Source organism: Lathyrus oleraceus, chromosome 1 (assembly GCF_024323335.1).
Source record: "Lathyrus oleraceus cultivar Zhongwan6 chromosome 1, CAAS_Psat_ZW6_1.0, whole genome shotgun sequence".
NCBI lineage: Eukaryota > Viridiplantae > Streptophyta > Magnoliopsida > Fabales > Fabaceae > Lathyrus > Lathyrus oleraceus.
In genome coordinates this window covers 312,376,023-312,448,111 of record NC_066579.1, presented here as the reverse complement: position 1 = coordinate 312,448,111, position 72,089 = coordinate 312,376,023, and the positions used below count along the sequence as shown (strand labels likewise).

At 35.9% G+C, this 72,089-nt stretch overlaps 2 protein-coding genes across 3 annotated transcripts; one reads left to right on the top strand and one right to left on the bottom strand.

Moving 5' to 3' along the window:
* Positions 1-43,872: 43,872 nt before the first annotated feature.
* On the bottom strand, positions 43,873-47,802 carry LOC127132770 (dehydrogenase/reductase SDR family member FEY). Its single transcript, XM_051061694.1, has 8 exons — positions 47,337-47,802; positions 46,262-46,382; positions 45,936-46,053; positions 45,604-45,740; positions 45,390-45,491; positions 45,149-45,241; positions 44,683-44,755; positions 43,873-44,433 (listed from the first exon to the last, which is right to left on the bottom strand). The coding sequence occupies exons 1-8, from the start codon at positions 47,567-47,569 to the stop codon at positions 44,171-44,173; spliced, it is 1,140 nt and encodes a 379-aa protein (XP_050917651.1). The 5' UTR covers positions 47,570-47,802; the 3' UTR covers positions 43,873-44,170.
* A 9,934-nt stretch (positions 47,803-57,736) lies between these two features.
* On the top strand, positions 57,737-62,378 carry LOC127132743 (eukaryotic peptide chain release factor subunit 1-3). Of its 2 annotated transcripts, none has more exons than XM_051061692.1 (6): positions 57,737-57,950; positions 59,127-60,614; positions 60,765-60,889; positions 60,966-61,045; positions 61,483-61,558; positions 62,110-62,378. In XM_051061692.1, the coding sequence occupies exon 2, from the start codon at positions 59,152-59,154 to the stop codon at positions 60,460-60,462; it is 1,311 nt and encodes a 436-aa protein (XP_050917649.1). In that variant the 5' UTR covers positions 57,737-57,950; positions 59,127-59,151; the 3' UTR covers positions 60,463-60,614; positions 60,765-60,889; positions 60,966-61,045; positions 61,483-61,558; positions 62,110-62,378. The 2 variants fall into 2 exon arrangements, with proteins under 2 accessions (XP_050917649.1, XP_050917650.1); XM_051061693.1 differs by having other exon boundaries at positions 57,803-57,950; positions 59,135-60,614.
* Positions 62,379-72,089: the final 9,711 nt, after the last annotated feature.

Here is a 72,089-nt window from a genome sequence, read left to right as displayed (position 1 = left end):
CTGTCACCTCAACTATCTCATATAGATTTAACATTAATCATGTTTCTTCTGATGTTTTGCAGGATAGAGAGGCATCAGGCAAGGGGATCCCATACCCCCTTGCTTTTTGTCATTATTATGGAATATATGAATATATCCTTGACTAAGATGCAAAAGGATCATAACTTCAATCACCCTTCCAAGTGTGAGAAGTTGGCCCTCACAAACCTCACATTTGTAGATACTGTTTTGCTCTTCAGTAGAGGAGACCAGAAGTCAGTGGAGATGATGCTTGATGCTTTCAAGAAGTTTTCTGAGTCTACTGGCCTTATTGTTAAGCCCGTCAATTTTAAAATCTATTGTGGTGGTATTTATGATATTACTAAGGGATCCCTGATCAACATGACAAGATTTGAAGAAGGGCATCTGCCAGTCAGATATCTTGGTGTTCCTCTATCCCGCAAGAAGCTCAGTATTAACCATTACTTTCCCCTAGTATAGAGGATTGTGGGGAGAGTGTAGTGTAACACCCCAAATAAAGAAAAAAGAATTATTTAATTAAGTTGATAATATAATTATTAATTTAATTAAATAAATTGGATTATTGGATTATTATTATTATTATTATTATTATTTTGGAATAATAATAATTGGAATATATATATAAGTGGGAATAAAGAAAAGGGTTTCATTCTTAACAAAGAAATTTCACGTGAAACTCAGAGAAGCTGCAGAGAAGAGGAAAAGGGCAAAGAGCTGTAGAGCAACGGTTGAGGAACGGAAAAGCTAAAGCTTAGAGATTTGCCGGATTATCTCAGGTAAGGGGGGTTTATCGTCGTTTAATGGGTATTATAGATTAACATGTCATGGGTAGTGATGAGCCGTTGATTTAACCCTAATTGGGACTGTATATGCTGAAATTGACGTTGGATAAACCGTGTTAAAAACTGCAAATTGAATTGATAGTTGTGTGAGTCGTAAATGTTAGCCTATAGCACGGATCACAATTAAAAACTCGATTCGGCACTACTAAATTAGAGACAAATTAGGTTTTCGTAGAAAGGGTTTAGATGCGGAAGCGGCCGGAAAACCTGATCTGCGTGAAGCTGACAGAACTTTGGAATAACTCAGAAAAACTGAGTCTGCGCGCGAGCGGTCGACCATAGGGTCGGCGTGCGCTGACCCGTGGGGCATGCGCCGACTGCATGCGTCGACGCAAGGCATTTTGGCGCCGACCCGTGAGTTCAGCGTCGACCCTATGCGTCGACGCAAGGGGTCTTTGCGCTGACTCCCTCCAGTTGAGCAGAGCCTTTGCGCCGACCGCGAACTTTGAGCTGACCCCTACGGTCGACTCAAAGCCTTCAATTTTGTTCGTAGACGTGCATGATGGTTTTTTGTCAGCAGCGAAACTTGATAACACTGTTGCAGTGTGGAAAATAGTTGATTTTTATGTTGTAAATGCAATTGGTAGTTGCCTTATTGCAGTTAAATTGATGAATAAAAATTGTTGGGTTGTGTTGTGAAATGTTGATGCAATTATGTTGAAAAGTTAAATTCTAAGTTGTGTTGAAAAATACTGAGTTGTAGGCTGATGAGCCAAAGTTGATTTTAAGTTACTTTGTTGAAAAATACGGAGTTGTAGGCTGATGAGCCAAAGTTGATTTAAGTTGTTTTGTTGAAAAGCTGTTGTGTTGCTGTTGCTATTATGTTGTTAGAGTTTCAAGTCGTACATGTCATATACATCCATATGCATTAAGTCGGAGCTTCGTCTCACACCACGTTGGCCTGGATTGGCAAAAATATGGGGCTTTTGCTCACACCACGTTGGCCTGGATTGGCAAAATTTTAAGTTGAAAGTTGAAGGCTTATGCCTTGATGCCCACTAAACTGGCAATGATTTTAAGTTGGGAGTTTTACTCCAAATGGTACCACATGCATGAAGAGTCGAGTCTCATTGAGTTGCATTTTATGTTGTTATTGAGTTGCCTTTACGTTGTGTTTGAATATGATAATTGAGTTGACTGTGCCGTTGCCTAATGCATGATATAATTAGGGTGATTAACGTGTAGAATTACTTAACGTAACATGATAAATTATAATATTTGTTATATCGATTGAGGAACTCACCCTTACAGCTATATTTTTCAGGTAACGAGCAGTGAGTCGAATAGAAGCTAGTGCTTGGAGTCTAGTGTGGTTAGAGGGTCATGCTCTGATAGATGTAACATCGGGACGGGATGTTTGAATTGTTGAATAAATGTTAATTTTGACGAATTACAGATGTTGAAATATTTTATCCGCTGCGTATTGTTAAAGAAGTTTTATGTTGAATAAAATTGAGCATGACTGATTTCATATTGACTTTCGTGAAGAAGTTGTTATGTGACACCCTTGAGATGCATGATTACTCTGATATGTATGATTTAATTGTTGTTGTTTTATAATTAAATATTTGGGGTATTTTAGAAGGGTGTTACATTAGTGGTATCAGAGCAGGTCGGTCTGTCCGGCCAGTTGTCGTGTCGTTACTGTCTAACAATTGTGTAATTGTTATTAATCTAACGTTAAGTTGTGTTGTATTGATAAGTTGAAATGGCTGGAAGGAATGACGCTGCAATGGCTGCCGCAATGCAAGCAATGGCACAAGCTGTGCAGAACTTGCCAAATGCTGGTGGGGATGCTGGATCACGTAGCTTGGCGACTTTTCAAAGAGAGAATCCGCCGGTGTTTAAAGGGAAGCATGATCCAGATGCAGCCTTGGGATGGTTGAAAGAGATTGAGAGAATCTTCCGTGTTATGGATTGCACTCCAGCTCAGAAGGTTCGGTATGGTACTCACATGCTAGCAGTCGAAGCTGATGACTGGTGGCTAGAGACTCACGAGAGGTTGACCGTAGCAGGTGAAGACATTACTTGGGATGTATTCCGTAGGGAATTTCTGAGGAAGTATTATCCGGAAGATGTTCGTGGTAAGAAGGAAATCGAGTTCCTTGAGCTGAAGCAAGGAAACATGTCTGTCACTGATTATGCTGCGAAATTTGTGGAGCTGTCCAAATTTTATCCTCATTACACTGGTGCGGGTGCTGAATTTTCAAAGTGCATCAAGTTTGAAAATGGATTGCGCTCTGAAATTAAGAAGGCTGTTGGGTATCAGAAGATACGCATTTTTACTGAGTTGGTTGATAGCTGCAGGATATTTGAAGAGGACAATAATGCTCATTACAAGATTGTCAGTGACCGCAGAGGCAAGCAACATCAAAATCGTGGCAAGCCGTATGATGTTCCAGCTGGAAAGGGGAAGCAAAGAGCTGCTCCGGCTCAGAGAGCTAGTGGGGGAGGTGCTCCTACTGGTATAGTTTGCTTCAAATGTGGTCAGGCTGGTCATAAGAGTAATGTATGCACTGCTGAAGTAAAGAGGTGTTTTCGTTGTGGTAAGACTGGGCATGCAATAGCTGATTGCAAGCACAAAGAAGTGATTTGTTTTAATTGTGGCGAAGAAGGGCATATTGGAAGTCAGTGTCAGAAGCCGAAGAAAGGGAATCAGTCTGGAGGCAAGGTCTTTGCTTTATCGGGTTCTGAGACTTCTGCTGATGATCGTTTGATCCGAGGTACGTGTTATATTAATGGCTTTCCTCTAGTAGCTATTATTGACACAGGTGCGACTCATTCCTTTATATCTTTGGAGTGTGCTGTGAAACTTAAGTTAGAGATATCTGAGATGTTTGGTAGTATGGTAATTGATACTCCTGCGAAGGGTTCAGTGACTACTACGTCGGTTTGCTTAAATTGTCCTTTGAGTATTTTTGGTAGAGACTTTGGGATGGACCTAGTGTGTCTTCCACTAGTGCAGATTGATGTTATTCTGGGTATGAACTGGTTGGTGTTCAACCGAGTTTCTATCAATTGTTTTGATAAAACGGTGATCTTTCCTGAGATTGTAGAAGGAAAGAGTTTGTTCCTATCAGCAAGGCAAGTGGATGAGGCAGTAGCTGAGGGAGCAAAGTTGTTCATGCTGTTAGCGACTTTGGAGGCCAAGGATAAGATGGTGATTTGTGATCTAGCCGTGGTGCGTGATTTTCCTGACGTGTTTCCTGAAGAGGTGAATGAATTACCACCAGAACGCGAAGTGGAGTTCTCGATTGATTTGGTACCTGGTACTAGACCGATATCGATGGCTCCGTACCGTATGTCTGCTGTTGAGTTAACTGAATTGAAGAGTCAGTTGGAAGATCTGTTGGATAAGAAATTTATTCGTCCGAGTGTGTCACCGTGGGGTGCACCAGTGCTATTGGTTAAGAAGAAAGAAGGTACTATGAGGTTGTGCGTGGACTACAGGCAACTGAATAAAGTGACGATCAAGAATCGGTATCCTTTGCCGAGGATAGATGATTTGATGGATCAGTTGGTTGGTGCAAGTGTGTTCAGCAAAATAGATTTGAGATCTGGGTATCATCAGATACGTGTGAAGACTGAGGATATTCAGAAGACTGCTTTCAGGACAAGGTATGGACATTATGAGTATTCTGTAATGCCTTTTGGTGTGACTAATGCACCTGGAGTATTTATGGAGTATATGAATAGGATTTTCCATCCGTACCTAGACAAGTTTGTTGTGGTGTTTATTGATGATATTTTGGTGTATTCGAAATCCGAAGAAGAGCATGCTGAACATTTGAGAGTGGTTTTAGAAGTTCTCCGAGAAAAGAAGCTATTTGCTAAACTCTCTAAATGTGAATTTTGGTTAGAAGAGGTTAGTTTTCTTGGTCATGTAATTTCAAGAGGTGGTGTTGCTGTTGATCCTTCTAAGATAGAAGCGGTATCTAAGTGGGAAGCTCCGAAGTCTGTTGCCGAGATTCGAAGTTTCCTTGGTTTGGCTGGTTATTATAGGAAGTTCATTGAGGGATTTTCTAAGTTGGCGTTACCGTTGACGATGTTGACTAGAAAGGGGCAAGCATTTGTTTGGGACTCAAAATGTGAAGAAGGTTTCCAAGAGTTAAAGAGAAGGTTGACTACTGCTCCTATTCTGATATTACCGAGTTCGTCGGAACCATTTGAAGTTTACTGTGATGCTGCATTGTTGGGTTTGCGTGGCGTGTTGATGCAGAATAAGCAGGTTATAGCTTATGCTTCAAGACAGCTGAGGATTCATGAGAGGAATTATCCGACGCACGATTTAGAGTTGGCGGCTGTGGTGTTTGTTCTGAAGTTATGGAGACATTACTTGTATGGGTCAAGATTTGAAGTTTTCAGTGACCATAAAAGTTTAAAGTATTTGTTTGATCAGAAAGAGCTGAATATGAGACAGAGGAGATGGTTAGAGTTTCTGAAGGATTATGACTTTGGGTTGAATTACCATCCGGGTAAAGCAAACGTAGTGGCTGATGCATTGAGTCGGAAATCATTACATATGTCTATGCTAATGGTTAAGGAATTGGATTTAATTGAACAGTTTAGAGATTTGAGTTTGGTGTGTGAGAGTACTCACAATAGTGTTAAATTGGGAATGTTGAAGTTAACAAGTGGTATTCTGGACGAGATCAGAGAGGGTCAGAAATCTGATATGCTTCTGGTTGATAAGTTGACTCTAGTGAATCAAGGTCAAGGTGGCGAATTCAGAGTTGATGAAAATGGTGTTTTGAAATTTGGTAATCGGGTGTGTATTCCGGATGTTACCGAGCTTAAGAAGAGTATTCTTGAGGAAGGACATCGTAGTGGTCTGAGTATTCATCCTGGAGCTACGAAGATGTATCATGATTTGAAGAAGTTATTTTGGTGGCCGGGAATGAAAAGAGAAATTGCGAGTTTTGTCTATTCTTGTTTGACTTGTCAGAAGTCAAAGATTGAGCATCAGAAGCCGTCTGGGCTAATGCAACCGTTGGCTATTCCAGAGTGGAAGTGGGATAGTATCAGTATGGATTTTGTTTCTGGTTTACCGAGGACAAGTAAGAATTTTGAAGCTATTTGGGTGATTGTTGACAGATTAACAAAGTCGGCTCATTTCATTCCGATTAGAATGGATTATCCGTTAGAAAAATTGGCTGAGTTGTATATTGAGAAGATTGTAAGTTTGCATGGTATTCCGTCGAGTATTGTTTCGGACAGAGATCCTAGATTTACATCGAAGTTCTGGGAAGGTTTGCAGAGAGCTTTGGGAACTAAGCTGAGATTGAGTTCTGCATATCATCCGCAGACTGACGGTCAGACTGAGAGGACGATTCAGTCATTAGAAGATCTTTTGAGAGCTTGTGTTTTGGAAAAAGGAGGTGGTTGGGATTGTTATTTGCCTTTGATTGAGTTTACCTACAACAATAGTTTTCATTCGAGCATTGGTATGGCACCGTTTGAAGCTTTGTATGGTAGGAGATGTCGGACACCGTTATGTTGGTGTGAGTCCGGTGAGAGTGCTGTGATTGGACCGGAGATTATTCAACAAACTACGGAAAAGATTAAGATGATTCAGGAGAAGATGAGAATTGCTCAGAGTCGTCAGAAGAGTTATCATGATAAGAGGAGGAAGTCACTTGAGTTCCAAGAGGGGGATCATGTGTTTCTTCGTGTCACTCCGATAACTGGTGTTGGTCGAGCTTTGAAGTCGAAGAAGTTGACACCTCGATTTATTGGTCCTTATCAGATTTTGGAGAGGATAGGAGAAGTAGCCTATCGTATCGCTTTACCGCCGTCACTTGCGAATTTGCATGAGGTTTTTCATGTGTCTCAGTTGAGGAGGTATATTCATGATCCGTCGCATGTGATCCAAGTAGATGATGTACAGGTGAGAGATAACCTGACTGTTGAAACATCGCCTATGAGGATTGAGGATCGAGAGTTGAAGCAGTTGCGGGGTAAAGAGATTGCCTTAGTGAAGGTAGCTTGGGGAGGACCAGCAGGTGGCAATGTGACTTGGGAGCTGGAGAGTCAGATGAAAGAGTCCTATCCAGAGTTATTTGCTTGAGGTATGTTTTCGAGGACGAAAACTCTTTTAGTGGGGGAGAGTTGTAACACCCCAAATAAAGAAAAAAGAATTATTTAATTAAGTTGATAATATAATTATTAATTTAATTAAATAAATTGGATTATTGGATTATTATTATTATTATTATTATTATTATTTTGGAATAATAATAATTGGAATATATATATAAGTGGGAATAAAGAAAAGGGTTTCATTCTTAACAAAGAAATTTCACGTGAAACTCAGAGAAGCTGCAGAGAAGAGGAAAAGGGCAAAGAGCTGTAGAGCAACGGTTGAGGAACGGAAAAGCTAAAGCTTAGAGATTTGCCGGATTATCTCAGGTAAGGGGGGTTTATCGTCGTTTAATGGGTATTATAGATTAACATGTCATGGGTAGTGATGAGCCGTTGATTTAACCCTAATTGGGACTGTATATGCTGAAATTGACGTTGGATAAACCGTGTTAAAAACTGCAAATTGAATTGATAGTTGTGTGAGTCGTAAATGTTAGCCTATAGCACGGATCACAATTAAAAACTCGATTCGGCACTACTAAATTAGAGACAAATTAGGTTTTCGTAGAAAGGGTTTAGATGCGGAAGCGGCCGGAAAACCTGATCTGCGTGAAGCTGACAGAACTTTGGAATAACTCAGAAAAACTGAGTCTGCGCGCGAGCGGTCGACCATAGGGTCGGCGTGCGCTGACCCGTGGGGCATGCGCCGACTGCATGCGTCGACGCAAGGCATTTTGGCGCCGACCCGTGAGTTCAGCGTCGACCCTATGCGTCGACGCAAGGGGTCTTTGCGCTGACTCCCTCCAGTTGAGCAGAGCCTTTGCGCCGACCGCGAACTTTGAGCTGACCCCTACGGTCGACTCAAAGCCTTCAATTTTGTTCGTAGACGTGCATGATGGTTTTTTGTCAGCAGCGAAACTTGATAACACTGTTGCAGTGTGGAAAATAGTTGATTTTTATGTTGTAAATGCAATTGGTAGTTGCCTTATTGCAGTTAAATTGATGAATAAAAATTGTTGGGTTGTGTTGTGAAATGTTGATGCAATTATGTTGAAAAGTTAAATTCTAAGTTGTGTTGAAAAATACTGAGTTGTAGGCTGATGAGCCAAAGTTGATTTTAAGTTACTTTGTTGAAAAATACGGAGTTGTAGGCTGATGAGCCAAAGTTGATTTAAGTTGTTTTGTTGAAAAGCTGTTGTGTTGCTGTTGCTATTATGTTGTTAGAGTTTCAAGTCGTACATGTCATATACATCCATATGCATTAAGTCGGAGCTTCGTCTCACACCACGTTGGCCTGGATTGGCAAAAATATGGGGCTTTTGCTCACACCACGTTGGCCTGGATTGGCAAAATTTTAAGTTGAAAGTTGAAGGCTTATGCCTTGATGCCCACTAAACTGGCAATGATTTTAAGTTGGGAGTTTTACTCCAAATGGTACCACATGCATGAAGAGTCGAGTCTCATTGAGTTGCATTTTATGTTGTTATTGAGTTGCCTTTACGTTGTGTTTGAATATGATAATTGAGTTGACTGTGCCGTTGCCTAATGCATGATATAATTAGGGTGATTAACGTGTAGAATTACTTAACGTAACATGATAAATTATAATATTTGTTATATCGATTGAGGAACTCACCCTTACAGCTATATTTTTCAGGTAACGAGCAGTGAGTCGAATAGAAGCTAGTGCTTGGAGTCTAGTGTGGTTAGAGGGTCATGCTCTGATAGATGTAACATCGGGACGGGATGTTTGAATTGTTGAATAAATGTTAATTTTGACGAATTACAGATGTTGAAATATTTTATCCGCTGCGTATTGTTAAAGAAGTTTTATGTTGAATAAAATTGAGCATGACTGATTTCATATTGACTTTCGTGAAGAAGTTGTTATGTGACACCCTTGAGATGCATGATTACTCTGATATGTATGATTTAATTGTTGTTGTTTTATAATTAAATATTTGGGGTATTTTAGAAGGGTGTTACATGTAGCACCTCAAATTTGCACCCTACCATTGTTTACATTCATTTCATATTAGGTCATAGCATTAACAATGTCCACTGCATAACATTGCATTGTCCATTTGCCAAAGAGCAAGCTCAATTGATGGATTGGGTCAGACTGATCAGGAGAATCAGTCAGTCAAGCAAGGGAGTGCCATTTTCATTGGGACAAGGCCCTAGGGTTGATTTATTAAGCTCATATGGTCCAAGGATCATTTTGAAGTGGTTTGGCCAAAGGTTGGATGCTCAGAAATCACCAGTCATTGTTCAGTCAACCAGAAACCCTAGAAAGTCAACTATGGTCAACTGTGCCCGATTTTATGGATTGGAAGGTGAGAAATGGTTTGAAAGGCCTCATTCATGTCCATATGAGTCTCATTTGACATATCAAAGACCAAGGTTGAAGATTTGGAGGTCAGACAGAAAGTTTCCAAAAATAGCAGGTGACCTGTAATTTCAGCTGCCCAAAATGGAAACTTTTTCCCCTCAAAATAACTTCATCCTACAAGCTTCAAATGGAATTTTGTCCAACATGAAAGTTGAAGAGCTTGACCTCACCTTTCCAAAAAGTCCAAGAACTTGAAAATCCAATGCATGGTTGGAAAATTAGGGCTCAGTGAATTTCAGAAGTGACCCATAATCAGGAGGCCATAATCTCCACATGGTTTGTCCAAATTGCAAGTTCTTTATATGCACAAACTCCATTTGACATATACTTTCATGGTGCATAATTGGATTTTCTCAAAAGTGGCCAGTGCAAAAGGTCAAATTTCAACTGGACAGTTAAATGAACCAGGGGCAAAATGGTCCAACTTGTGAAATAATTGGAATTTTTGAGTGGGGATTTTTGCAACACCTCATAAATGGCATTTGAAACTTGTTGGAATATTCATAACATGCCAAGGCTTCATGGTTTGAAAATTGGCTTTTGAAATGAATTGGAAAAATGGACAAAGTACCATCACATAGTGAAATTGAGAAATATGCATTCATTGGACTTGGGACCAATTCCATTAGCTCCTAAATGACATTTGTGACCTGCTAGAACCAAGCTTGGGCAGAAAAATTGGCTGGTTTGAGAGAGGGTATTTTGGCCACACTTGAAATTTCATGTTAACACTAAAACTTCCATTTTCACTAATTAGGATTAACTTTGAGATTAAGTGGTAGTATATATAGTTAATTATAACTGTTTTCTAAAACACTAATCACAATTCACAATTTCAACAAAAAATCTCAAGAAAATTTTCACTATTCTCTCACTTTTTCACCTTGAGATTTCATCTCTTTTTTACCAATTCATCCACAATTCTTCAATTTTGGTGCGAATTCTTGGTGAATCCATCATCTATACTTGTTGTTGAAGTTCTGTTTGCAGGTTTCGGATCAAGAAAGCTCACGATCACAACTGTCCAAATCATCATTCATCCATGGCAATCCAAATTTTCTGCGAATTGAAGCACTATTGAATCGTGCTGGAGCTTCCAATCACCTCCTTGAACGATAAGCTTGATCTGTTCCGCATTGCTGAAGCTCAAATCGCGAGAACTCCTTTGCTGCACTTCAAGAGAGGTTGGATTTCAAAACTCGCGATTGCCTCAATTAGCATAGGGATTCGGTAGAGTAGTTATCGTAGAGTAACGTAGAATTTGTGGATTGTAATTTCATGACGAATTGATTGAGTTATCCGCGATTAAAGATTCGTCGCCATATTTTCATTCGCTCGATTCGCTTTATGTGTTAATTTCTGGACGAAATCATATGCATAATCATGATCCTGAGTTCACGCCGGTTCTAACGGTATATGGATTGTTTGTTTTCATTACAATTTGCTCAAAACCTAATCTGGATTGGGAAAAGTTCAAGAACACGAAGAACTTCAAGAATTCTGGAAATTTTGCTCGTTAGATCCATGCTTCCTGCGTTTTCCATTCAAAAGTTGTTTCCCGCTGAAAGCAGCCAATCACGTGGCGCCAGCGTCTTTAGTGAAACGGCCGCGTTTTGGCCAGGCCTTGCTGAATTACGGAATTGCCATTTCGTACATAATTAATTTAATTAATCTTAATTCCAATTAAATAAATATTCAATAATTATTTCAAAACTTCAAAAAATCATAGATTAATCATATTAATCCAATTAATTTGGGATTTTTTTTGTTAAATCTCCATTTTTAATCTATTATTTTTTAGGCATGAAAATTAAAATTGTGCTTGGTAGAAAAATTAATTGCTATAGGGATGTTCACAATGTATGCAAATTTCATATGTTTCACCATTTTAATTATGAAATCACCATGCTGTAGCCAAATGAAATGAAATTTTAGAAGATGATTCTTGACTCATTCCTGGAATTTTTGACATATGATTTGTGATTTTTGGACCTCTGGTCTATTAGATGTGATTTAATTAACTTGAGTGTGACAATAGGTGTCACAATTTGATATGCTGAGTTCATGTATTATTTTTCCATGCTTCCCTTTGGCCTATGGCCTTGATTTTTTGCATGAGACACCTTTGACATGTTAACTTTCAATGTGAATTTTTGTGGATTTTAATAATCCATTTTCTAATTGATTTGAATTTTTGTTTGCTGCTTAGCAATTTTGACTTGTTGCTTGTGTAACATTTTTTAGCATGTTGCCATATCCTCATCCCTAATCATATGAACATGAAATTTGGTGGAGTGGTTTCTAACATATGTAGCTTTCATTTGGCTTTGGTCCCATCCATTTCCCATTTAATGTCACTGTTTACCATTTGATTGAAGTTAGTGTACCTGTTGTGACCTATTTTGGTTGTGTTTTTGCATGTCTTAACATGTTGATTTAATTGACATAGCTCCACTAGTCCAAATGGCATGAAAATTGACATGTGGCTTGTTGAATGTCCTCTGTTTAGGATATAATTTTTGTGGAATTTTCTATGCTGTTTTGGTATTTTTTTGGATGTAATCATTCTGGTTGTCCATATGTGATTCTACATTGCTTACTTTGCCTTAATTTGTGCATAAAATGAAATTGGTGTATGGTTTGGATGTGAGACCAATTGGGATCCCTTTGTAATTGAATTATCTTGGTTTTGATTATGATTTGCTTGCTGTTTTAGGATTTTTCCATCCTTTGGACCCTAGGCTTGGCCTAGTGGTCTAGTTACTTATGTTTGAGCTTGACTTTGACTTTTCAGGTTAAAAAGCTAGTGCCTTAAGGAGGTTGATGCATAATTGAGTTGTTTCCTTTGATCATTGTATACTAATTTGTTTGTGTTGTAGGGTGCTTGGTTCACATGGACTTGGTGCTATGCACCTCATTGTTTGATTGTTGATTGATTCTTATTGTTGTTGTTTTGTTTATGTTGGGATGCTGATTCTGTTTGACTGTTTCCAGGTACCCCTAGTTGCTCAGTTCTCTTAAGAACTTGCATTGCTTTGCTTATAAGCAATTAGCATTGAGGTATTGCACTTTCTTCTTCATGTAGTCTGGAGACCCGGCTGTTACCGGGCCGGGCAAATGTCTGAAGTCCTCCTTAAGAGGCAATGATTGTGGTTGTTTATTTTTCGTGCCAAGCAGGTGAAAGTCCTTTAAATAAGGCAATTGGTGGAAGGTAGGGATAAGCAATCTATCCCCCACTATTCTGTGAGTCTTCTCCTTGCTCCCATTACATGGTTGTAGCATTGAGATCCAAACCCAAGATTTATCGAGTCTAATCGGGGAAAGAGTTCCATCTTTCTGAACTCCCCCACATTCTTATATTTACATGCTCTCTCGGACTTGAGATAGAAGCAATGAGGCACACCCCTCATCACCTTTCATCTGGCTTCACCTTAGCCCCTCAATGGCAAGGTTAAGAGCTAACCTGACCCCGATACAGAGGCTTGTTTGTTGAGGTTGATATGACCCCTCGACTAAAGCCTAGCCTTGATGTTTGAGCCCCTTGTTGGTGTGTTTACTTCATACTGTATATGTTTGTGTGGTGTGATTGTATCCCCTAGGTTTGCTAGACTCCGCGTAGTCTCGTTTGCATGTCAATTAAGGTAGCACGGTTCCTTCGTATAGGACTTCCTTTCTTGCTTGAGCTTTCCTAAAACACAAACAAACATTATCCCCTCTTAAGGATACGTCAACTCCTTCTACTACAGGTGAGTAAGTCTCCAAAGGTCGAGCATCCGGTAGATTGCGTAGTGACGTTGTCCACTTAAAAAACACAAACCAACAGGAATAGTTTAGCCGAACTACGGCAACTCTGATTCTCCTGTTCAGATGAGATACGTAGGCACGAGATGCGATGTCTTGTCGAGTTTGACTAACAACTAACAATAATTCTTTTCTCTCGCCCTCGTTGCGATTGAGACCTTCCCTTTCTCTTGCCCTAGTTGCAATCGAGACCCTTCTTCTTGTTGTGTGTTTGGAAGCTGATGTAAGTCCATCGAGTGGCATTCGGGTTCCAGTGTGCGTGTGTTTGGTTCGGATGCTGATGTAAGCCCAGTGATTGGCATTCAGGCTCCACGTTTGCCTCCTTGTGTGTGTTTTTGGTTCGGATGCTGATGTAAGTCCAGTGATTGGCATTCAGGCTCCACGTTTGCCATTGCCTGTGTTTGTTTGTGTGCGTGTTAGCCGAGCTACGAATGCTCTGATTCTCCTTTGTCCAAAGGAGATACGTATGCATAGGATGCGACATCCTAGCGAGCATGTGTCGTTTCCCCAGTCCGAACTACTTTGACTCTGATGTCTATGCTTGATAGACTAAGTAGGCCCAGGACGCGATGTCCTTCCGAGTCAGTCTTGTTTGTTTTCTAGTGTCTCCTTCAGCCTGTATAGATGTTTATTTGAGCAATGTTTTAGCAACCATTTCTCTTCCTATTGTGCGTGGATCCCGTCGAGTACGACGGATGCGTAGGGGTGCTAATACCTTCCCTTCGCATAACCGACTCCCGATCCCATTCTCTTTGGTCGCGAGACCTTGCTTTTTCCAGGTTTACTCTGAGCGTTTCCTTTCCCTCTTTTGGGATAAATAACGCACGGTGGCGGCTCTGTTGTTCTTGTTCTCCCGCCGGTTTTTCGCGTAATGCGACAGCTGGCGACTCTGCTGGGGACTTTAGAGAAGTTGACCTGTGCTGGTCCTTCTTCCCTAAGCGAGTCTCTCCTAGCGCTCTCTAGGTTAGGGCTTTGGTTGCTTTTTGCTGTGTTATTTATCGCATTCATTGTTTATTGTTTGCATGTATTGTTTGCATTAATGTTTGCATTCATTCATATTCATCTGCTGTGCTGGCTGTGTTTTCTCTGATTGGGGGTGTGATTTACTCGAGGTAAAAGGCCCAATACCCAGGCTATGAGTGCAATCTAGGAAACCTAGGAATAGAGTGATTCATGGGAAGCGGGTGGTATGCGCCACTTAGCGGAACATTGACATCACGAGCAGTTCAGATTCTGATGGGGTATCATCGGTGCATACATCTGGTGTGCACAGGATGATATTCTTGAAAGGCTTGTTTATCCTGCGTTTCTCTCGACCTTACCCTGGCCTAGATGACACCCGTGAGTGGGAGGGGATGATTATTACAGGTACTGTTGCTGACTTGCTGGTGACTTGTTGGTGACTCTTGGTACTGATAGTGACTGTGAATTATGGACATTTATTTCTGGGACGCCGGAGTTATGTCCGTGGTTTATCAGCGGGTTCCGTTTATTTCGGATCCCCGGGTTGAATTTGAGAGTATCTGTTCAGAGGATCTGGCTGTCATCCGTTCAGTGGATGTTCCTGTGATGATAATGATGTAATCTCCAGTTCCGTTTATTTCGGAACTCCCCAAGTTGGATTTATGGTGACTTGGTCCCACAGATGGGACTGGTTCAGAGAAGTAATGGGTTTTTAGAGGAATTGGTGGCACAGTAACCTGCATTCATGCATTTGCATTGGTCTCATTTCGCATTCATCTGCATTCAACTCATGTCTGTCCGTACTCAGGGTCCATTATTTTTAATTGAAACTCAGGTTGAGAGACATCCAGATGTCATTGTTGATAAAATTTTATCTGTCTCTGTGAAACCAAAATCTAAGGACAGATATTCCTAGTACGGACAGACATTGCATGTGTGAGTCATACTAACCCATTTGCTGTTTTGTAGGTGTCAACCGGTGCACATAGCTTGTTTGCTCAGATATCCTGCTAGGGGCAACAAATCCGAGCCGATGGATCTTCCCAACGCCGACATCCTTGAACTGAAAGAGATGATGAGGAATTTGTTCAGTGTGGTGCAAGGGCTTGCCTTGGGGCAGAAAGCCATGGCTGAGAGATTGGAAAAGATTGAGAAGTGGCTGATAGTGGAAAAAGTTCAGGGGAAGGCTCCGCCCTCCGAAGTGAACAAACCCTCTGGCACTGTAGCCAGGAAACCCTCTGACAGTGGTCCGTTCAAGAAGGAGATTGAGTCAGTTGGTATGCCGGTAAAAAGGGAACGCAGTCAGGATCGTTATCACCCTTATGCTGCCACTGTAACCACCCCTGTTGGTAATCCACCTGTACCGCAGCAACAACCACCACCTCAACAGAAGGCACCGAGAACTAGGAGCCAAGTGAAGAAGAAGAAGGAGGATCGTCAGTTTGAGGAGCCACCTGTGACCTACACCCTCCTGTTCAGGAGATTGAGGGATTTGGGGTTAGTCCGGCCAAGGATATTGATTCCCATAGCACAACAGAAGAGGCATGCACATTATGATGAGAATGCCAAGTGCGAGTTCCACTCTGAGGCACCCGGACACAGTGTTGAGGGTTGTAGAGCTTTCAAGCATGTCGTCCAGGACATGGTGGACTCAAAGACCATCAGCTTGGCACAGATAATGAATGGCGAGGTCAACCCCGTACCAAGGCAGGGTCCTGTCAAAGTGAAGATGGTGAAAAAAGTCAAGAAAGGAATGGAGATGACTGAGGAAGATCAGTTAAAGGGTCTGATGCCTACGACCCCAAAACCTCTGGTGCAGGATGGAGTTTTCCCTGTTGTTGATATTTGTTGTGCGGCTGCCACCACAGAGGGATTGATGAGAGACACGACCCAGGGGATGAAGGAAGGGGAAATGAACAGTGAAAAATTTGAAATGCCCAGTCAAGCAATCGAAACCATCAAGGTGGAGAATGCTGTTGTTGAGAAAGAGAAGAAGCTGTCCATTTCTTCTTATAAACAAGCTCTAGAGGTGGTGAAGAACAAAGAGGCCCGAGGTTGGGGAAGGATCATTGACATAGTGGTGAAGGCAGACATGTTTGGGATCGGTTATCCAGATCAAGAGTCGTCTAGACCAAACAGAGGACGTCGTCCACCGTACATCTTCGTCAGTGCAGGAATGCTGAATTCTGATCATGCTTGTTCAGTGAGTGAAGAGATCGACCGCGACCGCGAGCTCGAGTTGTGGATAAAGTCGTGCGTACCAGGCAATTGGAAGGCCTCCAAAATCACCACTATCGCTCATCCGGAAGAGTAGTTTTTCTGTGTTAATTTTGTTTGCATGAAAGCCATACGTTTTGCCCGAAACTTACTGGTCCATTGTAAGGGCCACCTCATGTGTCTCATTTTGCAACATTTTGCATCAGTAATAAATGGATGTTTTTGTGATCAAAAGCGGTGTCCCCTGTTTTTCATTTTTTGCAGTTTTAAAAAATAAAAATGGCAATGTTTTTCGTTTTTCTTTTGAACTTGTCTTGTTCCAACCACAAAAGTGATTACCCTCATGATCTCATCGATAACAATTTGGGTACACCTCTATATGACTTCGACAATCCAAGCTAGCATGCCGAGGAAGAAGGCGAAGAAGATTGTGATCTGCTGAAAATAGCCAGGTTGTTGAAACAAGAGGAGAAGGTGATTCAACCACACGAGGAGCGAGTCAAGATGGTAATCCCAAGTACCGCCAAGGTCAAAGGGGAAACGAAAGTTGAGGCCGCTTCAGAGGCAAGTCGAGAACTGAATGATAGCCCTGTTGAAAGAGATATCTTCACTTGGTTGCATCAAGATGCACCAGGGTGGAATACCCATGTTGTGGGGCACGAGCTACCATCGAGAGAAGACTATCCTCTAGTGAAGAAGAAGGCCGGTGCCACGGATCAAGGGGCTACAGTGACTTTGTTTCATGATATGAATCATCGTGAAAGCGAATGCCATGTTGATGACATGATGGCAAAGTCCCAAGCAGAAGAGGGGCATCCGGTGGATCAAGTTGTTTGACAGGTAGAGATAACTCATACTGCTGAGTCCGAATCAGTGCACTTATGGAGTGCTGTCCGGTAAGCTGCCGAGGCTTATTATGAGCGGATAAGAGGAATCGAGGTCGATCCTGCTAAAAAAAAAAAAAAAAAAAAAAAAAAAAAAAAAAAACAACAAAAGAAAAGAAAAATAATACAAGAAACGCCTGAACCGAAGACAAGAGAACAAGAAAGAGATCAAACGGTCAGGTGGAATGATGATTGCCAAGGGGCAAATGAAAAAAGATAAGTTGCAGTAACCTCCGATTCTAATGCCTCCCGTGGAAGGAATAAAGGTTGATTTGGTACTTGACAGCCCTCAAGGGGTCTAGGAGGTGTGTGGTGGGTCAGCATGACTAGTCTTGTCGAAAAGAGCATGCAATTTACCTAAGCAAAAAGTTTGTCGACTGTGAAACAATACACTCACTGTTCGGAAAAACTTGATGTACTTTGGCATAGGCTGCTCGCCGACTGAGACAGTATGCTGGTTCATACCACCTCGTGGATGTCCAAAATGGATCTGATCAAGTATGTGCTTGAGAAGTCAGCATGGACCAGACGGGTTGCGAGAGGGCGAATGGTGTCGACTGAATACGATATTCGGTGTACCTCCCAGAAAGCAATCAAGAGGAGGGTATTGTATGGTTATCTCGCCTAACAACCCATCGATGATTCTTAACCAAGGAAGTTTGGAGTCCCTGATGAGGACATCTCGAGGTACTCAAATCGAAAGATTGAGAGTGACCGATCCCGGAGGAGGGGCCTGACCCTGAATCCGAACGGATTCTGATGTCTGATGGGGAGAGTTTAAAGTGAATGAGCTAGTGCTTCCCCGATAACAGTTGAAAGCACCAACGATGGTGGATGAGTACGAAGTTGGTATCCTGAGTGTCGTACTCCGGTAAGTGCATCTACTGGGGCAACGCCTTTCTCACTCGGGTCTGGGATGAAAGTTGCACTATCATTTGAGACCCAGGTTTCGTCATGGAGTCCCGTTGGACGTAGACTTGAAAAGGATGAGTAGATAAGGACTCAGTATGACGCGTTAAGCCTGATTGAGGAAAAGAGGCTAGCAGTTATTTGCCGCGGGGCAGTTGTACCCAGTGAATGAAGCATGTTGTTAACCGAGAAGTTGGACCTCGTGGGTATCATGAGAGATATGGTGTTGAAAAGGATCCTTCCTCCTCAACGATCGTGGGGCAAGCGGACACACAGTTATGAATGTCCATTCGTGGTCAAGAAGGTTTTCTCTGACAGAGCCTTGTTGCTGACGACCACGGATGATGAGGATTTTCCCTCCCCTGCAGATGCGGACGCAGTTAAAAGATACTTCGTGAAAAATTGACCCGCTGGACAAAAAAAGAAAAGAGTTCAGGCAAAAAGGGGCATCCCGGCGAACCAAAAAAAAGAGAGAAAGGTTCGGACAAAAGTTAGGGATGATAAAAGAAAAGAACTGTACACCCGGCAAGTCGAAAACCCCACAAGGGCGACTTGGGCAAAAAAGGGTATCCCGGTGGACTGAAACCTGAAAGGGCGGTCCAGCCAAAAGAGGGATTGAAACGAACAACTGCGTCTAGCATGATCGTTTGTGCTTTGGTTAGGACATCTCGGCTAGTCTCCGACAGAGACCGATTGGAAGCGTCTTGTTCAGAAGGCCGAAAGTGCGGAAAGTCTTGAGGACATATGAGGTGTAACCGAGTTGGAACCCGATGAGATCACGGTTCCGCATTGCCAATAGGATAGATTTTTTTCTTTGTGCGCAATCACCTCTTTCCAGGGTTTGCTTCCTGTGTGTTGCTCAATTTTGAGCCATCCTTTTTGTTTCAGTCAGTAAAATGTGTGTTCAGTCAAATATTTTTGTTTTTGTTTTCATTACCGCTTTGATTACGAAAACATCTGTTTATTTTGATAAAGAATATTTGCATTTTGAAACATAGAGGTCCCTTCCGATGCATGCTTGTAAGATTGAAATCTAGAAATCTTATTCGGAAGTTTGAGTGATCTAGATGTTGAAAACATGGGGCACGCCTGGGACACGCTTTTATCTAACAATCTCTTGTGCAGGTGCTGTGAGATATCTTCATTCACTGGCAGGTAGTGATATGAACCCTTTTGGCAAAAGAAATCCCCACAGAGTCCAACCAGGGGCAAGGGATAGAAGAACGTAAAAGACGGCGAAAGAAGGACGACGATCCTGGAAGGAGTTAATCAAGAAGACTCTTCAAAGCCTAAAGACTGGAAAGTTGTATGAATCCCAGGAATTTGATCTTCGAGGGATGGATCAGAAAGTCCAGGTGGGTCTGGGAGTTCTCAAAAGTGGAAAGCCGACATTGTGGGTGGACGATGGAGCCGTTGTTCGACAACTCGACAGGTGTTCCGTGCCCAATAGGCCGTATTTCCCCAATGGGTTTGAGAGTGTCATCTCCCTAGCAGATTCGAGATCAGTGCCTCCTCAGCAAGCCTGAAGGTTACCGTATCCCCAGCGGAGTTGTGATTCTGAAGTTGTCTTCCCAGCAGAGTTTGTGTTGATGGTTCTCCCCCAGCAAGGTCCCTAAGCGGATCGGGTTCGGCGAAAATTATCCCTGGTAGAGATAAGGATTGGTTGCCTCCCCTAGCAGGGTAATCTCTAAGCAGTTCGGGTTCGATGGAGTTCATCCCCAGCAAGGTTTGTCTTTCCCCAGCAGGGTGGAAATTGACGTGGTAATGAGATCCTCAGCACAGTTCCTGGAGCTCCCCAGTGTTGTCTCTGGAGGAGACGTATGTTTATGCATCCATCATTTAGATAAGCATAGCATATTGCATCATTAGTGCATAGCATTTCCGTGATCATGGGGCATTGTGTAAAACAGGAAAAAAAACTCATGCATCAACATTGCAAACATGTCCATTAGCCCTAGGCCGTGGTGACCAGCCAAGATTGGGTTGTTGGAAAGAGTTTAGCATCGCGCCATTGAATCGGCTTCAGAGTTGGGTTCCCCAGCATGGTTGAGAGGTTGGTGTTTTCTCAGCAAGCGACTCCTTAGTCGAGCGGGTATCCCCAGCAGTGTTATTCCCCTAGCAGGTGTGGGTGTGTCTGATCTCTCCATGTAGAGTCTACCCCTTAAGCAGAAAAGTGTCTACCATTTCCTTCTGCGCTCCCCACGAGTTGTGTCCTCGTGGATGACGGTTGTTTCCGTTCCCTCCCCTTGGGATGGGTTTTCCCTAGTGAGTTCTTTCCTCATTAGGATGTCTTGGTTCAGTTTGCCTTTTTGGATCGATCCTGAATTGGCTTCCTTGTGGCTGTCTCCTGTTTTTCCCTGGGGCATAAATGAATAGTGGCTCACTAACCGGCACTCATTCATCTTATCCTCAGCGGAATTTTTGGGCTTCTACCTACAAACCGGTAGTTGTAAGTCCTATCTTTGTGGTTTTCTACCTACAACCCGGTAGTTGTAAAATCCCACTTTCATCCCCTAGCAGAGGTAACCTTTGTGGTTCATTCTGTTTGTTGGCTTCTACCTACAAACCGGTAGTTGTAAGTCCTATCTTTGTGGTTTTCTACCCAATCGGTAGTTGTAAAATCCCACTTTCATCCCCTTGGTGGAGTTAACCCTGTGTGCTCATCTTATCGATGACTGGTTACTTTTCCGTGGTTTTCTGCCTACTAACCGGTAGATGTAATCCCCTCTTTGCAGTTATCAGTACCCAGTTTGCGGTATTGATAGTCTTGTCCCATCTGGATACTTGCCTTGATCAAGCAGTATTGACCCCAGTGGGTTTTCTCCCCTTCCTTTTGGATACTTGCTCCGAGTAAGCAACTTTATCCCCTTTTGATTGGTCATCTTTTGCATACCTATTCCTGGTACCCCGATGCCTTTCTTTTCGGTCGTTTATCCATTTAACAACCTGCAACCCGGTTATGGATAATCTTCCATGCGAGGTTATTATCTACGTTTTGACGGCTATAGATAATATGTCTCATGCACTCTCTGGTCAGTCTTTGGATTGTTTTCTCCAGCAGAGTAAGATTCGTATTCCTTGTGGAGTCGAATTTCCACCCTTTAACAAGTTTGCCTTTGCACTCTTCAGGATGATGTCGGTCGCTTATCCATTTAACAACCTGCAACCCGGTTATGGATAATCTTCCATGCGAGTCTATTATCTACGTTTTGACGGCTATAGATAATATGTCTCATGCGCTCTTGGGTCGAGGTCGTCCTCCCTAGTCGAGTAAGGTTCGTATTCCTTGTGGAATCGAATATCCATCCTTTAACAAGACTGCTTTTCTAGCCCTCTTCAGGATGTTGAGTGTTTTGGAACAAACCAATTCACGTTTTGGTCGGTCACCTGTTTTCTGCCTACAACCCGGCATCCTTGGTGTTCCTTCCTGTCTACTCTCTGTCATGACCTTGATCCCCAGAGATTTTCCTCCTCTCCGTTGGTGTCGATAAACGTCGAGTTTTTCCCGATCATCCGTTGATGATTTGGTTGTGTTCACTCTCCCCAGAAGAGATTCCTCCTCTCCGTTGGTGTCGATAAACGTCGAGTTTTTCCCGATCATCCGTTGATGATTTGGTTGTGTTCACTCTCCCCAGAAGAGATTCCTCCTCTCCGTTGGTGTCGATAAACGTCGAGTTTTTCCTATGCGTCCGTTGGCGTATAGTTGATATCTTTCCCCACAGGGTCATCCCCAGAAGAATCCTCCTCTCCGTTGGTGTCGATAAACGTCGAGTTTTTCCTAGCCGTCCGCTGACGTCTAGTTGTTTATTCCCCACAGATCATTTGGTAATGCCTTATGATTCCCCTCAGAGTCCTCCTCTCCGTTGGTGTCGATAAACGTCGAGTTTTTCCTAGTCGTCCTATGACGTCTAGTTGTACCTATCCCCAAGTGGATTTACCTCCCCGTTGGTTTCGATAAACGTTGTGTTTTTCTCATTCGTCCATGAACGTCTGATTGTATACCCTATTCCCAGTTCATTCATTGATGTCTGGTTGATTTCCCAGCCAGAATCCCCAGTAGACGTCCTATTTGGTGTCCGGTTGTGGTCTCCCTTTCGTCCTATGACGTCTGGCTGAGTTTTCTCCTTCTCCGTTGGTGTCGATAAACGTTGAGTCTCCCTTTCGTCCTATGACGTCTGGTTGAGTTTTCTCCTTCTCCGTTGGTGTCGATAAACGTTGAGTCTCCCTTTCGTCCTATGACGTCTGGCTGAGTTTTCTCCTTCTCCGTTGGTGTCGATAAACGTTGAGTCTCCCTTTCGTCCTATGACGTCTGGCTGAGTTTTCTCCTTTTCCGTTGGTGTCGATAAACGTTGAGTCTCCCTTTCGTCCTATGACGTCTGGTTGAGTTTCCTCCTTCTCCGTTGGTGTCGATAAACGTTGAGTCTCCCTTTCGTCCTATGACGTCTGGTTGAGTTTTCTCCTTCTCCGTTGGTGTCGATAAACGTCGAGCTTCTCCCTTTCGTCCTATGACGTCTGGTCGAGTCTTCCCATTCATCCTATGATGTCTGGTTACCTCTCCGTTGGTCTTGGTAAACGTTGAGTCTTTCCCATTTCGTCCGCTGACGTATGGTTGTATCACTATCCTTCCAGTCATTCATTAATGATTGGTTACCTCTCCGTTGGTCTTGGTAAACGTTGAGTTTTTCCCCATTACGTCCGCTGACGTATGGTTGTATCCTTTCCTGGTTATCCCCAGTAGAGTTGAGTTACCTCTCCGTTGGTTTTGGTAAACGTTGAGTGTTTCCTAGTTGTCCGTTGGCATCTAGTTGAGATGATTTCTGTTCCCATTCATCGTGTGTCGATGTCTGGATGTGCTTTACCCTGAAAAGAAAGAAGAAAAAAAATTCCCAGCAGTGTGCAAATTTCTACGGTACTTGGTATTCAATCCCTGTTTACCCTGAAAGTCTGACAGCCGTTGCTCTCATCCGTTCGGGTTCCCAGCTGATTGAATAGGGGCAGCTGTAGCACCTCAAATTTGCACCCTACCATTGTTTACATTCATTTCATATTAGGTCATAGCATTAACAATGTCCACTGCATAACATTGCATTGTCCATTTGCCCAAGAGCAAGCTCAATTGATGGATTGGGTCAGACTGATCAGGAGAATCAGTCAGTCAAGCAAGGGAGTGCCATTTTCATTGGGACAAGGCCCTAGGGTTGATTTATTAAGCTCATATGGTCCAAGGATCATTTTGAAGTGGTTTGGCCAAAGGTTGGATGCTCAGAAATCACCAGTCATTGTTCAGTCAACCAGAAACCCTAGAAAGTCAACTGTGGTCAACTGTGCCCGATTTTATGGATTGGAAGGTGAGAAATGGTTTGAAAGGCCTCATTCATGTCCATATGAGTCTCATTTGACATATCAAAGACCAAGGTTGAAGATTTGGAGGTCAGACAGAAAGTTTCCAAAAATAGCAGGTGACCTGTAATTTCAGCTGCCCAAAATGGAAACTTTTTCCCCTCAAAATAACTTCATCCTACAAGCTTCAAATGGAATTTTGTCCAACATGAAAGTTGAAGAGCTTGACCTCACCTTTCCAAAAAGTCCAAGAACTTGAAAATCCAATGCATGGTTGGAAAATTAGGGCTCAGTGAATTTCAGAAGTGACCCATAATCAGGAGGCCATAATCTCCACATGGTTTGTCCAAATTGCAAGTTCTTTATATGCACAAACTCCATTTGACATATACTTTCATGGTGCATAATTGGATTTTCTCAAAAGTGGCCAGTGCAAAAGGTCAAATTTCAATTGGACAGTTAAATGAACCAGGGGCAAAATGGTCCAACTTGTGAAATAATTGGAATTTTTGAGTGGGGATTTTTGCAACACCTCATAAATGGCATTTGAAACTTGTTGGAATATTCATAACATGCCAAGGCTTCATGGTTTGAAAATTGGCTTTTGAAATGAATTGGAAAAATGGACAAAGTACCATCACATAGTGAAATTGAGAAATATGCATTCATTGGACTTGGGACCAATTCCATTAGCTCCTAAATGACATTTGTGACCTGCTAGAACCAAGCTTGGGCAGAAAAATTGGCTGGTTTGAGAGAGGGTATTTTGGCCACACTTGAAATTTCATGTTAACACTAAAACTTCCATTTTCACTAATTAGGATTAACTTTGAGATTAAGTGGTAGTATATATAGTTAATTATAACTGTTTTCTAAAACACTAATCACAATTCACAATTTCAACAAAAAATCTCAAGAAAATTTTCACTATTCTCTCACTTTTTCACCTTGAGATTTCATCTCTTTTTTACCAATTCATCCACAATTCTTCAATTTTGGTGCGAATTCTTGGTGAATCCATCATCTATACTTGTTGTTGAAGTTCTGTTTGCAGGTTTCGGATCAAGAAAGCTCACGATCACAACTGTCCAAATCATCATTCATCCATGGCAATCCAAATTTTCTGCGAATTGAAGCACTATTGAATCGTGCTGGAGCTTCCAATCACCTCCTTGAACGATAAGCTTGATCTGTTCCGCATTGCTGAAGCTCAAATCGCGAGAACTCCTTTGCTGCACTTCAAGAGAGGTTGGATTTCAAAACTCGCGATTGCCTCAATTAGCATAGGGATTCGGTAGAGTAGTTATCGTAGAGTAACGTAGAATTTGTGGATTGTAATTTCATGACGAATTGATTGAGTTATCCGCGATTAAAGATTCGTCGCCATATTTTCATTCGCTCGATTCGCTTTATGTGTTAATTTCTGGACGAAATCATATGCATAATCATGATCCTGAGTTCACGCCGGTTCTAACGGTATATGGATTGTTTGTTTTCATTACAATTTGCTCAAAACCTAATCTGGATTGGGAAAAGTTCAAGAACACGAAGAACTTCAAGAATTCTGGAAATTTTGCTCGTTAGATCCATGCTTCCTGCGTTTTCCATTCAAAAGTTGTTTCCCGCTGAAAGCAGCCAATCACGTGGCGCCAGCGTCTTTAGTGAAACGGCCGCGTTTTGGCCAGGCCTTGCTGAATTACGGAATTGCCATTTCGTACATAATTAATTTAATTAATCTTAATTCCAATTAAATAAATATTCAATAATTATTTCAAAACTTCAAAAAATCATAGATTAATCATATTAATCCAATTAATTTGGGATTTTTTTTGTTAAATCTCCATTTTTAATCTATTATTTTTTAGGCATGAAAATTAAAATTGTGCTTGGTAGAAAAATTAATTGCTATAGGGATGTTCACAATGTATGCAAATTTCATATGTTTCACCATTTTAATTATGAAATCACCATGCTGTAGCCAAATGAAATGAAATTTTAGAAGATGATTCTTGACTCATTCCTGGAATTTTTGACATATGATTTGTGATTTTTGGACCTCTGGTCTATTAGATGTGATTTAATTAACTTGAGTGTGACAATAGGTGTCACAATTTGATATGCTGAGTTCATGTATTATTTTTCCATGCTTCCCTTTGGCCTATGGCCTTGATTTTTTGCATGAGACACCTTTGACATGTTAACTTTCAATGTGAATTTTTGTGGATTTTAATAATCCATTTTCTAATTGATTTGAATTTTTGTTTGCTGCTTAGCAATTTTGACTTGTTGCTTGTGTAACATTTTTTAGCATGTTGCCATATCCTCATCCCTAATCATATGAACATGAAATTTGGTGGAGTGGTTTCTAACATATGTAGCTTTCATTTGGCTTTGGTCCCATCCATTTCCCATTTAATGTCACTGTTTACCATTTGATTGAAGTTAGTGTACCTGTTGTGACCTATTTTGGTTGTGTTTTTGCATGTCTTAACATGTTGATTTAATTGACATAGCTCCACTAGTCCAAATGGCATGAAAATTGACATGTGGCTTGTTGAATGTCCTCTGTTTAGGATATAATTTTTGTGGAATTTTCTATGCTGTTTTGGTATTTTTTTGGATGTAATCATTCTGGTTGTCCATATGTGATTCTACATTGCTTACTTTGCCTTAATTTGTGCATAAAATGAAATTGGTGTATGGTTTGGATGTGAGACCAATTGGGATCCCTTTGTAATTGAATTATCTTGGTTTTGATTATGATTTGCTTGCTGTTTTAGGATTTTTCCATCCTTTGGACCCTAGGCTTGGCCTAGTGGTCTAGTTACTTATGTTTGAGCTTGACTTTGACTTTTCAGGTTAAAAAGCTAGTGCCTTAAGGAGGTTGATGCATAATTGAGTTGTTTCCTTTGATCATTGTATACTAATTTGTTTGTGTTGTAGGGTGCTTGGTTCACATGGACTTGGTGCTATGCACCTCATTGTTTGATTGTTGATTGATTCTTATTGTTGTTGTTTTGTTTATGTTGGGATGCTGATTCTGTTTGACTGTTTCCAGGTACCCCTAGTTGCTCAGTTCTCTTAAGAACTTGCATTGCTTTGCTTATAAGCAATTAGCATTGAGGTATTGCACTTTCTTCTTCATGTAGTCTGGAGACCCGGCTGTTACCGGGCCGGGCAAATGTCTGAAGTCCTCCTTAAGAGGCAATGATTGTGGTTGTTTATTTTTCGTGCCAAGCAGGTGAAAGTCCTTTAAATAAGGCAATTGGTGGAAGGTAGGGATAAGCAATCTATCCCCCACTATTTTGTGAGTCTTCTCCTTGCTCCCATTACATGGTTGTAGCATTGAGATCCAAACCCAAGATTTATCGAGTCTAATCGGGGAAAGAGTTCCATCTTTCTGAACTCCCCCACATTCTTATATTTACATGCTCTCTCGGACTTGAGATAGAAGCAATGAGGCACACCCCTCATCACCTTTCATCTGGCTTCACCTTAGCCCCTCAATGGCAAGGTTAAGAGCTAACCTGACCCCGATACAGAGGCTTGTTTGTTGAGGTTGATATGACCCCTCGACTAAAGCCTAGCCTTGATGTTTGAGCCCCTTGTTGGTGTGTTTACTTCATACTGTATATGTTTGTGTGGTGTGATTGTATCCCCTAGGTTTGCTAGACTCCGCGTAGTCTCGTTTGCATGTCAATTAAGGTAGCACGGTTCCTTCGTATAGGACTTCCTTTCTTGCTTGAGCTTTCCTAAAACACAAACAAACATTATCCCCTCTTAAGGATACGTCAACTCCTTCTACTACAGGTGAGTAAGTCTCCAAAGGTCGAGCATCCGGTAGATTGCGTAGTGACGTTGTCCACTTAAAAAACACAAACCAACAGGAATAGTTTAGCCGAACTACGGCAACTCTGATTCTCCTGTTCAGATGAGATACGTAGGCACGAGATGCGATGTCTTGTCGAGTTTGACTAACAACTAACACTAATTCTTTTCTCTCGCCCTCGTTGCGATTGAGACCTTCCCTTTCTCTTGCCCTAGTTGCAATCGAGACCCTTCTTCTTGTTGTGTGTTTGGAAGCTGATGTAAGTCCATCGAGTGGCATTCGGGTTCCAGTGTGCGTGTGTTTGGTTCGGATGCTGATGTAAGCCCAGTGATTGGCATTCAGGCTCCACGTTTGCCTCCTTGTGTGTGTTTTTGGTTCGGATGCTGATGTAAGTCCAGTGATTGGCATTCAGGCTCCACGTTTGCCATTGCCTGTGTTTGTTTGTGTGCGTGTTAGCCGAGCTACGAATGCTCTGATTCTCCTTTGTCCAAAGGAGATACGTATGCATAGGATGCGACATCCTAGCGAGCATGTGTCGTTTCCCCAGTCCGAACTACTTTGACTCTGATGTCTATGCTTGATAGACTAAGTAGGCCCAGGACGCGATGTCCTTCCGAGTCAGTCTTGTTTGTTTTCTAGTGTCTCCTTCAGCCTGTATAGATGTTTATTTGAGCAATGTTTTAGCAACCATTTCTCTTCCTATTGTGCGTGGATCCCGTCGAGTACGACGGATGCGTAGGGGTGCTAATACCTTCCCTTCGCATAACCGACTCCCGATCCCATTCTCTTTGGTCGCGAGACCTTGCTTTTTCCAGGTTTACTCTGAGCGTTTCCTTTCCCTCTTTTGGGATAAATAACGCACGGTGGCGGCTCTGTTGTTCTTGTTCTCCCGCCGGTTTTTCGCGTAATGCGACAGAGAGCAAAACATTGGACAACGAAGTTGTTAAGTATTGCTGGTAGGATTCAACTTGTCAAGAGTATCTCTCATGACATAGCTAAGTATTGGATGCAGTGCTTTCCAATACCTAAGATGGTTATCTAGAAGACTGACTCCACTTGTAGATCATTCATCTGGAATGGTAATTCTGAGATCAGTAGGAAATTCCTAGTGGCGTGGAAAAATACTTATAGTCCTATCAAACAAGGTGGCTTTAATGTGATTAATTTAGAAATTTGGAACACTATGACCCTTTTGAAGTGCCTCTAGAATGCTTGTAGGAAGGTTGGCAATATGTGGGTTAAGTGGATCCATATATAATACCTCAAAGGAAAGGATGTGATGATTACTGATATTAGTAGCAGTAGTTCCTAGATTATGAATCATATCATACATAAGAGAGCTTGTATAAACCAAATTCAACAACTTTGGGATGATATGATAAGCAAGCAAAGGTTCTCCATGAAGAAAGTGTATTATGATTTGATTGAAGATAACACTAGAGTTTGCTTGAGTCACATGTTGAGATACAATTATGCGTGCCCTAGAGCTCTACTGGTTCTATGACTTAGGTTTGGGATGATTCAAAACAACAATTGTTGTTTCTATTGTAATATTGATGAATCAATAATTCATCTTCTATTTGAGTGCAGGACCACTGTTGGGATTTGGGATGACATCCTCCATTGGATGGATGTCCAACACAGTCCAAAAAACTGGATGGAAAAAATCAACTGAATATCGAGATACACCAAAGAAAAAAGCTGGAAAGCTTCCATCATGAAGATTGCCATTGCAGAGATCATTTATGGAATATGGCAATTTATGAATGATATTTGTTTCGATAGGAATATAGATAGTACAAATATAGTTAGTAAAATTATAGACAATATTGTTTATAGGGGTTGGATGCGGTCTAAGCTTATAGGTCATATTGCTAGTACGGTCTAAGCTTATAGGTCATATTGCTAGTATGATGATGTAGCTTAGGGTGTTTTTTGTGTCTTTTTGTCTAGGATGGATCCTTGCGATCGTTATGTTTCATTGATTTTTTGAATTATATATATTTATTTGATTTGATTTTAAAAAAATTCTCATGATTTATTTTCGATGTGTTATATTTAGAAATGGAGATAATATAATATAAAAAAAATTCTTATATTTAATCATTATATATTTTCAAAAAAGGACAAACCAATCGTCAATAATATTGAACATCAGAATCTTTTTTTCTTTTACTAACAATAATAAATAAAATGCATAATTTATCACTCAATAACTTATAATTATTAATCACATTAAAAATGTATTTGGTTGTAAAGAGAAATGGATAAGAGAGACGGATATGAAAAAAAAAACAGTTTAAAAAAAAGATATATAAGAAATTAAATATTTAATATATTGATAAAAAATAGAGAAGATAAAAATGTTGATTGATGATCATTAATCTAATTCAGTGATAGTTGCAAAGGGACAAGCATATCTAAACTCTTAACATTTTTAAATTAGTCAATGAACTACTAGACAAAAAACCCAAAATTTAAAAATAAAATAAAAAAAGTCATGCCAAAGTTAATTTAATTTTTAAATTTCAAATTATTATTTAATTTTATTAACTAAATTAACTTTTCTATAAAAATGAGATCAATTCCTAGTCATTCATGTTAAAATAATTAGAGAATTACTCACTAGCATTGATGATAATTTGGAGATTTTAATTCCTAAAACTTTTTTTTAATTAAATAGTTAAATGGGTACAATTCATCTTTTAAAAAGGAACATAAACCGCCACACTTGATATTTATATACCGCTGTCAATTGAATTATTATAACTAGGACAGTTCATGGTATAATTAGTGAAAAAGTGGAACCAAACCAAATCGAATTACAGTAAAAATTCATTTGAATTGAACCAAACCGTTTCAATTTATTAAGAACTGTACCAAACCAAAATAATTAGTTTAGTATAGTGTTTAGAAATTCCGAACCATACTGAACCGTTAGAAGACAAATTTTCCCAAATCGAACTATTTATTAAATAACCGAACCATTAAATTATTTTTCAAGTTTTTTTAAAAACAATTTAAAACTTGTTTTTAGTGTTTTTCTTCTTCAGTCTTGTGTCAATTTCAATTTCGATTCTAGAACCATTTTGTACAATATGGTTTGGTTCAGTTTATGGTTTTTTTTAGCAGCCCTAACTATATATCGGAACTAATTCCTAAAACTAACCAAGTTGTGATCAATTTCTATAATACTAAAGTGATTTCAAAATAATAGTAGTAACAAGTTATGATAATGCCTAATTCACATGGTAATAATATATTGTTACCCATATCCTTGGTCCCATCATATTAGATAGAGTTGAATTCAACTAAAACTATACAATACATCCATTTAAATAATAATGTTTCTTCTTCTAAAACAAAAATTAATATTATGGAAAATTGTTTCCATACTTGTGACTTATCACCACCTTCTAATAATATTAAAAAATGAATAAAATATATGAGGGGTGCCACTGCACCCTCATCTCTTCCCTTAATGGTCATTATTATAAATAAATTTAAACAGTATATGTAATTAGATATATTTACTATTATATATATGAACTAAATATATTAATTTATCAAATATATAAAAAGAAAAGACAAATATACAGAAGTCAGTGGAGATGATGCTTGATGCTTTCAAAAAGCTCTCTGAGTCTACTGGTCTTATTGTTAACCCCATCAAATGTAAAATATATTATGGTGGTATTGATGATATTACTAAGGTATCCCTAATCAACATGACAAGATTTGAAGAAGGGCATCTGCAAGTCAGATATCTTGGTGTTCCTCTATCCCGCGAGAAGCTTAATATTAACCATTACTTGCCCCTAGTGAATAGGATTGTGGGGAGAGTAAAGCATTGGACAACGAAGTTGTTAAGTATTGCTGGTAAGATTCAATTGGTCAAGAGTATCTCTCATGCCATAGCTCAGTATTGGATGTAGTGCTTTCCAATATCTAAGATGGTTATCCAGAAGACCGGCTCCATTTGTAGATCATTCATATGGACTGGTAATTCTGAGATCAGTAGGAAAGGCCCAGTGCGTGGAAAAAGACTTGTAGTGCTATCAAATAAGGTGGATTTAATGTGATTAATTTGGAAGCTTGGAACACTATGACCCTTTTGAAGTGCCTCTGGAATGTTTGTAGGAAGGATGACATTATGTGGGTTAAGTGGATCCATATATATTAACTCAAAGGCAAGGATGTGATGATTAATGATATCAGTAGCAGTAGTTTCTGGATTATGAATCATATCGTACAGAAGAGAGCTTGTATAAACCAGATTCAACAGTTGTGGGGTGATGTGATAAGCAAGCAAAGGTTCTTCATGGAGAAAGTGTATTATGAGTTGATTGAAGATAACACTGGAGTTGATTTGAGTCACATGTTGAGATACAATTATGAGCGTCCTAGAGCCGTGTTGGTTCTATGGCTTGCCTGTCATGGAAGACTTTCCACAAAAGATAGATTACTTAGGTTTGGGATGATTCAAAACAACAATTTTTGTTTCTGTTGTAATGTTGATGAATCAATAAATCATCTTCTGTTTGAGTGCATGACCACTGTTGGAATTTGGGATGACATCCTCCATTGGATGGATGTTCAGCACAATCCAAAAGACTGGATGGAGGAAATCAAATGGATATCGAGATACACCAAAGAAAAAAAGCTGGAAAGCTTCCATCATGAAGATTTCCATTGTAGAGATCATTTATGAAATATGTCAGTTTAAGAATGATATTTGTTTTGATAGGAATATAGATAGCACAAATATAATTAGTAAAATTATAGACAATGTTGTTTATAAGGGTTGGATGCGACCTAAACTTATAGGTCATATTGGTAATATGATGATGTAGCTTAGGGTGTTTTTGGTATCTTTTTATCTGTCTAATGGACTGGATCCTTGCGATCGTTGTTTCATTGATTTTTTGAATTATATATATTCATTTGATTTGATTAAAAAAATCTCATGATTTATTTTCGAAAAGTTATATTTAGAAATGGAGATAATATAATTTTAAAAAAAAATCTTATATTTAATCATTATATCCTTTTCAAAAAAGGACAAACCAATCGTCAATAATATTGAACATCAAAATCTTATTTCTTTTCTAACAATAATAATAAAATGCATAATTTATCATTCAATAACTTATAATTGTTAATCATTTTAAAAATGTGTTTGGTTGTAAAGAGAAATTGACAAGGGAGAAGGATCTGGAAAAAATAGTTAAAGAAAAAGATTTGATTGTTTTTTTTAAGTATAGCAATATCCCCCCAAAATTGGGGGGGAGTCATGTCATTAGTTAAAGAAGGATCATTTTTTCTATAAAAATTAAATTCCTTATCATTCATGTTAAAATAATTAGAGAATTACTCACCCGCATTGATTGACAACAACATGTTGAATGTCTTATCCAAGATTCAAAGGTATCCATTCCTGTTGGTCTTATGTTCTTGAAATCTCTATCCACTTAATATTCATCTTATGTATTCTTCTTCATTTATAGAGGGACAAAATCCATGTCGTCACCCGGAACCGAGACTTTGAAATGTGGAACCAAACCTTACAAGAACACCAAACATATATGGTTTATAATGGTGACCCTACTATGAATGATCTAACTTTTAAATTCTGTGACAATCCCTTGAAGGTATTTTTTTTCATGGCGGAACCATTATAACCATGTTAGATGTAACACCCTTTTTTCTACCCCAAAATACTTAACATATAATCAGAGTAAATAAGCATGCATATACACAAAAGGGCGTCACATCGACGTTTTCAAAAACTAAAAGCTTTCAAAAACCAACATCATTCATCCTCAATATACAATACACTTGGTCATTTAAAATAACACATTTCAATTATCATGAATATTCAAGAATATGCGTTCGCAGCGGAAAATAACGAATATCCATGCATCTCATCAAATGATCCATGTCCCATACCATGATCATCTCTCAATAATCTCTTCAATCAAACATGTTCACAATTAATAACATAAACGTATCCAAATCAGATATGAGTTCCATACTACCAATCTACCCAGTGTTACATGACCAGAGCATTGACTCACTACTTAGTCTCTAAACGAAGTACCGCAGCTCTCCAGCTAATCTCGAGTGAGCTACCGTCCACTTACTTCAGCGATACTACTCCTGAGTACCTGCGTGATACCCATGTAAAGGTAACATTCAAACAGAAAGGGTGAGAATTCAAATCATTATGAAGAAGTATTAATCAAGCACAATGATTAAATCAACAATTAAAGGAATTCATCACACTTTATATAACCATGTACATAATATTAACCAACATTTATTTCACATGTTTCAAGCACACATAAAAACTCAAGGAGTATAATATTCAAATCCAATATTATATTCTCAAATATACACATAACTACAATTATCACATAATCACATATTCAGTCAAGTTATGTATCCAAACATCATCAAATTCAATTACCATATCTCATACACACATCACAATCACATCAATGCAAATATTCAATTATCACATAACTCCAAACATCATCAAATTCAATTACCATATCTCATACACACATCACAATCACATCAATGCAAACATTCAATTATCACATAACTCTAGTGTGACTCAATGCATGACATGTGACTCTATGCATGTGGTACCATAATGTGAACCCAACGTTTCACCGCTTGCCGATTCAATATCTAGAATCCAAGTCACCACGTCTATTTCCAATTAAGGATCAACGTCTGCTACGCCTATTTCCAATTAAGGATCAACGTCTATTTACCACGCCTATTTCCAATTAAGGATCAACGTCTGCTACGCCTATTTCCAATTAAGGATCAACGTCTATTTACCATGCCTGTTTCCAATTAAGGATCAACGTCTGCTACGCCTATTTCCAATTAAGGATCAACGTCTAATACCATGTGAACCCGCAGTTTCACCGCTTCCACAATGAAGTCGACCATGCCATGAATGAATGTACAAATACCAATACATATGCAATTAAGATCATCTCTACCATCTTAACATTCCACATATCACCATAATTCAACTCTATAAATCATACATCAATGGTACATATACACATTCATAACAATATATCATTCACAATCCACCAATGGTACATATACACATTCATAACAATATATCATTCACAATCCACCGATGGTACATAAACACATTCATAACAATATATCATTCACAATTCACCAATGGTACATATACACATTCATAACAATATATCATTCACAATCCACCAATGGTACATATACACATTCGTAACAATGTATCATTCACAATCCATCAATGGTACATATACACATTCATAACAAATACATCATTCACATAATATCTATTAGAGTCACCTTTCCAATACTTTAAACCCCAACCCAAAATGATTCACGAGTTGAAAGTTATGAATAAAACCGTGCACGAAGGCGTTACTAAAAAGTTGTTGTTTTCTAAATTTTCCAACATAATTTTCATCTTCTTCAACCCCAAAAACGTCCATGAAATAATCTCCAAAATTATTTTTTTCCTGAAACAAAGTTATAGCCTTCTGTTTCAGCTATCCAACGCTTCAAACGACACTTAATTTGTACTTACGGATCAAAAGTTATGACCAAAACGATTTCGACAATAAAACATAAAAAAAAGCTTGCGATTGCGACGGACATCATGCAGAATTTTCTGCGTTTTTCATCGTTGGAGGACTTTCGGACCTCCGATTTCGATTCCGTAAAAAAGCCAAACGTTCAGAAAATTATAACTCACACAATACTCTAAATATATAACGTTAATTTGCAGTTTTAACACAATCAATCACCACAATCAAGCATACTCATCAAAACCTAACAATTCCAAACAACCATACAAAATTAGGGATTTTAACCTAAACATACATCTACCCATTGACCCAATCATACTAACCCATAATAATAAGGATTCCCCCCTTACCTCTTCAATTTTCTGGAAACCCTAGCTCTTCTCTTTACTTTTCCTCTCCTCTTTGTCTATTGCCTTCAATGATCAAATGAATCCTAATTCTCACTCTCCTCACCTCTTACTATTTATATTAGTATTCTATTTGGGCTTAAGTCATTATACTTCTAATTTAATTAATAGGCCCAATAAGACCTAATATTTAAATATCTCTATTTAATTCAAATAAATTAAACTAACACCATATATCCACCAAGTTAATTAATTCAATTATTCATGATATCTCTTATCAACTAAATAATTAATTAACACACCAAATTAATTAATATAATCGATTATTATACTACCGAACAACCAATTAATTAATTAACACTCCACATAAGTAATACTAAAAATTGGGTTGTTACATTAGACATGTCGGAAATACCAATGCACAACTTTGATTTCAAACGCATTGTCAATTTTTTGCACGGGGATTTCCAAGTGAACTGGTTATAGGGTAATTGAATCAACCTTATTTTGTATTCTATTCCTCACTCCACTTTCATGTTCATAAGATTTACGATACATTTATGCCTTATGCAGATGTAATTGGTGTACTCCACCAAGTAATGAAAACTCAAGTTGCAGGGGACGGACGAAAGGCGTGCGTCAACATTATTTTATCAGATGAGTTGTTGTTATCTTAGCATTACCTACTTTTGTCTAACATATTTCTTATTTCTATACATACATTATTAACTATTACTGTCTATTTTTTTGAAGTGGAAATGAACTTGATCTTACATTGTGGGAAACATATGCCAACCAATTTATGGCATACACAAAAGAAAATTCCACAGGTGGCCCCAAAATTATCATAATCACTCATGCTATGTGCCAACAAAGTTCAAGTATGCATTCATATGACATGCCTCTTTTCTTTCTTGCCTATTGCTTTCTCACTAATTTCTAAATATTGGCATATAGCTTTATGATTTTTGTTTACTGGAGATTCTTTTTTTATAGCTACTGGAAAGCTCTACATCTCTAATGCTTGGAATGGATTAAAATTGTTTATTGATTATGATCATCCACAAGTCACTTCATTCAAAGCTAAGTATGTTAATGTAACTAACTACTATTATATCATTTATCTGTCACTGCTTGCACTCTACAACAAATTTCATTTGTTATAGATTGGGAAACATTGCTAGCTCCAACATTCTTTCGCAACAGCTATCCCAAAGTTCTGCATCTCATGGGGCATTTGAAGACAAACCGTTCTCATATACCAATGATGTCAAAAGTATTTCGGACATCAATTCTCTTCAAAACGTAATTTCTATTATCTATTGTTGTTTTGTACTTGCATTCATTTTTCTTCAACTGCATATGTAATATATGTCTATTCTAATAAAGCATCTTTACAGTCAACTTTTTGCAACACAATTGGGACAACTAAGAGGTTCAAGTCAAGTCGGTTTGGTTGGTACTATGAGTAGTGTCCAGCTTGTAAGATGACTAATAAATCTCCTGGGGCACCTTTCGTATGTAGTTGTTGCGAAGAACAAGTTGCACCCATCAAAAAGTAAGTCGATCATACTTATCTAACAAATAATTCATTTTTTATACTTACCATCATATCTAACTATGTTTTTGTACATACATTCGTAATTAGGTAAAATTGAAATAGAGGTTGAGCATGAAGGCAAGATCGGTTGTTTTGTGTTTTGGGACAAGGAGTGTATTACTTATGTTGGTTTGTCTGCACATGATTTAAGAGAAGTTATGAAAAAGGTACGTACATTCCGACATCATGAGCCTATGCTGCATTAGTTGGTTAAATTGATTCTGATATACACCTTATGATTTATGAGAACTTATGAAACTGATTCTTCTAAAATGAGCATGATTATGCAATGACCTAATGACAATTCTTTTTAATGAGCATGACTATACAATAACATACTAACATGTCTTTATAATGAGCATGAATTTGCTTCAATGACAGAGCATGATTCTGCTATAATGATCATGACTCTGCAATTACATATGACTTAATGACATGGAAATTATCATTGATGATGATAATTCAGTTATCATTAATATTAACATCACTCTGCAATAGATTTATAATTGACACTGATTCTCCTACAATAAGCATGTCTCTACTGCACTTTCTGCATATGCTAAAAAGTCTTCTTTGTTAAACACTTTTATGTTAAACTCTTTTATGTTAGAAACTCTTCTATGTTGTATTTGTTAATCACTTCATATTCATCTTACGTAACATCATTGTATACTTATGTCCAATGCAATTATCACTGATTTTGGTAATGCAAAATTGAATTACTCTACAATATCCCACTTATGGCAAATTTGAATTTGTTTCTGTCTTTCATACAATATGGCCAGACCAATGAAGATCATCCACAAATATACCCTTCTCACCTAGATAATCTGTTGGGCAAAGAATTTGGTTTTCGTGTGAAGTACCAATCGGACTATAAGCAATCATCTGTTGTCAAGCTTACCGAGGATAAACAAATCATTCAAATGATCACAGATGCAATGGTTCAACTTGAGGTCTTTCCATCTTTTTATACATTTATTTCCTAACTTTAAATAGTTGCGTAATGACCTTACTCTTGCCATGTTTTTTAATGCAGCAAACTTCAAAACTTCCCAACAGTCCTCAAATTATCAAAGGGATAGACACAACTTCTAACCTACCACTGTTCGACAAAGAAGTTGTCACTCCTACTCGGGTACCTATTGTAAGTTTGTTTACTATTCCTATGACATTTAACCTTTGATATAATGAATTCCTATAACAGTCCAAACATATCAAACAACTTACATTAATGTTTTGGCATAATGCAGCCTACCATGTCTGCTTCCCAAAACTAGAGTGATGGTGTTAATTCAAGCACCACTCCATGTAAGAGGTTAACCCAAGCAAATTGTTTCGAGGACCTAGGAACTTCACATATGTTGTCACCAAAGCTATCTGCAACCAAACGAGGCAAACATTGCAAGAGAACATGAGCCAGCACACTTTGTGACGTTTTTTTGGTACAACAAGCTTCACTTATGTTGTTAAGACAAACTTATTTTGTTAATTAGGGAGCATGTTCAACCTTCATATCTATTTCTACCTCATTAATTGTTTTTGCTATGTATTCACCTCCACCTTTGACTATGGTTGTTGGTTAATTTGTAACCTAATGTTATTCACATTGACATTTCTAATGTAACAATCTAAATCTTTATTTAACTTGGTATGAGTTTTCAATTATTGCTACTTGGAATCTGTTGTTTATAAATTATACTATCATGGGATAATAAGCTATGGTAAGTGAAGTTGAAAAAAAATACATATATACTTTGTAGTCCTTCAAAAAGTATAATATTTTCGTCTGGTTGTTACAAGTTATATATGCCATGTTGAACAAAAAGGATGCAGTATTGAATTAACCTGCAAGATTTTACCTTCAGTATTACACTTTGCCACATTATCATTTTCACAAGTGGATTAATGTAATTTGTTCATGGTAACTGTCTAAATTCAAAGGCTTATTGTATCAGTTGCATCCTATATTGGCATATTGTATCAAGTAAAGGAGACCATGGTTGTCTTTACATCACTTTATTTAAAGATTTGCTTGTGATTGTTGCTATCTTTCTTCACGGTTTTGTTCTCCGTGCAAATGATGTTTTTGAAGTTCCTTTTAATTGTTTCTACGGTAAAGTAACTTTTTGAAGTACCTTTTATTTATCACATATGTTTAACTTATGCATATTGTTAGACGATAGTACCGATCTAGAGGGGGGGTTGAGTAGATCAATATTTAAATTTAGCGCTTTTTAAAAATGTTTTCAAAGGTTGCGAAAGCTTCCTAGACCACAATCGTCTAAACGAAGCAGGCGATGAGTCGACTCAAATAGGGGATGAGTAGACTCAAACAGGGCTTTTCCAAAGTTGAGTCGACTCATGACTCGACCTGTTCAGACTCGTGGAAATATGGTTTAAATGAAATAGCCAATGAGTCGACTCAAATAGGGGATGAGTCAACTCAAACAGGTTTTTCCAGAGTTGATTCAACTCATGACGCGACCTGTTCAGACCCGAGAGTTTCGCTCCAAGTCATGAGTCGACTCATAGTTCTACTGATCCAAGTCATGAGTCGACTCATGACTCGACCTGTTCAGATCCGTGGCAACATGGTTTAGATGAAACATCCAATGAGTCGACTTAAACAGGGGATGAGTCAACTCAAATAGGTTTTTCCTGAGTTGAGTCGACTCATGACTCAACCTGTTCAGACCTGAGAGTTACACTCCAAGTCATGAGTCGACTCACAATTCTACTGCTCCAAGTCATGAGTCGACTCATGACTCGACCTGTTCAGACCCGAGAGTTACGCTCCAAGTCATGAGTCAACTCAAAATTCTTAATCTGTCAAAAATGAGTTTTTGATATTTTGGTCAATTCAAACCATTTTCTTATGAACCTAAGGTACCAATGATGATCAAGTGCATTATTCACATCTATGAAATGCTCCTATATGCATGGACTCGTTTCACTTATACTTTGAGCATGATGGAGGATGAATGCATTCTATGATATGATGACACCGTCCAACGCACACATTATGAGCAACTAAAAAGGTTTGACATCATTAAAATAAGGACAAAGGATCTTTTCCCTCACACATATTTTATTAAATTTTTTCTTTGATTCCCTTAAGAATGTACTTTAACATTTTTGCTTCAGTACTTTAACATCACTCTTCCTATATATACACGTTATACCAGTTTTTGTTATAGTTATGCAAAACTGAAATAAAGTACCGCTATATCAATCTTCTATTAGTATATTGGATTTATTAAATTATTGCAATTCTACATAGGTTTCTATGAAAAGAATTATGCTACAACCGCTGAACCATAACTTTAACTGTTGACAGATGGTTTTAAGCTCTGCTACAACCGCAACTACATTTTTTCCAATCTCATGTAAAGGTCAATTCTTATTCTCTACTTTAATAAATGACATGTCTACATCACTAGCTTCTATTGGCTTTCTATTGTCGTACTTGTCTATCAACAAAAAGTACAAGCAGAAACCATCAAGTTGCATTTCAACTATGTCCAACTAAATACCTGGGTATTCTTAATTCTATTTTTTATCATCTAACTTATTTTAAATATTATTATCAATTCATTTTGACTTTTTTTTCTTCTTCACATTAAACTCAATATAGTTTATGAATGTTTGTTAGAACCCAACCTATACAAGACACCAACTATGTCTTGAATCCCGTTTATCTGACTTTCATGTTGTTATTTAATTTTATACAGGTATTACATGTATTTCTAGCATTCTCGACTTGAAGTTTTTCCATATCTCCAACACTGCAGGTTTTTCCATATCTCTCACAGTTTCTATCTTACAATTTTAACTTATATTTAATGAAACAAAACATCATGTTTCAGTTTTGAAATTAAGCTTGAATGTTTGATGATGACAGTTGTGCCTCCTTATGGAATATACATATATTCTGAATTTTACTATTTCATTATTGTTGCACGAATTGTATTTCCATGTTCTCAAGTTCTTAAAACATGTTATTGATGTGTTTAACATGTCACATGAAACACAAATTTGGTTTTTTTATTACAGAGATGTTGTCTGAATACAATGCCATCATAACTTCGAATAATCATGTGATTTAATCGTCTTTTCGTGCTTTAAGTTTAGCCGTGTCCATTTTATCCAGTATTACGTTCATTTATTCTTTTTTGAATGCACACATTATGTATATTCATGTGTTTTCTATAATGGCACCATACATTTGAATACTCTGTCATAAACGAGTTTATATTGTTTTCGAGATGACGACATATACATGAGTAACGGATTCTCCATTATTACTGTTAATGAATTAAACACTTTAACCAATATAAATTGTATTACAATATTTTGATAGTGCTATAATACTTTAAGCAATGTAATACACTGTCATTGTTGTTATAAAATATATTGCCCCCAAAACTGCTATAAAACATATTACAATATAACAAATGTAATAAACTGTCATGTAGAACTAAAATAAATATAATATAATATTTTAGTTCATGTATATTAAATTTTGATAGCAAGAGATACAATCTTAGTTTCAAAATTAGCTAAAACTCTTGATACCTGCATATGTAGGTATGTTGTTTTGTTATGTACCCTAAAATATTATATTGTTTATAAATGCAAATATTGTTGCATTTTGAATCATAAACCATGGATAAAGTATTCTATGTCATGCATATGTAAATCTATTTATAAAATTGTTGCATACGCATTATATTCCTTAGTGTTATAACAAAAAATGCAACAACATTCTATGACAAACTGTGCATAAATATTATATTGGTTATAACAATGTTTTAACAACATAATCAGTTGTGCATTATGTATGTCATCCGGCTTTAAAGGATAACATATAATGAATAGTTTACTATGCAAAATGATACTTATAAATTACATGTTTATAGTTTCATACGGTAAATACATAGCATAACATTTGGTATGTCATGCATTTATAGTTTCATGATGTTTAGCTTTGAGACATTAAGCATTATTCATTTTTAATGTAGGTGACTCAAAAGAATATTTGAGTTGTGATTCCATTGATAGATCAGAAGCTAACGACAACGATGCTTTCGAGCATTTGACACCAAAACTTTTGAGTTGTCTAAAAACTTTTGGATTACCAAACCACTCAATTAAATTGGAAATTGGCACAACCATCATGTTGATAAGGAATTTGGATCAATCAGAAGAACTTTGCAATGGTACAAGATTGAGAGTTACTAAGTTGGTCAACCATGTAATCGAAGCAACAATTATTTCAGGTGCAAATGTTGGAAATACTATTTACATCCCAAGAATGTCTTTGTCTCCTTCTCAATCTCCATGGCCATTCAAACTTATCAGATGACAATTCCCAATTATTGTGTCATTTGCTATGACAATCAACAAATCTCAAGGTCAATCATTGGACTATGTCAGTTTATATTTGCCCAAGAATTTTTTCAGCCATAGACAACTATATGTGGCTATTTCAAGAGTTAAGAGCAAATCTAGATTGAAAATCTTGATACATGACAAAGACAACAAATTCTTATTTCAAACAACAAATGTTATCTTCAAAGAAGTTTTTGATAACGTCATATAGGTAACTTTAATTTTCTGCTTATTAATATTTTTTTAAATCACATTAATATTTTTTTTCATCATTATTATCATATATCATTAGTTCACCTTTATTTAAACATGTTTGTAGGTTATGTCATGTCTACAATTGATCATACCAATTCCGCAAGTATCATTTGTTTATGTATAACTATTACAACTTCAGTTTTTAATATCCTTTGTTGGACACATAATGATTTTGTTATTCAAACTCATCGAAATATTATGAAGTTTTTATTGACTTGTATATTTTGCTTTGTTGTGATTTTATTAATGTTATATCTATTACATTACGTTCATTTCAAGTCTATATTTCTATTTTCTTTCAATTGCATATTAAAATGAAACATTTTGTTTATCCTACTTTATATAGAGATATTTTCCCGTGCGGACGCACGGATCTTTTACTAGTTCATGTTAAAATAATTAGAGAATTACTCACCAACATTGATGTTAATATGGAGATTTTAATTCCTAATTTTTTTTAATTAAATATTAAGATGGTTGGCGTTCACCTTTTAAAAAGGAACCTACGCCGTCACACTTGATATTTATACACAACTATCAACTAAACTGCTATAATTAGGGCGGTTCATGATACAGTTTGGTAAAAAATTGAACCAAACCAAATCATAGTAAAAATTCATTTGAACTGAACCAACCCGTTTCAATTTATTAAGAATCATACTGAATCAAAATAATTGATTTGGTATACTGTTTAGAAATTCCGAGCCATATCAAACTGTTAGAAGACAAATGTTCTCAAATCGAACCATTTATTAAAGAACCGAACTATTAAACTATTTTTCAAATTTTAAAAAAATAAAATAAAACTTGTTTTCAATGTTTTTCTTTTTCAGTCTTGATTCAGTTTCAATTTCAATTCAGTTCAGTTTTAAAACCGTTTTGTGCAATATAATTTGATTCACTATCGATTTCGATTTGATTAAATTAATCTTCAATTTGATTCGATTAGACAGTTTGGTTCAGTTCATGATCTTTTTAACAGCCCAGGCTATATAACAGAACTAATTCCTAAAACTAACCAAGTTGCGATCAATTTCTATAATAGTAAAAGTGATTTTAAAATAATAGTAGTAACAAGTTATGATAATGCCTAATTCACATGGTAATAATATAGTGTTACCCATATCCTTGGTCCCATCATATTAGATAGAGTTGAATTCAACTGAAACTAGACAATACATCCATTTAAATAATAATGTTTCTTCTTCTAAAACAAATTAGTATTATGAAAAATTGTTTCCATACTTGTGACTCATCACCACCTTCTACTAATATTAAAAAATCCTTAGCGCTCTTCTCTTAATGATCATTATTATAAATAAATTCGATATATTTATCGTTAATATATACATTAATTTGTCAAACATTTTACTCAAATTGAAGACAACCATTATAAGATAAAACCTTGTTACTTCTTTAGGACATTCATTCACCAATTACCAATGTCAAAATAATGATACAACATACTTCTAATTTAGTTCTTATTCCTATAGAGCAAAAAAATAAAAACTAATGTACATAAACTTTTTGGATTTGGAAATTTGCCCCTACAAACACACCCTAGCAGATCAAGGGATATCAATCTAGTCGGAAAAATTACGAGTTTTCCCTCATCTTCAAAATTGAAATGTTCATTAATACCTATAAATAGTAAAATATCATGTGGAGAATCTTGTGTTATGGTTGTGTCATTGTTGTTCTTGTCCGTAGCGACATTCAACTTCATCGCCCTCTAGAAACCTCTCCAGGGAATCCGAAGGAAGGCCGGTCATCTCTAATGTCTTTTCCCATACTTCATATGACGTTTGAAGACTGTGTGCTTCTTCTGACGGATTCGCAGGTCGACAATCGTGAGAAATATAGGCACAAACAGGCCATTCATCTGATTTCAACAATTCGCAATACTCGGTAATTTGAGGATCAGTCGCAGCAAAAAGTGTACTCCTAGAACCTGTATTGCAGCACAAGTATCAGCTAGCATGAATACACTTTACAGATAAAACTCGAGATTCTTTAGTACTTCTATAACGAAAACACTTGAAATCACTGTTGTCAATCACGGATCGCGTAAAATGGCGATTTGTTCAAATTCTGTTAAGTTGCAGTGTCATATGACGTTTCTATAACCGCAATCTCAGAAATGATCACGTAAAACAAGGACATATTGATTAAATTCAACAAAAGCAATGAATAAACAAACCTTCTTGAGCATTAAAGATGAAGTAAGGTATCAAATGATATCCAGTTTGAACATATTTTGGAAGATCCCTTGCCTTCATAGATGAAGTTCAAAGTATTAGCAAAATAGAAATCTAATGAAATAATGCAGTAAAAGTAAAACCAAGGCATGAATAATTTAAGTCCGAAGATTTTCCGTCAATTATTTTAATCCAAACTCGAAAACAAACAGGCGCTTAACAGCATAGCCTTTAAAGTTTAAACCAATAAACAAAATATGAGAACTAAATTTTGGACTATTCTGATCTCCCACTGACATAATTTTCGACTTCGAGGATTGAATTCTTGATGGTACGACAAACTATGCCAGTCTAAACTATAAACTCTATATCAAACACCTCAACATGTTTTCAAGTTTAAGACAAGTTCAGCTCAAGCTTAGTCCATCCAGGAACAGATGATACAGTTGTTTGTTTCAAAATACTTACAACGTTTGTCTGGACAATTCCAGGCGATACACACAATACGCTGATGCCGGCTTCAGCCGGTAGTCGCTTAAAAAGAACACTACTGAACATAACCTGCAATAAAAAACACAAACTCCTTTTTCACTCACAGTTTCAAGATGGAAGTAAAGTAGTAAACCAAGCAATTCACTTCAAGGGATGTTACGCCAATGAATAGCTACATCGATGCAGCACGCATGCCGGATTCGTGTAAATTAAGCACCTGTGCCAACTTGCTGTTTGAATATCCCGACAGACTAGAAAATTTTCTTTTTCCTGATGTGGCATTCATGTCTTCAGCATCAACAAAGCCAATATGATGCATCTACAGAAAAAAAGGGAATGTTTTGACTTAAAAATAGATAGGAATTTTGATGTGTCGGTTCAAATCCTATGTACAATTGTACATTTTAGTGTTTAAATAACAAAAAACTTACAACAGAATTCAAGTTCACAATTCGACTAGGAGAGCCCCTAATAAGGGATGGTAAAAGAAGTATTGAAAGCATGGCAGGAGCAAGATGATTCACTTGCATGTGTTCTTCATAACCGTCTTTTGAAAATTTTTGTGGCTCTGAAAAAGACCATAAACAAGTGAGTAGTTTAGTTACAAATGTATTCAGTGAGAACCAATCGGGAAATATCTATCACTACTATATAACCTTGATAATCTAACCTAGTTGCAGAAAAAGACGATAACAGTTTAACTGATTCAGAATCATTGACAAAAGATAGACCGAAAATCATCAACGATATCGGAAATACTAACCTCCAATGGAAAAAATGCCAGCATTATTAATGAGAACGTGCAAGGGTGCTGCGCGGGCATTCCACGCTTCAGCAAACCTAGCAACCGAATCCAATGAGAGAAGATCCACCACCATCACCTTGACAAGCCAAAAGTGAAAGTAAATGAACAGAACTAATACTGAAGCATGTGAATGAACTAAAACTCATTTTGATCTCAAAATCTATTCAACCAAAAACTATCGCTTAACCATTATGCAAAAAAAAAAAACTTATACAATATAAAATCACCAATGTGTTTATACCCAACTTGCTAAATTTTTGAGATAGTTGGTTCATGCTAGATACCTCAACATTGAGTGCAATACCCAATCCAGCAGATTCAATCTGCCATTTCTGGATTAACTCGGTAGCCACCTTCGCATTCCTCACGGCCATAACAACATGTGCCCCTGATTGTGCCAATTGCCTGCATAATAGAAATAACAACATTACCAGAAGAAGAAAAAAACTTGTCAAACTCCAAACCATAAAGAGTATTATCATCCATTGATAGAACATCATTATTTATGATTTATGATTTCAGAGAGAAAAACACAGTCAAGTGAGGAACCTATGAAGTATGAAGCACGGACACGGAGGAACCTATGAAGCACAGACACTGGAAACACGACACCGATACTTAAACGTCACCACAGGTAATAATTTGAAAAAATGAATAAATTAAAAGTAATCACAAATGTCGGCGTCGGTTTCGGACACTCACACATTTTCTCAGAGGTGTCGGTGTTACATAGTGAGGAACACAAGCACATCAAAAATGCGTAGTTGACTACCTCGACTTCTAACAAAAAGTAAAAAAACATTCTATGATCCACTTCAATGAATAGCATGTTTGGTTTGGCGTTTGGAAGAGCCCAAAGCAATTCTAGAGGTGTAGAATTGATTCTATAGTGATTTTAAGGTGTTTGGTTTTTCTAAAGCAGAATTGATTCTTCCTCCAGAATTGATTTTACATGAAGATAGAATTTGTAGCTTCTGAGTTTAAAGTGATTTTTCCTGTGAAATTCATTTTTCAACTCACTTTTACATAAATGTATCCAAACATAAATCATTTCAGCCAACCTCTGTTAAAATCAATTCTACAAAATTCAATTAGTTTAATTCATCTCTACCAACCTCAATTCAGTCAAAATCAATTCAACTCTCTCAGCCAATCCAAACACACACGAAAACCATAAATATCCCTCCTTTCCAACATACATAACAACACCTACCCACTTCCTAAAACTACCCACTTCCCCATAATCAAACATCAACCACAAACCCCAGTTACAAAGATCAAATTTTTTCAACAAAAAACAAAACCTCGTGATTAAAATTCAATCAGAAAACCAAAAAATTGAAAGAAAAAAGAATTTACCTAGCAATTTCAAGACCAATGCCACTAGTGGAACCAGTAACAATACAAGTGAGTTCATTGATTGGTGGTAATGGCATAGGGTTCTCCAAGTGACTCGCCATGATTCGCTGGAATAGAAATTCGTAGATTATATTGAACCATCCTCTAAACCATTCTATCCAACCTAAACACTCTTTCTTTTTCTTCTTCAATGGTTCAACGCTTGAAGACGACGACGCCGTTTTTGATGCCATCTTCTTTCTCTGCTGTGAGTGAGTGAGAGTATAGAGAATCTGAGATCTATAATGGTGGATTGATGGGTTACAGTGTGAGTTTTTGAGATTCGATGAGTTGACTCGGGTGAGTTAACTCGTTCAGTGAATTTACAATGGACACACCTAACAACACATAGTTAGGGGCTTTTTTTTCTTTCTTAGAAACTGACGTTAAAACGGACACCCGGTCCCATTTAAATTCTTTCCACACAAGCCTAAAAGAAAATGGATAATTGAAGTCTAAAATTTATGTTTGACTCAGAAAAAAAGTGACGACCAGAGTGAGTCACATATTTTTTAAGCTTAAAAATATAAAAGTTGATATAAATATTTATACTCGTAAAAGTTCACGAAGAAAATGCGGCGAAGCAGGACGAACACATTAGAGAATAAGGGTCTAAATCTTTGGTCTATCCGCACTAAAGTGCGGACAAAACCGATCGAATCCGTTTTGTCATCCCTACGTATCAATATATATAAGGGTAATGATAATTTTTACCCCAGGAACACAAGATAAGACATTAAATTTGTATTGAAAAAACCAATTATAAAATTAACTTTATACTTTTATTAAAATCAATTTACAATTTCAAATACAAAATTAATTTTTTTATAGTTTTTATCTTGTGCTTCTAGGACACAAGTTAGCATTATTACCCTATATATAAAACATTTTTGTTTAGCTTTGATATTAATATAATTTATTTTTATAATAAACTTTGTGACTTTCATATATTTGGCTGCTATTATAAATTCACATCGGTAAGAAATTATAAAATAGTATTTTTTTTAAAAAAATTGTTTTAAATAAATTTATTTGTCAATTTAAATTAGTATAAAATATGACATATTTATTTTTTATCTAATTTTAATTTTAATATCACTCTCATACTATGTGTGGCGGCTTGGAATACAACTATAACAGAATTTATAGTAAGGTATTCATCCATTTTAAAGTGTAAATTACAAAGAAAAACTAACTCTACAATGTAATTTTTTTGACAATATATTATTAGTCATTTTTGAAATAACATAGAAGTACAAAAATAAAATAGAAAGGTAACCAAAAGTAATATGAAAAAGAAAGAAAAAACAGAGGATTGGAAGAGGGAAAAAAATGAAAGAATAAAATCTACAAGTGAAAGCATTACTCCTGCCTCTCTCTTCCATTTTCATTGTCTACTTATTTTTTCATTGATTTTTACTTAGTTAGTTTTCTTTTATTCTCTCACGTTTCTTTTTGTTTTTGATTGTTGTAGTATAAAAATGAACCTCTTTTAATTGGTTTTTTAAAAAGAATATTAATTTAATTACAATTAACATAAAGAGTTATTCAAAGAAATTTAATTTTGTGCAATTTATTTTAATTTTTTTTGTTCACTTTGCAGTTTGTTTGAATATGAAGTCATTCTTAAAGGATGTGTACACCAAATGAATCAAAACAAAAGTAAACCATAATATTGTCAATGTTATGTAAAAATGTACGTTTTCTGCCTTGACAATCAAAAAATACAAAGCAATATTCTTTTAAATTTAGTATAGAACCTTAATTTATGTCAACACGTATGAATAAAAACTAAATATTTGATCTAATATGATGAATCCACCATGGCAACCTCCTAGCTACTACCTCTTAATCTATTGGAATCGTACTTAATGATACTGGATCTCAGGAACATAGATAGAAGATCTCGATCAAATTCCTAGAATCCTTTGAAAGATAACATTCCTTTGATCTGCATGTTGTGCATACATAACCTTGTTGTGTGAATCAAATTCCTGCCTGTAAAACCATAATTAGATACATAAGCAATGCTTATCTGATACCTACAATTTTTAGACTAAAAGGCATTTCACTAATAATTAAAGTGGATTGTAGTATAAAAATGAACCTCTTTTAATTGGATTAAATAGAAAAGAGAAGTTGATTAGGGTAGTTTAGAAATTATCAAGAAGTTACAAAAATGCTTTATTACAATATTTTAAAAGAGATTAAAGGTAATGCACTATCAGTGTAAACTATTTTTACATTACCATCCAATAGAATCATAACATTCAGCCATGTCATACCAGTATTTTAAAATTAAACGTATGATTTGGCGGGATACACGTCTCTGATTGGTTGACAGTGTAAAAATATTTTACACTGTCAATGCATAGTCTTTTTTCTCATTTAAAAAACTGTCAAGCAGTTATAAAATATTTTCAATCAAAATAAAAAAGTTACATGTGCTACAATATTATAATTACATATTATATTTTATTTTATTTTAAAAATATTATAAATTATAAAACGCAAAATTGGAAGATAAAAGAGTTAATTCAAAAGTTTATATCTCTTTATATATAGTTATAGATAATAGTTTTTGTACTATAACAAAAATATACTTTTACGAATTGAAGGACTATATAATTTTCTCCTTAAATTCCTTCGCTTCCACCAACACTATAGTCTTTTTCATCTCCCGTTTCTCTTTCTCACAATTTTCTAATTCGAGTAACTCATTATAACGGTTAAAATATAATAAATAAGCGTAAGTAAAAAAGGGACACAAATCCTCTCCTGCTGCTCTCTCATATTTTTCATGCTGCTTCAATTTTAACCATTTATACCGTAATTAATATTAATTACTTTTTATATTTGACCAAAATGAGTGACTGAGATGGAGCAGGATCATTCAACCACGGTAGAGTATCCATGTTCCTAAAAAAGGGACACCAATCTTCTCCTACTGCTCTCTCATGTTTTTCATGATGTATTTCCTTTATACATAGTTATAGAAATCAATTTCTTATTTTGTAGATTACAATTTCAATACAACTTTTAAATATATGAAAATGAAATTTGTGAATGATAACAAAACTTAATTTCATTTTTATTAAATTGTATATAATTTAACACTCCCTTAATTGTAATATAAAAAGGATAGGTAAGAGAATGGTCGAGCAAAGTCAACAAAATATTAAATAAGTATTATTTTCACTCTTTTATATAAGGGACAATTATTTTTTAGATTTATTAAATAATTAATGTAGGTAGTCATCAAGAACCGGAGCTCTGATGCCAATTGAAGATGTGAAGAACACAAGAAATGGGGGTTTGAATTGGGGTTTTAAAAGCAAAAACTTGTTCCAAAACAAAAACTCTACTAACAAGTTGAATAATGAAGAGATAAAAACACAAAGATTTTTATCCTGGTTCGCTTGAAACTCAAAGCTAGTCCAATTCACCCGCCAGGATGATTTGCCTTATACACAAGGACTTAATCCACTATAATCAACAAATTACAATAAACACAAAGAATACTCTTATTTATCTTCTCAAGGATCCAACTAAACCTTAGTCTCCTCAAGGATTCACAAAGAAAAACTTTATTTGTCTTCTCAAGGATAGCCTCCTTAAGGAATCAAACAAATAGTTTGAATAAAAGTTTATGTGTTACAGGATGCTTCTTCAAAAGCAGATTTTACACAAATGAATAATAAATACTTAAATAACACTGAATACAAAAGATGAGATTTTCACAAAGAAAATTAGCTTGTGTAGTTCAACAACAATAGAGCAAACATGAGTGTTCTTCAAGTTTCCAATGCATGCTTATATAATGTGAGCATGTGACCGTTGGAGAGTAAAATGGGAAAAGCTCCTTGAGCGTATATCAATTGTTAGATGAGAAAGGAATGATACCACGTACATCATTTCGTCCATAAAATTAATGACAGGTGTGATGAATAGTACAGTCTTTGTCCATGAAATTAAGTAGTGGAAAGGTTGTTCGATTTGTACTATGTACTATTTGATCACGTTCCCATTTGATCTTATCTTCAGATTCATTGACTTCTGATAAAAGATTATTGAAGCATGAAGTGAAGAAATAGAGAGCTGGATTCAGAAACTTCAGAACCTTGAGTCAGAATCTTGACAGCGTCAGTAGTCTGACTTGAGTTCTTCAGAAACCACAGTCAGAATCTTGATAACTTCAATCGTCTGTCTTGAGATCTTCAGAATCTTCAGTTACTTAACACAACTTTAGAAGCTTGCCATTCTTCAGAAGCTCGTTGATTAGAGTCACGTCCAGAAGCAAAACAACTGAGAGAGCATTGCAACAACAACATAGTGTCTTTCAGAAGCAGGAAGAACATTACAACAACAATATTGATGTCTTTCAGAACTTCTAATTGCAACGCAGAAGTGAATTTGGAGCACAAAGTTCAAAAACTGATGATGTTACACATCATATGATCAGAATCAAAACTGTTTATTAAAGCTACATAATAACAAACCATTAGGGTGCCAAAAATTTGCTCACACAAATACAACATTGTTATCATCAAAACTCAAGGTATAGATGCATGACCAAATCTTGTTTTAACACTATACACGACACTTAGTTTTTTTTCTATGTATGATGCATTGTCTTTTGAGCTTATATGAAATGTTAAGGCCTATAATGTTAGGATTTTAGAGTTGAGTTTGTTGAGGCTTGAAAGGGAATGCTACTAGTGTAAATTGAAAATGGCTTGTTAGGTTTGAATATGTGTGTATGCATGAATGTGTAACTATCATGGCTATGCTTGTATGAGTTCTAATTATGTATGTATGTGATTTTGCAAGGCTGGTATGATCTTGATATAGAACAATGTTTTGGCAAATTATGGATCAAGGTTGGCATAAAGTAATATGGATCATGAAGACCTTTGGCAAGTCATGGCCTATGATGAGGACCTTGGAGGCTTGGAAGATCACCAAAATGGGATGACTTTGAGGATGAAGGAAAAATGGGATTAGGGTTTAGGATAGTTTGTTGACTTTGATCAACTGTTTGACCAAAAAGTCAACAATTGATCAAAAGTCAACTCTAGGTCAAATGTGTAAAAATCTTGTGTAGAATTTTGTAACTTGGATTTTATAATGGAATTTGAATATTTGAAATGAATTTGGACCTTGAAATAAATTGTGTATGTAACTTGTGTTTTAAGAAAATATGACTTCCCTCTAAATTATGACCTCTAAATTAAACTTATGCAAACAACTTGAATCCTGCCATTTGAATCAACTTTGAATATGAACTAGCAAGGTCCTTCTTGAATGAACTTGGGTATCAATACCTTGAATTAAATCCAATCCCAAACCCTTAAAGGACAAAATATATGACCACTGAAAACCACTACAAACCTCCACAAATAATTACAAACCCTTGCAAGTCCTGATCAAATCCCAAAAACCACAAATGCAACACCTATGATCCACAAATGCCAAAAGGTCAGCAAATTAGGATCTTATGTCTTGGTTCATAAGATAGACTCTCCAACTCAAATGCACCACCAAAAATCCTTAAATCCTTAGACTTGATTCTTGGGAAAACCCTAGTTTCTTTGAATCCACGATACTTGTCTTTTAAGAATGTCAATGCAAATGGATGATATAAATAGATTTTGGCATGGTTATACAAATGAATTAAAGATCACGAGTCAGATGAAAAGTAAAAGGGGAAGGCAAATTTTAGGGTATGACACCTACCAATAACTTTCATCAATTTAGGTTTAGTAACATGTATACTAATGCTTTTCTTATGTGTGAAATTTAAGTTGAGATGTGCGCCACTTTATATATTACGAATAGTTAGAGTTTATATTATTTTAAAAGTGATGAAGATTAGTAAAAAAACATAAACAAATTAGATGTGATATGACTTGAAATAGTGTTCTTAATTGGGTGTCTTCTCCCATTTTATAAGTCATTTTTGTGGGTGATATCTCCTAGTTGGCGGATAATGTTGAATGGTACAAATGATGTTGTTCTTAGTACAATCACAATGGATTAAGATACCATTGATTTCTTGAATGTATTTAAGTGATTTATTCAACAACTTTATTTTTTAATTGATTAAAATGATTTCAAATAGTCTGAATTATTTCAAATAATTTCAAATAGTCTATATAAATGCAATATGCAATATACTAAATACAAAGTTATTGCCGCATAATTTGCACACATCATGTGATCATGGCAGTCAAAATCAAGATTTTATTTAGGAGTAGAAAAGCAAATCAAAATCCTAAATTATGGGATTATTGATTCGTTTGTTTTGGCTTTTTTTAAAATGATTTTTATAATGTTATATATTTTTGTATAAAAAAATGTAATCCTAAATAAAATCTTGATGGTTGATTAGTAGCAATAACCAAGCCTTTCCAGTAATAGCACTAAGCAAACCTTTCCACTTAAATCTTGTAGTTTCTTAAAGATGATTTTATTGTTGTTTCTTGCTATTTTTAGTTGTTGTTCATGTTTTATGGACTGATAATCATGCTAGAATGCATTTTTACTATTAATACCATGAATAGAAATAGGCGGAAAATTTACAATATTTATAACATCACTAATTTAGTGATGGAAATGGATCCTGTCATTAAATTAATAAAATAAATATTTTTAATTTTTTATGAGAAAAAGATTTGTGACAAAATAAATCCCTCGAAATTTAAGAGGAGATCTTATTCCTTCCGTAATTAATGATGAAAATATATTTTTTGTTCTGATTTTAACAACAAAATAATTGAATTAGCGACAAAATTATTATATACCAAATCGTGACGAAATGAAAATTCCCACGGTAAAATTTTGTGACATTAAAATTTGACATATTTTTGGATAAGTCACTAATTTCGTCATTAAATTTGATTATGATAAAATTTTAGTAGATGAAAAATTACCTCTTTAAATTTAATTTTAGTAGGTCTCCCATACTATCATTTCAAAATTATAATGAAAATATTTATTTTTAATAAAATTCATCCCTTTGTGTGACTTGTTATCAAATATACGATCAATATTATTTATATTTTTAATAAAGTTCATCCCTTTGTGTAACTTGTTATCAAATATATGATCAATATTATTTATATTTTTTCAAATTTATACCCTATATTAACAATTTAATTTAGGATATAGTTCATCTATAATTTAAAATATCCATTTCTTATAGTTGAACCATCATAACGTGTCATGTGGATTATTTTATCCACATCACACAACAACTTTGTTAACTCTTCCCCTGCTCTACACAGATTATCCTACCATCTACAACTTTACTTTTCATCCTAACTCAAGTATTCTTGAAAAATATATATTTTTTTTAACACAACTTGTCATGTGTAAAGAAAATCAATCAAATTGAAAATTTATAATGTTATACCTGACTCGTTTGTTTCATTTTTTTAAATGATTTTTATAGTGTTATATATTTTTGTGTAAAAAAATGTATCAATAATTTTTTTAAAAAATTTTAAATAAAAGTTTAGTTTGAATAATTATTTCTAAAATGTTATTTTAAGTATTTCATCATTTCATTAAAAATTTTATTTGGATATCAAAATTTCAAAAAATCACTTAATTTTGAAGCTATTTCAAAGAGTTTTTCAAAAAATCATTTCTAAAATACAATTTTTTGAAAAAATTATGATTTCGATTATATTTTGATCTTCAGTAACGTATATTTATATTATAGAATGTCAAAATTAGTATTTTAATTTAGAAAAAAACAAATTTTAAAATTTGTGTAGTATTTTAAAAAATGTTTTTTTTGAAACAAAACTATATTGATAAGGATCCAAAAACAATACAAACCAATGCGATCAAAAGATCCAACCCGCAAACCAACAAACAAACTAAGACAATAACCAATGGCAACATGAGAGTGGACAAAATGGTCTAACTTTGCGGTTAGACCATGATCTATAAACCAATGTATCTATGATATTATCACCAACATTGATACTATTATTGATATCACCAAAACATCTAGCATTCATGTGGCGCCGATTTTCGTAGACCGTTTCGGTGAAATCCGTTTTGAGGATGAGAGCCTTGCTTCATTTTCCTTTATAAGAATAAATGATCCAAGTTAATTCTTCATGTCAACCATTAGGTGGTCGGTGGATATGCAACTAGTTCAAGATGTGCTGCCAAATGCTCTTAGTAGTGGTACAATCGAAAAGAAAATGTTGGATTGTTTCCCATTGATCACAAAACCCACAACAATCATTGTCAATCATGCCAAATCTATGAAGTATTTCCTTCGTAGCCAATCTGTTATGACATGCCAACCACAAAGTAAAGCAAGCTCTTGGTCTAGCAACATTGTTGAAAAACAACTTTCTCCATTGGACCATTGGTTAAGTCTCTATCAGACTATGATAGATCAACTTAGTTCTGAACTTGGTATCTTGCGCCACTTGCTGCTAAATCAGCTGCTGCATAAAGTCTCTTTGTTTTAGGATTGCCTTAAGGATCCATAAGCATGTGGTCCTTATAGGGACCAACCAAATGTTAATTTTGTTTATGTAGTGACAATACACCCATTTTATCCATAAAATATCTCTTTTACCACATAAGTTCCACAAGAGTTTGATGAGACACACTTTGTTCCAAATCTTAATTGAAATAATTTTCAAGCTGCCTTGAGATTTGGGGGAACAAACCTTATTCCAAGCAACATGAGACTTTCTAATAATAACCTTTTTACCACTCCATAGGAAGGACTGACAAATAGCTTCAATTTTATTGTAGACTTGCTTGGGGAGAGGGATGCATTGCATCAAATAATTGACAATGGCAAAAAGAATACTCCTAATTAATTGGAACCTATCAGCAAAACAGAGAAGTCCCCGCACTCTAGTGTTTCACCCTAGCCACAATTTTCTCTACCAAGCTAGGGCAATGATAAACATATAACTTTTTACTTATTAAAGGGATGCCAAGGTACACCAAGGGAAAATGACCTTCACTGAAGTTTGTAAGGAAATGAATTTCCTGCTTTGTCTGGTTATCAACATTGCCACAATGATATATGCATTTGTTTGGGTTGACAGATAAACCAGTAGATTTGGAAAAATCTTTGAAAGCTTCCATGACCAAGGATATGGATTTGATGTCCCCTTTAGCAAAAAGTAATAAATCGTCAGCAAAGCTCAGATTTATTATGCTCAGCTTCTCACATTTGGAATGAAAATTGAAATTTGGAATGTTCTTAAGTTTTTGTAAAATTATATGAAGGTATTCCATGATGATGACAAATAAGAGGAGAGAGAGAGAGGATCACCTGTCACCATTAATTCTGAATTTGTAAGAAACAATCGTGATAGTTAACATAACCCAATTGATAAATTTGTTTGGAAAACTAAGCTCCTTTAAGATAGACTCCAAAACACTCCACTCAATCGTATCATACGCTTTTTGGAGGTCCATTTGAAGCATGCACCTAGGCATATGTGAAGTAGCCCTTGATCAACTCATAAGCAAGTAAAATGTGATATTGGATATGTTGATTCGGGACAAAACCAATTTGACCGTTGTTGATGATGTTACTAAGAACTTTACCAAACCTTGTTGTCATGATTTTGGAAATGATTATAAAAATCATTTTTAAAAATATAAAGAAAAAACCTATTTATTTAAAGCTAAAATAAACAAGCCCAACACCGCTATTGTGTAACCAAAAAAAGAATTTTTCCACCGCAACATGCTAAAAAAACTCATGTAAACATCGATTATAATAAAAAAACAAATCTATTCCATACTATTGTGCGTTGCCTTGTCAGTTTACCTTATTGTTCTTCTGCCATGTTACCTCTACCAAGTCACATACTATTCCAGCCGACTCTAATGAAATCTCTTTCTTATTATGTGTTCGTTATCCTATCATTACGAATCCAATCACAAACATTAAGAATCTAATAAAAAATAACTCTTATTAGAGACTCCACCCATAGTCGTGTAGTCTTAGGTCACTATAAGCTCTAAATCTAAATAAAGAATAAAAGTTCATCAAATAATAAATGGAGTTCAAATTAAACAAAAAAAAACTATTTTGAATAAACAAAGGTAACGACGAATTTTTAATGGTTCCATCAAATAACCTATGATAAATTATTGTGTATATCATTAAAAAATAAAAAAAAATGAAGATGATAATAAATGTGATTTAAAAAAAATAAATTTGACTAAATAATGAAGTTCCATAATATCAACAATATATAGAGATGTCGGTAAGTTTTGTTCTTTAATTTAGTGTCATTATTATAGTGTCAATAAATACTAAAGTGAAGCAATTTATAGATATTTTCTTCAAAATAAAATGACTTATACGAGTACTAGAGTGTAATTTCATCACATCACATTTAACGGTGTCGTTTTTCATCACATCACATTTAACGGCGTCGTTTAACAACACTTCATATACTGGTGCTGCAAACGCACGCTTCATACTCATCGAATCCTCAATTCCAGATTTCAGCTAGGGCTCACCTCTTCTCTCTCACTCTCTTCGCGGCCTTCTCTCAGATTCGTGCCGCTACGGTACTTTCACAGATTCCGCAATTTCTATGGTTTTATTGTTGATCATATTCGTATTTTATGTATTTGATTTGTTCGAATTTTTTGATTCTGTGATTTCTATTGATTTTCGCGATTTTGATGTTGATGTTGGTGTTGATTTCGTTATTATAATCATCGCAGTAACAAGGATTTTGCATCTGTATTGTAGAATTGTTATTGTAGATTGTAGACGTACGTACTCTGTTTTGTGATGCTTTGGAATTCACAATTCACATGCACGTGTTTATTCGTGTACTAGTATTATGAATATACGTAATTGTGTTTATAAGTTGCTGATTTATTTTATTTGATAATTAGGGGTTTTACTGTGATTTGTGTTATGTGATTTTTTTTTTGGTGTAATTTGTTGATTGAGTTGGATAGTCTGATTTGGGGGGTAAATGGTTAAATGGGAAAGCTGCAATCTGAATTGGATTTGATTTGTTGATATTAATATGGATTAGCAGCATCAATTGATGTACAGGTGTGATGTTTTTTTTATTGATTTGTTTCTGTTACGGCCAAGTGTTATTTTTCATTGAATCCCCCTATATTCTGTTTCATGTTTGATACTTTTTTTGCCCATGCATTAAGTTTATGTTTCTTAGTTTTCATTTATGAGCTTATTTGTTTGTGATTAGTTTCTGTGAGAATTTGTTGATTGAGCTGGATTAGTTTCTATGAGAATTTGTTTGTGATTAGTTTCTGTGAGAATTTTTTGATTGAGCTGGATTGTCTGATTTGGGGTAAATGGTTAAATGGAGACGCGGCCGTCTGAATTGGATTTGATTTGTTGTTATTATGGATAACCTTTCATCTGATGTATGGTCCAAATTTAAAAATTGACCTGTGATTAGCGGCATCAACTGAATTGGATTTGATTTGTTGTTATTATGGATAACCTTTCATCTGATGTATGGTCCAAATTTAAAAATTGATCTGTGATTAGCGGCATCGATTGATGTCCAAGTGTAATGTTTCTTTTTACTGAATTGTTTCTGTTATGGACAAGTGTAATTTTTTAATTGAAACCCCCTAGTATCAGTATATTCTGTTTCATGTTTGATACTTTTTTTTTGCACATGCATCAAGTTTATGTTTCTCAGTTTTCAGTTATATGGGTATAGCTTATTTATTGTCTTTCTTATTTCTTTCAAGGTTTTTAGTTCCTTATTGTCCAGAGATGGCTGATGCTCATGATACTGATAAGAACATTGAGGTGTGGAAAATCAAGAAATTGATCAAGGCTCTTGAAGCTGCCAGAGGAAATGGGACGAGTATGATTTCCCTTATCATGCCCCCGCGTGATCAGATAGCTCGTGTTACCAAGATGCTTGGCGATGAGTTTGGAACTGCTTCAAACATCAAAAGTAGGGTCAACCGACAGTCTGTGCTTGGTGCAATCACTTCTGCTCAGCAGAGGCTTAAGCTTTATAACAAGGTTCCTCCCAATGGGCTTGTTTTGTATACTGGCACAATTGTGACTGATGATGGAAAGGAGAAAAAGGTGACCATTGATTTTGAACCATTTAGACCTATCAATGCTTCTCTCTATCTTTGTGACAACAAGTTTCACACTGAAGCTCTAAATGAGCTCCTGGAATCTGATGACAAGTTTGGATTTATTGTCATGGATGGTAATGGCACCCTGTTTGGAACTTTGAGTGGTAATACAAGAGAGGTGCTTCACAAGTTTAGTGTGGATCTTCCAAAGAAACATGGAAGAGGAGGGCAATCAGCCCTACGTTTTGCCCGTCTTCGGATGGAGAAGCGTCATAACTATGTAAGGAAGACTGCTGAGCTTGCAACCCAGTTTTATATCAATCCTGCTACCAGCCAGCCTAATGTTTCTGGATTAATACTTGCTGGTTCTGCTGATTTCAAAACCGAGCTTAGTCAGTCAGATATGTTTGATCCCCGTCTTCAGGCAAAAATACTTAATGTTGTAGATGTTTCGTATGGAGGGGAGAATGGGTTTAATCAGGCTATTGAACTGTCTGCTGAAATTCTGTCTAATGTCAAGTTTATTCAGGAAAAACGATTGATTGGAAAATACTTCGAGGAAATCAGTCAGGATACAGGGAAGTATGTGTTTGGCGTTGATGATACTCTTCAAGCTCTGGATGCAGGAGCTGTTGAGACACTTATTGTTTGGGAAAATCTGGATATGACTAGGTACGTTTTAAAAAATAGTACTACCGGTGAAGTTGTCATTAAGCACTACAACAAGGAGCAGGAAGCCATCCAAAGCAATTTTAGAGATCCTGAAACCGCTGCTGATTATGAGGTTCAGGAAAAGCTGTCTCTGTTGGAGTGGTTTGCAAATGAATACAGACGATTTGGTTGCACTCTCGAGTTTGTTACCAATAAATCACAAGAAGGTTCACAGTTTTGCAGAGGTTTTGGTGGGATAGGTGGGATCTTGCGTTATCAGCTTGATATGAGAACATTTGACGATTTTTCTGATGATGGAGGAGTTTATGACGATGAATAGCAATCAATGAAATACTTCCTACTACTGGTGCAGGAAAGGGAGGTCAAAATACCTGCACCAGTATGGGAGGTAGCTGCACGTGCTGCTGCTGCTCCTCCCGTTCCCCCTCTTCTGTCTGTGATGTTGCATGGAAAGTTTGACTGCAAAATGAGGTTAAATTTTGATGCCCTTTCTGCATCATTTTTAGTATAATTTTTTCTATTGTACTTGATTGCCTGTATTTGTTTTGTCAGAAATATCTTCCTGTAATTTATATAACTTGTAATATGTTTTGTTAACTTTTTGTTTGTATTGCTTTTCAGCTGCTTTACTCCGGAAGTGCTGTCTGATCTGAATTACTTCCTCACTTGTTTTCCCATTGTTCGATCGGCACTACAAACTTCAGCAACATTGCTGGCAACAGCTGGTGAAAACCTGTCATTTCCTAGTAAGTTTAGTTCTGTTTTAGTGTTATTCCTTATTCATTTGCTGGACATCTCTCTAAAAATTGCTGTATCATTTAGCTCCTCTGCGATCTACTTGTATTCAGAAGGGCAAAAACAAAGTCATCCTCCCAAAAGAACACAACCTAGCATCAATGAAGGTCAGTCCTCATAATAAGTTACCTAACATATGTCAATACACATGCTTTTAAATTTTTATCTTTAGTAATTAAGCTTTCATTATTTTAATTTGCTTCTTATTTTTTATTCATTCTTAATATGCATTTTGTCAAGTCTATCTCATTTGACAGAAAAAACATTTTTTTTCATCTAATTTGGGAATTGACTAGCCCATGTCTCTTCAGATTTGGACATACTGATATTTGATACAAATCTTTGCCGTATCCTAAACCTAGAAAAACAATAATAATGCAAGTTCTTTTTGGGTTACATAGGGAAAGATTATTTCTATTGTAGTTATGATTGCTGAGTTCTTTCTATGATGTGCTGTATGGTAGTGTTATATTCTAGCTTCGTTTCATCAGTGTAGTCTTTTGGGTAATACTTTAAACTAACTGAATATTTTTGTGTGTTGCAGTCTTGCGTGAACCAGTCTGTATATGTAATCTAGCTAAGCTTCGATGAAGAAGCAACCTGCTCACTAAGTTATCAAGGTGCATTTTACTTTTACCTCTTCCCATTGAATGGTGTTTCAAGGATAGTACAGGTCTTGGTTGGCATTGTTTAGAGAATGTTTTTGGTGATTGATGGTGAATAGCAAATAGTTTAAAGTTATAAATTGCATAGAAAATAAACTAGCTAGTTTCTTCGAGTTCAGTGCTTTGCTGTAATCATTTCTACCAACTTATAATTTACATGCTGATATTGATTTCTATTTCTAATAGTCCATGGAAGTGGATGACCATTTCTATTTCTTTGTTAACTTTTTCTTTTTGTAAGCACCAAGGTTTGTTTTTGTTATATTCTTCTCGCGTATGCTACATATATGTTTTACATGACATACTTTTGCTAGAACAGTGCTTACACAGGCACCATGCCTTACTTTGTTCTAGTATTCTTTTTATTATGCAGCATATCCATTTAGAGGCAATAAAAGCATAAGCATTGTTTGAAATTTTAATATCCCATCACTATATGCTATGGTCACACTTCTTGTCTCTATTCCTGAACCAAGTTGAATAAATGCATAAACATGATTTTGTAGGTGAACGAGATATTTCGTTGTATGCGTTTCTTCAAGGATAATCGAGCCTAGCATGCCACATCAATGCTTGTGTCTCCTACTATATATCATATGTGTGCCTCAGTCATGCTTTTGAAACTTTCGCTGCATTGAACTGTGTTCTTTTTTATTTTATTGGTACTGTACTCATGGTTTGCTTCTATTGGAAGTATGGTTTGTATAATAGATTGCTTAAAGATGTTATATGTTATGAAAACTTCAGTTATTAAAATTAAATTATATTTACACCATTGCTCTGTTTTTACTTTGAAATACTTCTGGAATTTGCAAGAAATTCACCAGGTGAGTGAGTTTGAATTATTTAGGAATGGTGTAAGATATCTGCAACTATGCACATATTATTCCAATGAATTGCATCAATTGCAATATTATGCTATGCTTTAAATATCATTTTTAAAACAGGCCAAGAGACTTAGTAATAGGCCTTTTGCCCACAATTTATAGTCAGAAAATATAAGACCCCAGGATGAAAGGAAAGATGAAAGTGAGTTCTGGATTATTTAGGAATGGTGTAATATATCTGCAACTATGCATATGATTCTAACTCTAGTTGCATCAATTTGTTTTGGTTTTCTTACTTTATCAAATATTTATTTTACCGAGCCAAGTTTAACCTGTAGCTATGTCTACGGGTAAATATTCTCGAGCACAGCCAGAGAATACTCAGACCTCAAGTTTTTGAGACCATCAAATGATGTATGCATATTAGTATGTCGGAACCTCAAGTTTGGAGATTGAGGTTATTGAGAGCTAATTAAAATGTCATAAGCATATGTGTAGGATCGCTTTATAATATGGATTCTGTAAGGGTAGGGAATCCATTAAACAAGAGGGAATATATACTTTGAATGATCACCCTTTGAATGATTGATGTGTGTCTTGATGGGCAGGGCTTTATTTGGGAGTTTGAAGGGGAGGGGTTGCTCTCTCCATCCTTATGTGTTCTTTCCACTACTGTAAAAAGTCTCGAATATTCTGTTAAAATTTAATTCGGAGATGATCTGTATGCTTAAAGGTTAATTTGGAGATGCATTTTTGTAAAAATTCTTAGTTCAATATTCACCGAGCTTTTTGAAAATGTAACTTTGAAAAATGTTTTGTTAGTTCAAATTACAAACGGATGGTTCTGGATGAATTCTTTGTTGAGTAATTGTAAATGATACTCTATATAACTTTTAAATCATTATTTGTCTTCGATTCAAGCATGCCGAATCATATCTTTCCTCTTTGTTAATTGAGGGTGAACGGCATTTGACAATTATTTGAAATTATAGATATTGTAGGAGAGTATTTAATTTAAATTTCAGATTGTTAGAGAAGTATGTCATTGGATATCTTAAATTGAAGTTGGGATTTGTGCCATTGAAATACATAAATTTAAGATGAGAATAGAGGACATTATAGAAATTATAGATCATCAAGGATCTTATAAACCCTACCATATAATCTGTCATGTTAAAATATAACTGTGTATCCAGAGATGCATATCCACATAGTCCAATGTATTATGCGATGCAAAATTTAAAACACAAAAATTATCCAAAAATTACTACCAAATTTTTTAATATTATGTAGTCCAGATTGCAATTAAAATACATCAAAATATATGTCATAACTAAGTATATTGGTGATTCATTCTTTGATCTTTTCTTATTTGCTTCTCTTTCAATGCCTCTTAATTTGGTGATCTCTTTCATCCTTTTTAGAAAGTGATTCGGTCAAGTTTCAACATCTTCTGTGAAATGTATCGTCCACTCCTGTGAGATCTTTGGTATATGACATCCCGATTTCAAATAAATTTGAACAAAATGTTATTTTTTTGATAGCCAACCAATACATATGATGCATTTGAATGGATTTTGAGATGAGTTACTCTGAAGTGGAAAGAATGTTTAAGAGAAATCACATAGTGTTAAATCAACACACATTATCATAAGCACTTGTTATAAGGTGTCACATTCTCGGGAAGCACATCCATTTTCAAACATTGTCGGACCAGTAAGACAAGGAACTAGAGCATTGAGAATTTGCTTTGTTCCCATACCGAGCAAATTGATAGTCACCATCTCTTGTATAAGATGACGACGTACAAATTGATAGTCACCCTCTCCCATACCGAGCAAATCCGAAACAACTCGAAAATCATAGTTGTTGTCACCTTCAACATCTACAATCCGCTCAATGTATTTGTGCATAAAAAAACGACATATCTTCAATGTTTTTGATTGTTTGTATCGACAATGGAGGAGATGGTTTGTTAATGTGAGCATTTTTGAAATTACTTTTTTTAAAGATTTTGGAGTTGAAGAATCTATAAAATATGAGTCAATGAAGGAGATCGTCTTGTGGAGTTGTCACTTTGTGTCGGTTTGGCCTTTTTAGGGACACCCTTATTTTAACCAGTTTTGAAGGTGGTTTCAAATCCATTATTTCTGGATAGGAAATCTTACTTAGTTGCTATTTGATGTGCAATTTCATTATGTCATCAGCTTTCGTGAATCTCTTTTGGATCACTTTCCACTTGACCATCATAGATATATTTGATTTATCATCCTTCATCACACCATTATCATCAAAATGAAGTCTTTTCTAGTGAGTGCAAACTTCATCCTTACATATTTATTTTTCAAGCTTCATCTTGTTTGAAAATAAACAAGCACATAGAAGACCGTACGTCTTCCTAAGTGTAAATCCACACTTTGAGCTATCAACCAAACCAATGAAAATCGATGTGGTTTGATTCAATTCTCGATTTTAGTTTTTAGGAACCGCCAAACCGATGAACCGACCAATAGATATAATTACGCTCTAAATCTTTTATTCCAAACATTCTCTATATTTGTTTACATTTTCTTCCTTTAAGCAAAACACACATCTAGAATCAAACTCCAAAACATAAGTCATAAAAACTTGCTTTTAGTGAACAATATTTACAATTGAATCTAAACCACACCATTTTCTTCCTCTGAATAGGATTATCAAGGATATATCGAGAAGTGATGACTATACGCTATTGCTAAGAAAATTGAACCATAACTTTCAACTAACACACTAAACAATTGGTCCAACAAACTGGCCCAATTCGACATGCTAACTTAAACAACAAGCTAATATATTTCGACATCTACACTAGCTCTTCGACTTCAAAAGAGTTTGCTACAACACTAGCTTATAACCCATAAACTACAAATATAATGTTTGATTTTTTTAAACCGATCAATCTAACCAAACCAAATCGAACCAAACCTGTTAGTTTGGTTCGGTTTCATTTTAAAAAAATATTAAAAATTGAACCAAACCAAATCGATGAAAATATCATTTGTTCATACCTTTTTTTGATCAAAAACCAGTCCAAACCGAACCGATTACATCCTTAGTCCGAGATATGTTGCCAGCCAACTTTGAATAAAAGATACCGTCTTTGAATTGGGGTAACACAATAATGCTCCGACCAAAAGATGTATGTATCTCATTGTGTTGGTTTTGGAGCATTTGGTTAACGACGTCCCAATCTCGACAAAAATCACCTTTCCTGTTTCCCAACCAATTATTCAGTCTAGCATGTGAAGATTCAACTATGTTAGTTGTTGTATTGCCAAAGTATCAAACCTGATCGGTCCATGCATAAACAATATTCTCTTTAACCTGATCCAAAATAGTGCCCTAAATATATTTTAGCAAATTTGGATATATCGCGAACTCACTCCTGAAATATAGAAGAGATTCGACATATAATTCTCCTGTGAAAGAATTTATTATAGAATTCCATGCATCTATTAAAATTTTCACCACCACACGAGGTTTGACAATCTTTCCATCTTCACTTATGACTTGTTTCTTGCTAACCACATGTTTTACTTTTGGTTATGTGATACTTACAAAGTAATGCAAACGACGTAGAAAACACCGTTGCAACGAAACTCATCAGTGCGGTGTCACGATCGATGATTATGTCTCATTGCATGTTTTCTTGGTCCTTTAACATAGTCTTGCACATTTTTAAAGCCCATGTAACATTGTCCTATTTTTCAGATTCTAAAAATGCAAAATGGACTAAAAAACTCATATATGTAGAAGTAACACAAACAATTTTCAATAGTGGACGTCTATACTTGTTTGTTTTGTAGGTTGAATCAATGAACACGGTGGGAAATATGTTGAAACACTTGATGGAATCGGGATGACTCCAAAATGTATCTCGAACGATAACTTTATCCTCACAAACTGTATACCTAGAAACATAATGGTCATCTTCCAAAAGCTTCAATAGTTGTTGCATCTCTGATCTTGGTCATCTGACCACCTCGTTGTTTCGAGCATGTACATTGTATATTTGCTTGATATTTGAAACATTTAGAGGTATTTTCCGTTTCAAAAATGCGAGTATGCTTTTCGGCGCCACCATGTTTAATGTCATGTTCGAAACAAGGAGACACACAATGGGATGATCGACTAGCTTGTCAGTCAAGGCATGCTTATATGTACCAGAAATCACATTAAATTTCCATGTCTCATCCATCATAAGGTATCCACAAAGTTTAAACAGACACTCACATTTCCTCGATCCCGTGTCATCTTGTTTCAACTTCCTAATCCGTGGTTGGTACGTGCCACTTCTTTTGCATCTCATTGTTACAAATGCTTGTCTTCTATCCAAATCATTGTCGAATCTTCCTATTACAATGCCAAACCCCAATTTCCCAGACTCCATGCAAACCCATGTAGTATGTTTACGAATAATAAACTCTTATTTATTTGTAAATTGTACACGGACATCTACCTCGACAACAACCGGTCGAGCATCTGGATTAACATCATCATTCACTTCATTCGGTTTAACATCATCATTCACTTCATTCGATTTAACATCATCATTCACTTCATCTGGTTTAACATCATGCTTCACTTTGATCGGTTTAACATTCACACTCATGATAGCTTTGCGAAATATATCAGTGTGCACCATATCTAATACCACTAACAACAGAAAAACAATGTGTAAACTCAAACTATTAGGGAAATTCGTATATGTATATCCGTACCACACCAAACTTCGTCTAGAGATGTATATCCAGATTCAACAATCATTTTCAGCTCAAGAATCAGATTAATGCAATTTCATCTTGTTTTGCTCCCTTTGAAGTGATGAAATACAAGAATGATGTTTTGGTGTTGAGAAGTTGATTGAGAATGAAGGAAACTTTGTAAAGGGTTTTTAGAAGGAAATATAGTTTCAAGCATGAAGAAGAAGATCATGCAAGATGATGTTTTATCCAATTTTCCACTTGACATTTCTGGAGATGCATCTCCGAAAAATCATCAAATTGTTTATTAAATCAACTTAGTGAAATACAACACCATAAATGAGTACATGGGGTATTTCAGAGATGCATCTCTGAACACACCTAAATAGCATAGAGAGATGCAAATCCAAACCATATTTTCTTTTACAAAATTGTGTGGATCTTAGAAAAATGAAGTTTAGTATGATTATGGATGCGTTCGGAGATGCATATCCGGATTCATGAAGGGTATTTTCGGGTTTCCAAGGGTGTAGGATGCATACATAAGGGTGGAAAGAGCACCCGCATTGAAAAATAGAAAGAATTGAGTGAAAAGAATAGAAGGCTTTTGGTTGGAAGGGTTTTTGAAGGTTTGTTTTTATTCATAAAAAAATCCCTAATTTGGGGGACCTCAAAATTTGTATTAGAGGAGATTTTTTTTTGGAGGATTTTGAAGGGCTTAGAAAAATTGTTCAAATATAATTTTTGTTGTTATAATATTTCAAAAATTAAAAATGTATTAATGATAAGTATTATTTTATCATTCTAAATAAAATCTTTTTTTTCAAAAAAGTTAAATATTTTTCTATATTTAAAAAAAGTTATTTTTCGAAGCCCTCCCTTCCCCTTTCCTCCAAACTCCCAAACAAAGCCTAGGTGTATAGTTTATTTTGGACGGGCCTTAGCCAAATTAGATGGTTGTTTTTTAAATCCCATGGAGTGCTTCTTCACCACTGTGAAAATTCAAAAAGGCTCATAGCATCCGAAGATGCATATTCAGACGCATCCTTTTTACACACTTGTCAATCCTTATTTTGTTAAAATTTAGTCGAGATATGTATCTCCCTATAAACAATAGGGTGAGTCTGGAGATGCATCTCCGTAACCACCCTTAATGCAATATTCAATGAGTTTTTCGGAGATGCATCTCTGGAATATGCTTTGTTAGGTCAAAACCAAAAACTATTGCACATATTGGAAAAACAACATAAATAAACATTCAAATACTTAACATTTCATAGATAATTGTTAACATAAATTTAGCATTACATTTTATTACAAATGGGTGGTTCAGAACGTTGCAACATCTTTAAAATACCTTCGGTCGATCTTGCAATCGTTGCATCCATTTTAATCAGACCATTTATTGAGTAACAATAAAATGTACTCCATATAACCCTTAATTTCTTGTCTGTCTTCAGTTTAAGTTTGGTGAACCATATCTTTCCTTCATCGTCAATCAAGGGTGAAAGATACTCAAGCTTGACAATTCTTCGATTTTCTGGATGTTGTAGGAGAGTATTCAATTTGAATTTCAGATCGACGAGATGTATGTCCTCGTAGACCCTAAATTGAAAGGGGGGTTTTGCGCCATTGAAATACACAAAAGCAAGATGAGGATATGTATTCATTCTGGTTTATTGTGTTTTTGTAAAGAACATGGAATAACATACCCTTATTATTTATACAAGTTTTAGATCAATTTGGATCTTAAAAAAACAATCCTTTCATCAGGGCATATTTCTAATATACATATTCGGACACAACTTTTTTTTTATGAAATAAGGGTGTTTACGGAGATGCACATTAGTAAAATGCTTTGTTTTGTTGTTTTATAATTAAAATGAAGTGTGTTCAGAGATGTATATCCAGACTCATCCAGAGGCTCATACATAACAAGTATATTATGCACAACCAATATATTTTTTGCAACCTAAAATTTGTCCAAAAATCACCCCAAAATTCTATAATGTTAAAGTAGAGTATACATTACGTACGTCTCAAAATGTATCGAGATTACGATATTGAAAACATTACATATAAAAAACGAGTTACATTGTTAGATAAAAACTAAAATGTATCAGAACACTTGTCACTGCCTAAATATATTGGTGAATCCTTCTTTGACCTTTTCTTATTTGGTTCTCTTTCATTGTCACTCAACTTGGTGAACTCTTCCATCCTTTCTAGAAAGTGATATAGCTAAGTTTCAACATATTTTGTGAAATGTACCGTACATTATGGTGATGTCTTTGGTATAAGACATTCCGATTTCAAATAAACATGAAAAAATATTGTGTTTTTGAAAGCCATCTAATACACATGATGCGCTCAAATGGATTTTGAGATGACCTACTCTGAAGTGGAAAAAATATTTCCAAGAAACCATATCTTGTTAGATTAATACGCACCCTATCATAAACACTTGCTATAAGATGTCCCATTTTAGGAAAGGTGATCCTTTTTTTAAATGGTGTCAGACCATCATGTTTAATGTCATGTCTGAAACAAGTTCCATCTCATCCAGAATAAGGCGACATACAATGGGATGACCGACTAGGTTGTCACTCAAGGCATGATTATGTAACCAGAAATTAAATTTCCATATATCATTCGCCTTACGATATCCACACAATTTAAACGAACACTCACATTTTTCCGATCTGGTGTCATCACGTTTCAATTTCCTAATCGTTGGTTGGTAGCCACTTATTTTGCATCTCATTGTTGCAAATGCTTGTCTTATATCAAAACCATTGCCAGACCTTCCGATTACAACACCAAACACCAATTTCCTGGCCTCCATACAGACCAATTGTAACATATGTTCACAAACAATAAACGCTTGTTTATTTGTAAATTGTTCGCGAACATCTAGCTCGACAACAACCGATCTAGCACCCAATTTAACATTATCCAGATTGACATCATTCTTCAATTCGTTCGATTTAACATCCATCATCATAGTAGTTTTGAGAAACTTATCCGAGTGCATGATATCTAACATCAATCATAGTAGAAAAACATATTGAAAACTCAAAATATCAGGCAAATCTGGAGATGCATCTCCGGAGCACGTGAACCTTAGTCTGGAGATGCATATTCAGAGATGCATCTCTGGAGCACATGGACCTTAGTCCGAAGATGCATATCCAGATTGTTCTTTTTTTAAGCTGAAAAACATATTAATACAAGGAATGATGGATGGAATGAATGAACTTTACTTAAATTTCAGATTCTTTTCCTCCCTTCGATGTGATAAAATATAAGAATGATGTTTGGTGTTGAAAAGTTGATTGAGAATATAATAATTTTTTTAAGGGTTTTGAGTCTGAAGTAGACTTTGATCATAAGGAAGAAGAACATGTAAGATGATGTTTTATTCAATTTTTCGCTTGATATTTTTGGATACGCATCTCTGAAATCATCACTGAGTTGTTAAATAAATCAACTCAGTGAATAAAAATAGCATAAGTGAGTATAAGGGGTGTTACAGAGACGTATCTCCGAATACACCCCTAATAATATTCAGAGATGCATCTCCAGACTAAATTTTGTTCAAAATAAGATGACTAAAATATTATAAGGGTTTGTGTGATTTTAAGTGCGTCAGAAGAGATATCTTCAAACACAAAAATAATATTTTCGAATTTTCAGAGGTGTGAGGTGCACCTCATAAGATGGAAAGAGTATTTTTTTTAGATTATTAGTTTTATATTATTTAATTATATTTATAAATTTGTCTAAAACAATTTTTGTTGTTGTTGAAATGTCTAGGTCAAACTTTATAAGCACACACAAGGTGTGCTTATGACTTTAATTTGTACTTAGTGATGGTGCAATATTTTTTTAGTGTGTACTCCCTCCGTTTTTAATTACATGTCGTTTTGGAAAAAAAATTTGTGCCAAAATATAAGTCGTTTTGTAATTTCTATGTAGAATTAATTTTTCTCTTCCTAAAATACCCATAATTCATCTCTTTTTTCTATAATTTTCATAATTCAGTGAACCTTGTATTCCAATGCAGAGTGACATAATGAATATTGTTTTTCAATGCATTAGTCCAACTTTTTATAGAAAAAGTCTTCCTCTCATAAAACTCTGTATTAATTTGTGATTTTTTCAAAATTCCTCTCTCTTAAGAATATACTAACTCCCAATTAAAACTCAGAAATATCTCTCCTAAACGTGAATTCTCAAGTTTTATATATTGTGCATTTTTTAATCCTTCTTCCTATCATAACAAAAAATCCTTAAAAAAATTGGCAATGGAATATCCCAAAAATCCATCGATAGAAATAGTAGAAGATTCTATAGTTTCTGATAAGGTTACCGATAAAGAAAATGATGAAGATCTAATTTTACAAGAAATCATACAAGACTCCGAGGATGAACAAGACGAAGAAGATCTCATTGATTTAAATATCCTTTCGGATAATGGATTGATATATTTAAACAAATTTTCAGACGAGGAAGATGAAACTCCAGATGAAGCAGAACGCAAAGAAGAATGGAAGAAGTTACGCAAGATTTATCTTTCAAAATTTTTATTAAAATTTAATAGTGTTATAATTATCTTTGATTTGAAATGATTATTTTCATTTGAAGAGATTTTTAAAATCCTTATTTACTATAGTTACATTTCTGTAAGTCTTTATTCCATTGTTTTAGTTAATCAAGTGAATTAGAAGTACGTAATAATTTACTATTTGGTTTAAAATATCCCATTATAAAGCAATTTTATAAGGAATGAACATAACCATTTACTTACTTTTTTTTGAATAAACCATTACAAATAGAGAAATTTTAAAATGGTTAATCATCAGCAACAATATCTAAATATCCCATAACATCTCGCACCAATTGGTTACCACATTT

What these genes read in the sequence shown, in the direction of transcription:
- LOC127132770 (XM_051061694.1), bottom strand. Translation starts at nt 47,569, where the DNA reads ATGGCATCAAAAACGGCGTCGTCGTCTTCAAGCGTTGAACCATTGAAG. An exon ending in ATTGGTCTTGAAATTGCTAG is followed by an intron (nt 46,383 to 47,336) that starts GTAAATTCTTTT and finishes TCTATTATGCAG; the next exon opens with GCAATTGGCACAATCAGGGG. An exon ending in GTATTGCACTCAATGTTGAG is followed by an intron (nt 46,054 to 46,261) that starts GTATCTAGCATG and finishes TGGCTTGTCAAG; the next exon opens with GTGATGGTGGTGGATCTTCT.
- LOC127132743 (XM_051061692.1), top strand. Translation starts at nt 59,152, where the DNA reads ATGGCTGATGCTCATGATACTGATAAGAACATTGAGGTGTGGAAAATC.